This window comes from Plectropomus leopardus, chromosome 13 (assembly GCF_026936395.1).
Source record: "Plectropomus leopardus strain MGB_pleo_1.0 chromosome 13, ASM2693639v1, whole genome shotgun sequence".
Taxonomy (NCBI): Eukaryota; Metazoa; Chordata; class Actinopteri; order Perciformes; family Serranidae; genus Plectropomus; species Plectropomus leopardus.
Genome location: NC_142188.1, coordinates 28351850 through 28406227, shown reverse-complemented (window position 1 = coordinate 28406227; position 54378 = coordinate 28351850). Strand labels below are relative to the sequence as shown.

Here is a 54378-nt window from a genome sequence, read left to right as displayed (position 1 = left end):
AACAAAAAAACTGTCCACAGACAGAGAGACGGAAAGCTTCTGTGTTTATAGGTCTACTGTATAATAGGTGTCAACAAATTTGCCAAGATGACTCAAACACACACACACACACACACACACACACACACACACACACTCACAAGGTGAAAGCAATACCAGCTGTCACACCTTTTTGCGTCTGGTAAATATACTGTATATTTTCACTTTACAAAAGGCAATATTTCACAGATAGGTCTGTGTATAGCCATGTGCATTTCCCATAATAAAAATTATAGCATGGTTTTGATGTAGAATGGAGAAAACCAGTTTCCCAACACAATTTAAAAAGCCAACTAACAGTAAAGTTACATGTGTCAAACCTTATTTACATCTTGCTCTGTCCTTTACAGTTAAATTTGATATACAAAACATATAATATGAAATACACACTACTTACTCACATTTTCTAAATCAGTTAGGGTATTACATGTGACTTAAAAAATCCAGACAAAGAAACAATTAAACTCAGAATAAGCAATATAACAATATGACCCTTTAAACCAAAGACAAACGCAGTGCTTCAAGGAACTTCTGGAAAAGAAAAAAAAGCAGCATGGAAATATATCAAGAACTCATTTTGTCTCAGATTATCAGTGTAATAAAGTGGAATTTGCAATAAGCCGTGAGTCAAGCGGTGCAGGCACAGGGCAATCATAGTAAGGCACAAGTGCAGTACTGAGTATAAAACATGGCTCACTACCAGGACAATATCTTTGCTTATCCAGGGGTTAAATTTTATATATCAGAGCAATAATCAGAGTAATGCACAGTATCTGAGACAACTTAAATTTACCGCCATTGCTAACGTTTTAGAGACTGAGCGTACACTGCACATTATTTCTCGCAATAATCTCCAAGAACATGAGTGAGTATGTGAGATACACTGGTGAGAAAGGTCAGTTTGTACTGGTACAGTGTGCAAGACCAAGACGACCTGCAGTGCATGAGCAGCAGCAACATGTATGATATATGACAGGATTACCTGATAAATCAATGGATGGTATGCGGTGTGTCTGCAGCTGCGGAGGAAAGTCAGTCACAATCACCCACTATATTTTCAGAAGTTGTAGGCTACACATTTAACCTATAGTCAACCACACTTTGACCACATAATGTTGTCTGCACACTTAAGACCACAGACTCTCACTGAGTCAAACACATTGAGTCTATCTCAATGACTTTTTTTTTCAAATGTTATTGTGAATGTGAGGCTTAATCATTTTGTACCAGACAACTGTTCAGAGTGGAGAAAATGAGATTTTGTGGAAGCTCTGAAGCATAACATTAAGCATGTGGGTATTTTTGCTTAATGAATTGATAAAAATGTCAAGTAAATATGACACAAGTTACTCATTGTGTTGCTGCTTCTGTGATGTGTCACCAACTCCTTTCTAAAAATAAGACTTTATGATTAATACTGTGTATGTGTTACCTAACTGACATATATTATGTTATGCCACACCTATTATTTATTTATTTGTTACATTTGTAGCACCACCAAGTGGTTGATTTCAAACTTAAAGTGCATGTTTTAGATACTTATGTGGACATACCATGCAAATTGTGTGATGACTGGCCCAACGGCTGTGGAGTTAGGTTTATTTATGTGCTGAGCCATGCCCCTTTTGAAGTTCATTGGTCATATCTTCAAAACACAGTGTGAGTGAAAAAAAAATCTGACTCTGTCCTCTCTGATGGACCTGTATGCCTGTATGCACTGTATGCCACTTGCCGAAATGGCAGACAATGTTGTTACTACTAGCTGGTGAACACAGAGGAGCGTTTAGTTGCTAAAGTTTTAGATATTTTTGTTGATGAGACCAAAGCAAAGCTAAAATGGCATTTTTTTTCAGGTGGCCTGAAATGCATGCTAATGCTGATGTATGTCTTCTGAATGTGTAAATAGGCAACAGATACTATCTTAACCCTGTTTTCAGTTTGGTTTGACAAACAGACCAGCCCTCAGTATCCAGCCAGTGTATCCTTATATAACTGTTCATATGATATCTTACTGCTATTGGTTTGATTAGTTTTAAGAAAAGAATAATGGTTGGCAGCTATGTTACGTGTGCACATAACTTAAAATAACATTGACTGTTGGTTTCACACAGAACATTAAGAAAAAAATAATGCTTGCATACGTACTTCATGCCACCTAAGTTGAGACAGTGTTTGGATCTTATTTGGATCTCTATCAGGTCAAAATGTTTGAATAGATGAAACCACGCCTTTGTTTATGCAAAACACACACCGAAAGGTTTACAAACTCTATGTTGGCATGTGTGGTTAACCATCTGAATGACTGAGGATGGTAAGACAACTGACAATCAACAATTAACTAAATTACATTAATCACTCTCTCTTCACAAAGGATATAAACCCTTGTGTCCTGGGTCAATGACCTGTGAATGTTTGACCACCACCCTACAAGAACTTTGTCACATTTTATACTATGTGACTTTATGCTTTGCTTCTGTTAAATGGCGAATGACAGCCTGCAGCACATAGACCATGTCATCACTACCTCTTGGCTCATGATTTAGTTGGCTACATTCAAATTAGAGATCATTACTTTTCATAGGTGTAAGTACACACAGTGAATGAGAACAGTGTGGTCCAGCACAGCACTGGCCCAGTGGATCTCAGTTGCCTGTAGTGTGGATCAAATACTATAACTCCAGTATCCTCCTGTGATCTCATTTATTTTGTTTATGAGGGGGCCTTTCTTTAACCTCATTTGGTGCTCTACCTCAGCTTCAGCAGTATGATTTTTTCTCAGCAGGTTTCATTTCATAGGTGCTAAAAAATGGGAAAATGCCGCTGTTTGTCTGCCCATAAACACAGAGATAAGCCAAGGCAGTAACTTATTACACCTTCCATTGTTTGATAGGTGACATTTGCATGCTGAAGGAGAGCAGGTGACCATGTGCAGCAGAGAACTCGGAGAGTCATAAAAGCATTGGATGCACAACCTCTATTAATCCCTGCCATTTTCTCTTTCCCCACAGCCCCCATGAGGTTTTTTTTTACAAGTGTAGCTATCTGGGTTGATACTGAGATGCAGAGTTATACTGCCTGTTATCTCTACTTTACTATAAAACAATGTCAGGATTTAGATTGATTTTTTTTGTCCAGGTGACCCTCTTTTGGGAGCTGTGGATGTGTTTTAGCTGCTCCACCGTGAGCTCTCCCCCCCAGGGGCTGCTGCTCATGGCCCATTTAGTGATTCACTCCAGGAGAGCTGTCATCGTGAGGAGAGAGTCACTCCCACTCCTCTGCCCTCATGAATTCACATGAGGCTGGTGTGCTCTACTCTGCTGAAGGAACACTGCCTATATTCATCAGACACACAGCACTCTGTGGAGTTTGCCTCTGCAGTGCTCCAAGTCCTCAAAATCTCACTGACTTGGCAAAGAACTGAATCTGTTATTCAATATACTGGTAATAAACATGGAAGTAATTATGCACGTCACGAATGATGTAATTTCAATTATGGAGAGTTAGTAATAAAGATATTTTTAAATAAATCCAATAACGATAAATGTAAAGGCTGCTGGTATCCCAGAAAGTATGGAGAACAACAGCAAATACATTTCGGAGAAAACAATGCCACATAGATTTTTTTTTTTTTTAAATCTTGCTCATAGTATTGCACAACATCAGAAAAAAAATAATCAAAAAAGTGATCCAAAATCAAAACACAGGTCTATTTACACATACCATGACTAAAACAGTGCAGGGAGAAGAAAAGAAACATATTTTGCCTGCCCTTGACTCAAAACAAAAACAACAGAAATAGATGGCTGGTGCAAAACACGTCTCTTTATACAAACCATGACTGAAGAGGAGCAGGGAGATAAAAAAAACCATATTTTGCCTTATCCTTACTCAAAACATAAACAATAGAAATATATGGTTGGTACAGTTACTTAACAATGTGAGAAAAAGAAGAATCAAGAGTCGTACACAATAATGCATTATTAACCTGGGAGATGGACATCTTTATATAGTCTCATTCAATGGTTCTCAAACTTTTTTCAATAATGTACACCCTCGAAATATTTTTTAACCAAGTAGGCTGCTCCCCTGATCTCTGACCAGTACAAAACATTGTTGCAAAACACAGTTGTATAACTATTTGTGTTGGCGGAGCCAAATACATAATTAAATAAACAAAGGAATCAAGATCTTTGTTGCTCTTAACCGTTAACAAATAAGTGTGGTTTAAAAGCAATATCACTCTTGAGTTCGTGCCGTTGTACTCAATATCAGCACGACTATGACTATTTTCAGCAATCAGCCTGCAACCTCATACCTCCTAAATCACAGCCGTGCTAATAATTAGCACAACAACGCTCCCCCTTGTGAGAAATTTCTTTATTATAACAGATCAGAAAATGAAGTAATTTTTAGCCAATTGGGAATGCAAGTGTTTTTTACTGTTGGACATTTTTTCCCAGTTGCCTATAATAAAAGGGAGGCCAGTGTATGTTGACAATGTAGGTGTTAGCCTTTGGTGTGACACATTTAATGTTTTCAAGTTGAAGACTATTATGAGGCAGAGATATACTGTGTTTGCACAGTTATTATATTAATTGAGTAAACATTCAAAAAGAATGCCACTGTAAGCAAGTGACGTAGATTTGTTGAAGAACTGTTAAACTGGTGAAGACACCTTCATCTTTGCACTTTACCCCCATGAATTTAGTAGTCATAATATGGAGCAATTGAAAACATGTCCAGAATATGCAGAAATGGATGCTCAGGATTAATACGACAACAGGGAAACCTCAGTTAAAGCATGAATATCATACTAAAGTGTAAAATTAAAATTAGATGAAAAGCATGGAATCTGGGGGAAACTGCACGTCATGTTGACAAAAAATGTGGACGTGATCGATGCATTCATAAATGGAGAATGTGGCATAAAGACACACACATTTATGTCAGCTGGGGAAACTAGGGTCACAGGTAAAGGTGGATTTTGCCACCAATTTTGCTTTAAAGTGGCTCAAGCTTGTCGAATTTATATGGTGCAAGGAATTTCTTCGAGAGGCATCAGTGTCTGACACTGAAATCACTGACAAATCAGTGGTATTGACGACTTCAAAATGAGAATAAGCCGTTTTTTTTTTTTCATATATTTAGATAATGTTTATATTGTTTTATTTTATATTACAAGCTTCTTCTATTTTTTAAAAAAAGGCCTCCTTTTCCTGCTTTAAATTAGCATTTATTAAAAAAAACAAACTAAAACATGTATTGATAAACATTTATCTCACATATAGCACTTATTCATAACTGCATAAATAAAGTAATTACTCAGATTTGGTAATAAAATCTAGTAAAATTATGCAACTAAATGCTAAAGTCACACCACTTGGTGTTCAGTTGCAAATTTCAATTGATTGCTTATTTTTTGGCAATTATTTACTTTGATCTTGACCCACATGCATTTTCTTGAATTCTCAGAGGTATCACATCAGTGAATGGGCATCCTGAATTTGGTTGGATATGACACCTTTAATGTTTTTCTACACTTTTTTGTGTTTGTTTTGTTTTTGTTAGTGTTTTTTTCAAAATCAGACCATCAGACTAGATATGGTGGACTGGCACCCATCTTGGATTTGACCTCTCATGGTCCTCAAAGGTCGAATTCGACTTTCCTCCACATCTGAAAATAAATAGAATGGTATATTTTAATAATTAGGGCTGTGCCCAATTCAGGATTATGAAATTGAAATGGATTTGGGTGTTACATCAGTACAAATATTTGATGATTCATTTCGTTTTCTGCTCAAAGTTTTAAAGTTTGATTGGGGCTCAGCGAGATGTTCAGTGTGACGGCTACATTCATGTCAGATAGTAAACAAGCTAATGGCACTAATGACTGATCGTAAATGCGCAACATGTTTTGCTGATACCAGATATTAACAAGAGCCAGAGACTGTACCCTTTTAACTTGCTATAAGCACTTCATTTTACAGAGCGGCCTGCTGCTCCCTCTGTGCCTCTGCATTCATGTCCACAGCTGCAAAGAGTAGCATGAAAGTTGAGAGCACTCACTCCGCAGCAAAATCTGGAGACGTTTGGTCCGCAGAAGTACACTGCAGAGGAATTAAAACGACTGCTCTGACTTTCAAGGGACAGACTTACTTATAGGCTAAGGCTAGAAAACTCATGCATTTCTTTTCAAATGCACAACTGTTATGATATGAGGGGTTATGTGCTGTACTTCAGAACCAGCTTTCCAGCTAAACATGTGGTATACAGTATATATGATGTCCATGCACAAACTCAAGTTTCACACAAACTCAAGTTTCACACAAACTCAAGTCTATCCAATACATCCACCTCACTTGCTTACAATGGCGTTCCCTTTTGAATGTGTCATGTGAAACCAGCTGGTTTTGAATGTCAATCTATTTATTAACTCTGCAAACACAGTATCTGTCTGCCTAATAACAGCCCATTAACCTGACAACTTTAAATATGTTACACAACAAGCTAACACCTACATTGTCAACATACAACAGTCCAGTCATGCAATTGGAGTGGACTGTTGCCAACACATAAGCATTTCAGTGCACTAGCTTGCTACTTTGTGTAAACAAGGTCAACACGTTACCACATGTCAAGTACTTTTTATCATGTACATTTATCTATATGTGCAACCAGTGAAATAAGAGTCTGTTGACAGTGGCTTTGTTAGCATATGTGTTTGTATCTGTTAACTCATCAGCATGATGAGTTAACAGCTTGATAAGATAGTAAGTTGCAACATCTTCTGATGTCATATAAGAACACTTGGAGATTTGCAGTTAAATATCCAGGCTTCTTTTCTTTCCTTTGTCCCCCTTTTTGACAACTTTTCATAATTTGAGTCAATTGTTACATGTGAAGCAGAATGATATATGCATGGTTAAAATTCCCAGTACTGTTATACTCTATATCAGCACTAATGGAATGTCCAATCAGATTGCTTAGTTGAAAGTAACTACTGTGTAATCTGCTAATTAATATATGCTATCAGTTTATGATCAAACATAGAAATTTTACCAACTACTACAATTTTCAGATTATTGCAAACTATTGATCCCCACCACCAACACACAAAAAAAGGTGTTCAAAGTAATTTTATGTCTGAGTTATTACTGAGAAATCTTTGAACCTTGTAAATTGTGTGCAGAAATGCCTGTTGGAGCAGTCAACTATGCTCACGTGTCCCCAGGGTGACACATTGTCAATAGCAACTTTGATGCCTCGTCTTGCAGCACTTTAATTAAACGGCTGTTTCCTGTCCCTGAATCATTTGTCATCAAAATATGAGGAAGGTCTACATTACTCATACATTACCACAGATTTTGTCTATGCACCTTTGTCTTATTTGATTTTAATGAGCTCTGGTGATATTATAAGTATCATCAAACGAATGGGTATCCCAAAGTTGTTTGAAATACAACTTGAATGTGTTTTCTTTACTGTTTGGTACCGGAATTAGACCATTGTACATTAGATGCAATGGATTGGCAGCTCTTTTTTAGTCTTTTTGATATATCCGTCTTACATTTTTGAGGTTACTTTGCAGTGTAGGCTGTGAAATGACCTGTTATTGGCCCAAATCTTCCGTCACAGGCTAGATTTTCTAAAGACTGAAAAGAGAGCTAAGCAGAGGTGTAGAAATCCAGTGCTCTCTCACCCCCGCCCCAACAACCAAAGCACAGAGGATCTATACAATCAGCACAATTTCAAGCTGGACATGCAGGATTAGTGTCACTAATCCTGCGTATCTGATCAAATGTGTACCCTTCTGTTCCTGAGATATGAGTTTGAGTAATGTCCAGATAGTTGTCAGCATACATTATGATGTCACAGTATGGTTGACTTTTGACCTTTTGGAGTAAATATATCAACCCTTCATCGTTATGTTCTGACATTTGTGTGAAATTTTGTCATAATTAGCAAATTAATCATGAGTCATGGCCAAAACAATGTTTTGTTAGGTCATGGTGACCTTGACATTTTACCAGAAACTTCTAATCATTGATGTTTGTACCAAATTTGATGAAACTCCCTCAGTGCCTCCTTAAGACATCGTGTTGACGAGAATGAGTCAAGGTCACAGTGACCTTTGACCGCCAACATCTAATCTGCTCTATCTCCAGAGCCACAGCCACCCCATGAAACACACAACAAGATCAAGAAGTCACAGTTCTGTAACAGGTGCCAAGAGTGCAACTCAAGACTGATGGAAAAAATGTAAGGTACTTACATCATTGTGATTAATTATGGCGTTCATTTGATTGAGTGACATGTCAGTCATGGATTACACCCACTATAGGCTGCACAGCATGGTCTAATGTTGTGTTACACTTGGCACTGACGCTGTCATTTATCTGCAACAGTATCTGCACTAATGGGGACAAAATACAATTAATAGAGCAAACACATTCACTTAATTAATAATTAATCAAATAATAAAGACGGAGGTGTGTAGGATTCGGGGGAATCAGTCACATCTATTATTGAGGACTGCAGATTACAACAAGCTGAAACTTCTCCTGGTTTGGATTCCTTCAGCATTATTGTTTTTATCAGGAGCTGAATTAACTGCAGAGTAACAGAGAGTAGCAGTTTTAACTGCAGTAGCTGATGCAAAAACACAGATGTCCCTATCTTGGTTTGTTCATTGTGAACAAGAAACACTATGGTTGTGCAACATGATGAACTCTGTGGATGAGATCCTGCTTCCTATGTCAATATAAACGACTCAAGGGGATGAAAACACAATTCTTATTTTCAGTTGATTGTACACTAAAGAAAACACCATTGTTATATTATATTTTATTTCTGCCAATATATCCCCTTGAAGCCTACTCACTGGACCATGAACCAAAGTGCTTTTGTTTCCGAAAACATATGCAGGACTCAGGATTAGAATCCTCTTCTCCGGTGTCAAAGTCCTCCACTTTGAACACCAACCACCTCTCTATGACTTCAGTGCTGCACCAGTGTGTTATGCTTCCTGCTAGTCAAATTGGTAGACTTCCTGTTGTCCTCTCCAGAGCAGGTTATAAAATCTGCTGAGTGCACAGATGAAAGACAGAAGGAACTATGGGTAGTTTACATCTTTCCTGTTCATTTATCTGTAAATCCCTGTATTCCTATACTTCCATTCGAGTCAGTTGAAACTGTAAAGTGAAACTGCAATAAATGACCAAGCATTGCTTTTCCAATGCTATGTCTTCCCATGAAATAAAAGTAAAGTACAAAAATTAATTGATTACAATAGTCAATAAGGAGTGGACCCATAAGCCTTCTAATCAGTTTCTGTAACTTGTATTTGTGATGTGTATATTCTACTTAACCTTTCGTATACATTCCTGCACACCTGACTGCTCCTTCTTCTATGTTTTTACAGGGATTTTCCTGAGTTTGATAGAGCCTGAACGTAGTGATGTGGTATTTTTCACATGTTGTCCAACAGGTTAATAGGTTTATTCTGCTTCATTAGTCTAAAGATTCCAAGAGGGGTCTGTGTGTCCAAAGAGGACTTAAGCCATGGCTCAGTTGAGCACATCGCCGAGATGAGAGCAGCTCCTGACATATTTTTCTAGAGGATATCCACTTGACTGGCTCATTAGCCTTCAAGCTGTTCTCTTCAACTCCTAACTTGGACACTTGCCCGTCCTACCAATCTGTCAGGCTGCTGATGTATCTTTATTTTCTTCCAGTGGTTTTGCGCTGGAATGAATACAAAGCAACTTTTTTCCTTTTTTTCTGAAAACTACCCAATTTGTCCTGGTAGATGACATCTTTTTCTGAGCATGTTCTGTGAGAACTGATTTGTAATTTTCATCTGTAGGATGAAAGTGGTGATGTGCACATGGAAGACGCAGGTCTCTATAGCATGGAATAAACTGAAGCAAATCTAATAAACCAATAATAGCCCTCTGGGTTTGATCAGTCCCATTGTTGATAAAATAATTTCTCATAATAATGGACCTTGTTTTTTTTAAAAAAAAGTTTTTTTCTGCTTGAACTAGAAAAAAAGCAGATGTAATTCTCACTTGATGTGCCTCCATCCCAAAATTGGACACAGTGTGATGTCAACTTTACATTCCTCATAAGAAGGTTTCTAAAACATTTTTTCTAAAGCCTATTTTTTAAATGTACTTATACATAAACATAGAATTTATCTTTGAGTTTATAGGATGTTTTACTCAACACACAAGGTCACTTAAATTTGAATTTCTAAAATATTATTGTTATTATTCTTATTATCAACAATATTAATAATATTAATAATATCAATAATAATAATAATAATAATAATAATAATAATAATAATAATAATAATAATAATAATAAATAGTCTCCTTATAGCCAGACCCAGCTCTGATTCCACTGAACTACAGTATGTTAGGTCAAATCTGCAGGATGAGCTGTGGTTTTTAGAGGCAGACCTTTTTACAAAGCTTACTTCCAGGAAAGTACAAGTAGAAAAATCTCTCTTGGCATAAAGCATGTTTGTGATAGAGTTTTCCCAGTGAATCCTACTTTTTATTAATCAATTTAAACACAATATCAGTTTTGGACAAGGACCACTTTCCTTTGATCAGCTAGAGCAATGCAACATGTGTCCAAAAGGTGTGTTCACATTTAGGTTGGAAATGCTCAGTACTTGTCAACAAGGGTTTTGAGGAAGCTACAAAAAAGCCGAAACAATGTTATACTGTGGCACCAAAACACTGATGTGCAAGTATGCTTTGTTCTACAAAGACTGAATGAAAGATTGTATGACTTTTTCTTCCTTCATTACATTACAGTACATTTTTAACTTAATTTATCTTACAGTTCATATTTGTGTTATATGTAAAATGTTTTATTTCTCAATTTTTACATGCTGGTTCCAAAAAGAGAGAGAACTACCTATGAAACAAGTTGTGTAAAGTCCTCTGTGACTCTGCAGGCAGTTTGTTATATAAACCCCATGATGTCACAGTGATGTCATCAGGATTATCTCGGATTAAGTTTGGACACAAATGTATAACAGAAAGTGACTTCACTCAAAACTGGAGGTCTGGGATTTAAAGCAAGCCCAGACAAACAGGTACTTCAATTTGAATGTCCATCAGGAGACACAAACACTGGCCCAAAAAGCATGACAAACTTCTCAAAACGACTCCATGTATTATCAGAATTTGATCCCAAACTGTATGATTAAATGATGCATGATCTGTAGGACCAAAACTGCCAAAGTGTGAGGAAGCCTTTTTTAAAAATAGGAATTAATGGGGTGGCATCTTTTTTCCGCTTTGGATTATAGCCAGTGGGTCCAGCCTATCCACATAGACTGTTTACTTGTCTTGCAAAGGTGATTGTCCAATACTCATACGTCATACAGACTAATCAGAGCACTCCTGATACTAAAACCTTGTCCCTAGCCTATGATTCTGCATAAATATGCAGATATCTGGTTATAGAGATCATCTATACGCAGCCCTAGAAAAAAGTTAAACATTTCTTCAAACCACGAATATGTAACATTTGCATGTTTTATGCATATCATATCAATGTCTCTGAAGTTATTTGATACATAAGCTGACTTTAATCGCAGCAACATTTAAGCCAGTGAACCTGGATGTTTTTTTTTTAAAATCAACTTGGGTTTGCTTTTCCACAGGCTTTTGTGCCACCAAATGTGGGTGTTTTCAGCCAAAACCTGTTCTTTTCTTAACCATAACCAAGTTATTTTTGTGCCCAAACCTGAAGAAATGTAAAGTTTCAACATAACTGCAACAAAATAATGCACAAATGTAACAAATATGTGGTTTGCAAAAAACAGTGGTTGCTCCGATGCCGTGATCCTGCTTGATGTGACCCACAATATTTTCACATAATATAACGTGCTATCATAGAGTCCATTTAGTCATTTTACAACTATCATTATTGTAATATGACATGCTATTGTTACCATTATGGCTGCGCATCTCTCCCCCTCTCTCCCTCTCTCTTCCTTTCTCTCTTTCTCTCTCCTTTTTGTCATTATTGTGATTTAATTGTTATTTATGACATCTATACATCTACACGTCTGTCTGTCCTGGAAGAAGGAGCCCTCATCATCCTTTACCGCTCCTCCTGAGGTTTCTTCCATTTTTTTCCCCCCTTTCCAGGGGTTCTTTTTGGGGAGTTTTTCCTTCGGTGATGTGAGGGTCTAAGGGCAGAGGGATGTTGTATGCTGTGAAGCCCTCTGAAGCAAACAGTGTTTTGTGATAATGAGCTTTATAAATAAAATTTACTTGACTTGACTTGACTTTTTTTCTGGTGGTTGGGTTTCCTTTAATAATCTGTAGTTTTAAGCAGTCATTCAGAAGGAAATATAAAGTTGTTATATATTGCCAATTTTCTGTGTACTTCCAAGGCTGCATATTACAATCTAGAAATCCTTTTGTGTCTGCTGTTGATGTTCTGGGATGGCGCTACCGTGATGTCAACACACGGCAACCAATACTGGGACATCAACAAACATACAAACTGGCACGAAAGGTTAAGATTAGGGAAGCAAACATTGGACTCCTGCATGAAAGTCTAGGTTCATTCGATCCTTCCACCACCACCCCTCGCTCCCTCTCTATAGTGACTTTTATTCTCCCTATATTACATTGTCCTGCAGGGTTTCAACCTGCCATCTAGTTCTGAATAATGCAGATGCAGCTGCATTCTCAACAGACGCCAACTGTCTGCATACCATGCTGCCGTGCCAGGTCCAATCTTCCAGCTTATAATAACACTGACAACAGCTGCGTTGTCAGCCGACATCATCCAGCGTATCATGCAAAGCCAAAGGTGGCTTTTGGCATCGTGATCTTATACCAAAAACACTGCAAAAGCAGTGATATTTGGTGACTTTGGAATGAGAACAGGCTGGATCCAATATTTCCAGAGATTAATCAATATCAGGATATCTCTCTGCCTTTCTGCACAGATTTCGAAAATCCTGTTTGAATTAGTCTCTAGCATATTCTACAACTTCATAAAAGTGGGTTACCACTTTAATGGACATCTAGACCATATGGTAGAGCCTGGAAGAGGCCTATAATTAATCATGGGGTTAGCTGAAAAAATAATTGTTATAAATAACATCAGTAGCGTTAATGGTTATTCATTTTGTCAGCAGGAAATCTGATAAAGGTTAAGCCTCTAAAGTAAGATTTCTTGATAGTCTTTCATTAACCAATCCAAGTTATGAATTGCTTGATGTTTTTCCCTTAGAAACTGCATCCAGCACATAGCCTGTTACCAGTATGACCTTATCTGGATGACCATGAGAACAAAGTGGGTCACGATGCGTAATAAAAAAGGAAGGAAGTGAAGAACATCATGTCTGCCCAGTCCCCATGTGGCCACAGTGGGATGAGGGGGGAGGAGGGATGTGTTTTTGAGGTGACACATGGTTTTTTCAGCACAGACAGATCAACATCTCCCTGGCCTTCTCGAGTCTCCAGGCGAACAGCTGAGACTGGCCTAATTTCTGGAGCTCCGTCTTCGCCTACCTCACCCTTCCCGCTGCATTCTCGACATGATTCGTGTATGATCTCAAATTTGAAGCGTGCCTCATTAGAGGCAGAAACTTGTGACCTTGGAATTACAATGCTCCAAATGCATCCCAGGTGTGTTTTGAGTATTAAGGAGCTGATAACCCGTAAAGTTTTTTTTTTTTTCCTTTTTTTTAATATAGGGATTTTTATTGGAGATATTATTAGTCACTTGATGCTCCCATGATGTTTCTGCTACATCTCCCCTTTTTGGATAGCTGAAATGAGTGAACAACTAAAAATATGGACAGAGAGAAAGATGGAAATATTGTGGTAAAAGTCTCCTGTCAGATTTAACTTATTACAATTAAAAAATGATGCTTTTGAAAAGGCAAAGAGTAAAATAATGACCTTAAGGGCACACATTAATGTACTATTCACATATTAATTACTAAAACTGTAATTTGCATCTACTCCCAGAATACTCATATGGACAAGTGCTTTGATTATAGAGAACCCCAGGAATGAGGCCCTAAAACTCGAAAATTAGTTTGCATTTCAGCAATCCCTCTAATTTCCATGTCAGCCTAAAGAAAAATGTCACACTCACACTGGCCATAATATAAAGTGAAATCAGAAAATTTGAAATTTTCTGATAAAAGACAATTCAAAAAATCCTTAGAAGTTTGAAAAAAATGTCAACACATTTAAGTAAGCTTCATAACCTAGAGATGCCCGTCTAAGCTCAAAGTTCACCAGATGCTTACACAGGAAGCATATGCTTACATAAGAAAAATACATCCATGTATTTTGCATGAACAAGCACATACACATACACACACACACACACAGACGCACACACACACACACACGCATGCACGCACGCACACACACGCACATGCACACAGCAGGGGAGGGGAATAAATCTGGCCGACTTTCTTGGAAGTGTCTGTGGCCTAAGACATGCATCAGGGGCATCGAGTCTGGATTTCCAGCGGCCCTGAAGGTCCCAACAGACAGCCAGCTGCTCCATCACACTCTTCACCTCAGGCCACACTCATTTAGCAACACTGAGATACTCCAAACAGCCACATGGGGAGCTAGCATCCCTCTAATCAACATTTTCACCTTTACTGCCCAGCTCTGACCTGGCCATAGACCATAGAAAACAGAGGTCAGACATGAGTGTAACCTGTGGGTCATTACACGGTCATGCTGTGCAACCAAACATAGAACTTTATTTGTGATATTCTTGTGGAGATCTGGAAGTTTCTAAAGATACCAAATGTATCAGTTTGAGGATAGATTATGAGCAAATGTGTATAAAATCACACACAAAATGGTAAGGAATGGTGCAGTGGGTTTAAATATTTTACTATAAGCTCCACTGAGTAGTTGGAATAACACTATCCTTGGACAGATTGTGAGATGATGGGCCCCTGGGCGCAGAAACATACTGTAAAAGGCCATTCCCTCCACGTAGCATTGGATCATTTTGCTCCAGTTTAAGTGACACTTTATGGTCAGCCACAACTGTAAAGTACTGCTGTTGGCTGAAAAACTTCACTTGAGCATGTTGCTATAATCTTTTGGTCATTCTGGAGATAAACGAGGCCATCTAGCTTGCAACACAAAAGATTATCATACATATCATCATACATATTAAACATGCCTTACTAATTTGATAGCTTCAGTAATGTCCAGCAATAAGATAAATGGTTAAGTTTCACTTTCACTGCACCTGACCCTCTGCTGTGACATCTCTGCCTCATGTGCTATAAATAATCCAATATAAATATTCCAGTGAACGCTCCTGATGAATGGGCTAGCTCCAAAAATCTATTTGTAGTGGCAGATGTTTTAAGTGTAATAAAAATTAATGTGTGGGGAACCTTGTTATATAGGAATGTAATTGCAGAATGTAAATATCTCAAATAGCTATTTCAGAAAGACTGCACAAATTGATAAAGTATACTTAAAGGCCAAGATGGCGTTGGCATAGTGGCAGTGGCAGCATATCTTCCTCATCTTCCAACCGGTCACAAAAGCATGCACATATTGAACAAAGCACTTGCCATACAATGATTTTGTTTTACTGGAGGTGGTGGGAATTGGCTGTTATTTTTGCTAACTTTGTTTGCTCTGTTCACTAAAACTAGGGAGGTTTGTGTTTGTATTTTGGTTTCTTTAAATCTTCAGGTAAGATCGATTGCTTGTTAAGTTAGAAGTGTTTTTTTTTTATTGGCCTTGGCCCGAACTGATTCTAGTATGTTCACCTACGGCTGTCAATAAACCAGACTGTGTGCATGTTCAGTGATTGGTCTTGATGGCTGATTGGGACTTGACATGCGATACTAGAACCTTAGCATGTAGCTCATACTTGCACTACACAAAAGTGGAATAACTAGAAGTAAGACATAACTTTTTTCCTCATAATAGGAAGTGATCCGACATTTACAGACGTGCCCCCGGAGAGTAGTTTGGAAAGGTCAAGTCACTGCAACGCCAGTAGAGGCCCGCCTGCGTGAGTGTCACATTACACCAAAATGAACAGCATAATGCCGTGCTCTTTGATTCGGCATAGTGTTAAAAGGTTACAACAAATGAACACTTTAACACCAAGTCATTTATCTGTATAATCGCAAAGGTTGCTGCAGCTTCATGGGACTGCTGCGTATTATTAGCATGTGCGAGGAACGTCTGGCATTGTGTACAATTACAAAAGACCAATTAGCATTTATATAGGTTCCAAGTGTGGCAAGGGAACATGATTACTTAATGAGAGCTCTTATGCCACTTTCCCCTACAAAACAGTTAGCATATGTTGGTGAACATTATGTGTAATAGTTTAGAATGGAAATGAGATAAGGACGAGAAAATGGAACTTTTACAGCTTTTCATTTCTTATTGATGAAAACTGTTGCTGCTGAGGTCGTGATTTACAGTCCAGTCTGCACAAGAGGTACAATCAGATTTTTTTCCAGGTTCCCCATAACCTCAATTCCTTCTTCTCCGGCTTGACTAATACACTAATGCAGATGGTGGGGGCGGGGTGGGTGGGATAAATGCCAGTCCATTTCCCTTGCATGCGTCTTCCCAGAAACACGCTGACAATTATCCTTCGCCTGCTGATGGGGGGTTGTCTGGGCCTCTCATGTGGTAGATAAGAGAGTAAGCAAATAAACTGGGAGAGAGAAACGTGTAATGCCATTCGGCAGACTGGCATATGAAGAAAGGATGAGTGTCATCAAAACACATCGCCAAAATCATATTCTGTCACCTCCCCCTATTTTCCAGACTAGACGCACACACAGTCAGGGCCATGGCTGTTTGATCTCTAAAAGGTCCACAGAGTGGAAGAAATTAGCTGAGGCTGAAGGTGCAGAAATGATATTGACACTGCCATAGGTCATCTCTGCTTCACATACCGGAGACCTGCAAAGTCAATAGGTGTTCATTCAAAGGGAGAAATCAGAGCGAGGAGTACAAAGCAGGGACTCTTCTTGGTTGATCTACATGGACTGGGGCAAGTTGAAGTTTCCACTAAGTCTGCCAAAACTTTCAGACTCAGGACAAATATTAAGGCACTTTCCTATCCTAGAAATGGGTTTGTTTTCAAGCTTATCAGTGTCAGCGAATCTGTGAGCATGTTTTCTCATGTCATCTGTGTGGAATGACAAAATAAAGCTGTAAAAAAGATGTTATGACAGATATACATATATATATATATATATATATATATATATACATATTTTTAGGGATGGAATGCTGTTGCGGAACTGGAACAATATCGAACATGATTTTACATGGTTATTTAGATGAGAAAGACAAATATCCCGATATAATCTTCCTTGTAAATATAACAAATGTTCAATATAATGAAACAACCAGTACACCAGAAGAAGGGCACTAATGCATCTTAAATGCTTGTTGCCACCTGCCATTAAAGGATAATGCTTATGGTTACTTTATACTGTTGAAAATAAAATTTTATATGCTCATAAAGTTATTTGTTTTTTTTTATAATTAGTTTGACCAGTGAAAACAGTACTTTGCAACCCCACAACTGAGTTTACCACAAAACATTAGGTACAATAGCTGTATGGGTGGTCAACTATGGATGTCTATAGAGAGCTGGATACAGTGTTGGAGGCAGGACCTTTTTTTTCCTATAAAAGTTGCTCCATGGTGCATAATGCCAAAAATGTTCAACTGCCACATATTAAATTACTAGCACTGCTTTTGCTTTGTGTGGCTCATAGAGTAGACGCAAGAGACTTCCTCTGACCGTGACAGTTATTTCTGGTTTAGTGTGCTGGTTTATTGTTTTAACTGAAAAGTGGCAAAAATGACCAAATAGCCCACTGTGTGTTTAAAACTTGTACAGAAAGTAATGACACATTGTATCCTAATAAAATGGTTTAAAAGTTACATATTCAATGTAAAGTTAGCCCTTTGGTTAAGGCAAGAAAAATGACTGTGGTTAGGTTTAGGAAAATAAACATGGAATAGCTCAGATGACTCATTCACATGGTTCTGAATAATGGTGTCCAGGGGAGAGTCTGGTGTTATGTGACCCATCCACCACCCCAACCTGTGTCTTATCTAGACTGTTTGGGACTGCTTGCTTTACTACCATTAGCACATTGGTCATGTGATTATAGCCTTCCAGCATATGTGGGTCATGTATGATTTTTGATGCACTTTTTGAAGAAAAATGTACAAACAGTGCATTAGAACTGTAATGCAACATTGAGGAGGTGAACTCAAATGTAGGAAAAGGTAGGAAACGGGAACTCAAAAAGATCACTTTGTTTCAAGGAAAAAGCAACTGAACATCATATCGACGAATCAAGAATCCAACAAGACTGAATTGAAAACCAGGACTTAAATACAACCTAGACTGACAAGGTGATGAAGTGCAGGTGGAGAAAAAGGGCAGGAAAGCTTATGTGAGGAGAATAAGGTGATGAAGCAGAAGAACAAGCAGGGAGCTGATTGGCTGGGAGAAACTAAGGAGCAGGGAAAGACTAACAAGACTGATGTAAGACAGGTGTGACAGAAAACAGGCGGGAAACAGACAGGAAGTAACACAAGACATGACATGTGAGGAGACAAGCTACAAAATAAATCAGGAAACAGAGTGACCATGATGTACACCTGAAACAAACAAACAGAAAAAACTAAAACAAATTCCAAAAGACAGTAGAATCATGACAAGCACAGCCTGAATGACCACATAGGAGATTTTTTATGTCTATTTAGTTTGTACTGAAACACTTAAAAATGTTTTTTGCGTTTTTTTCTTGCTGTATTATTAAGTTTTATTCATGGATATTATTTAGATAATCATTTTTTTGAATCTACCTAACCCACCCAGATTTGCAAAATGTTCAGCTGTTTTGCAAGTTTTTTGTCATGCTCTGACAATAAACAACTACCTGTTTGATTTCTACAACTTTCACTCAGGTGCAGGAAATCAGCCTTTAAACTGGAAAGTGGAAATGATATGATATTTATTGTCATTATTATTGATGTCAGCTGATATGAAAATTTTAAACGTCAACATTTTGGTCCAAATAAGCCAGCCATACCTATCCATTCATTCATCCATTTATCTTCCCACCCCAACAACCTATTCACTCATCTATAGATCCATCCTTGTATATGAAAGAATGCATTTAACTCAGATCCCTCTCCCATTTCAAACCAGTAATCTATCTAAGATCAATACCTGTAGGTGACCTGTAATTATAGATCTTTTCTCAGACACTGCTCTGCCTCTTATTGCAAGGTTTGTAATTGATTTTTATTGTTGCATTAAACATCCTTAGGTAAACACATATTAAGCAAGGTTAAATGCATGACCATTTACACCAAAACATGGGGATGGTGTCTCTAGCGTGCATTATCCCTCTTCCAAACGGTGGCACCTTATGCACTTAATGACATTTGTGTCTAAAGAAAACAGGTAACCGAGGAAGGATTGCTGTGGGGATTTGTGTGTAATCTGCGTGTGTTCTCATGTCTTGGGGGAGGTAATGCAATTCCCCAGTGAGTCCTGCAGAAGGTCTGCTGCTTTTAGTTTACAGAGTGAACCATCCAGCAGAGCCTCCAGAGTAATCAATGTAAGATCTTTCACTAAGTCATTACTCAAAACTCAGTTTAAAGCCCCATTCTTAGAAAAGCGCAAAGCTGCGAGGCGAATGGCAGAGGTCATCTCGATGAGTCCACAGTGGCTGGTGGGAACTATCGATCTGCCTGATTTTGATTCACTAAGAATGAATATCGTGACCTCCATTTGACAGCTGTATGCCAAAGATAGGAACATTGCATTTGTCACATAGGATTAATCTGCCTCTGGGAAAAAGGTGGACTCATGTATCTGCACCTTTTTAAAATTATAATCAGGAGGGAACCCTCTTGGAGATGGTACATGCTGGGTCTCAAGTGTCTAATATGGTAACATATAAGGCTATGATGAAATGAGCTCAGTGACGGGGTGATTGGAACCCTCAGGTACTTTTGTTGTTTATCAGAACCTGAAGCATGTTTCGTGTAAATCCTGATGCGTTTTGTCACAAAGAGGAAGTTGTTATTTGTCCCCTGCTGGACTCACTGCTATCACTTCTGGTATGATAGTAGACTGATGGTAGATAGAAAGATAGACTTGTTGAAAAAAGGTTCATTCGCACTTGTTTTCCTATTTGCCATTGCCACAGTCTTCCATAGTAGTGTTTTGCAGTAGTGGAAGAACTACTTAGAACATTTGCATAAATACAAGTGAGAAATGAAGTACTAAAGGTACAAAGTATGAGCATCAAAATATACTTAAAGTACATTGTCAGATAAATGTAGTGGAGTAAACAGGACAATATTTGCCTCCAAAATGTAGTGGAGTAGAAGTATAAACTTAGCTTCTGAATCAGACGAAACTTTGAGCTAATGTTTCATTTGATGCAGCAGATTTGTCTGTCCCCCTCTCTGTTCCCTCTGTTCCTCCAATCACAATCATTTATCCAATGTGGGGGGGGGTTGATAAGATGATTGACAGAGCAGCATAATCAGTCTCTGCTTTGTGCAGCATAGCAGGAGAAAGATGCAAGAATTTCTTGCATTGTTTTCAAAACTACATTTAAGTGTGCTGTTTAGCTTTGAGAAAGTTTGTGACCTGGCTGCATTTTTTTTTTTTTTTGCTTAAAAACAGACAAGACACCATTCCAACTTACATATGTCACTGAACGCTACATCACACATTACATTAATCTGATTGTAAATCCATCAGATTGTGTCCTGAGGCGTTTTGTTCTGTGCCTATAGATCGCCCCTTTTCTGTAGGCTGATGTGGAAGTTAATGTTGCCCTGGTTCCCTCATCAAAAAGTTTATGGTATTCTATGGGAAGCTCTGTGGTGGTATTTTTTTTCTTTTCTCTCACACTTACAAATTTCGTTTGGCAAAATAATCTTCACACTTTTAGGATTTTTTTGGCCAGTGTGGCTTGGTGTGATGACGTTCTGCAGTCTCATTTAGCCAATTGTTAACAAGTGCTTTTTTGAAGACACATAAACGCTTCAGAGAATGTAGGGTATTTATTAGAAGAACAAATTGTGAAAAAAATGTGAAAGTCTCTGTTAATCTTGTGTTAACCACAGACCTTATTTCAGGCTCCTAACCAAACCTCATTTAAAAAACTCACTGACTTTGAGACAAGAGAACTAAAGGTGCTGCAAATGCTAATTTATTTCTGTGTTTTAGGACTCATTGTTGAGGCATTCTATTGAAAACAAACTAAGAAGTTCAAAAATAATTCACATTTGTGAACAAATGGCAGGAAATGGAAATGCCCAAGTTAAGTACAAGTACCAAAAAATTGTACTCAAGAACATTCTTTCAAGTAAGTATACTAAGATACTTTCCACCACTGATACTCTGTCTGACCTGAAGGTTCACTATGAAAATCATTTTTCAGCAGTGGTTGTATTTGATGATGGTTTATTTTGTTTATGACTGGCATATCAAAGGAGAAGGCTTGTGTTTTCTGTGTTTTTCTTCTTCCAACTCCCTCTCTGGCTGTCAGCCCCAAACCAATTGGTTACTACTTAAGATATAAATCTTATACATATAGAACACAGAACAGAACACTGCATTTGGTGCATTTGTTAGGGGGGCACTTTTCAGCCATGGCCTAATGCACATTTATTATGATAGTGATTACTGACAGCAGTAAGTGTAGAACTGACTGAAGAGTGGATGGCGTGTGTCTCCATGGTAAATTGTTTTTACACAACAATTGAGCTTGATTGTCCAGAGGACTACAATATATCAGGCTTCTGCTACTCAGAGAATATTTGTTAGTTGGATCAATTTATTGATCATGTTGGTTTTATCATGGAATTGGTTGCCAATAAGAAAAATGAACACTACCGCCAGTCATAACCTTTAAGGTCTAAATGTAATTTTAAATTTTTTGGGTTGCAATGGTGTCATCCCACAACATCCCAAAGTAGACGACAAGAAGCACACTATCTTTTTTTCAGATTTTTTGAAATGTGCAGAATACTAACAGTATTTCACTGCTAAATGGCTAAAGGAGTTGCCCAGATTTTGTAAAATCTTAATATATATTTATATATATATTGTATACTATTGTATACTATGTATACTAATATATATATTCTTTCAACTTACTTTACCATTTGTCCTCACAACACAGACAGTAGAGATGTTGCTCCACCGTGGCAGCACCACACTAATGCATTGCTCTTTCTTCACACATTTCCACTCAGTCTCTCTACATAGATCTTCCTAACATGCATTCATTGATTCATATGATAATATGCTTTTGTGAACATCTGAACCCTCACCTCAGAACACATCATCTACTCTCCTTAAAGACAGAGACGTGATGTGCTGTTGTCACCTGGCAACAGCATGTCAAGGCAGAGCAACTATTAGATTAATGCAGAAGCACAATCATCATGAGCATCCTCATGGATTGGGATTCCAAAAACACCCCAGAATGCAAGGATGATTTGGGCATTGTATGTAAATTAGTCTTAAAGCTCGCACACACTGTCCCTATTGAAGGTCTGCAGATGGCTGCGGTTGCACGCTTGTATTCATAGTACAGCTGAGGGTCTGCTTCAACTCCAAGCATTAAATGCAGGGTGGGCTTACCGTTCTCCTCCTGCCAATGTCAGGTAAAACTGAAATCAAAAAGATGCTATGTAGTTAAGAGTAAATGACTGCCAAATATCCAAATTAACACTAACTTTACTGCAGTGCCACAGCTTTTACCCATAGACTGTATATAAAGATGGACAACATGAGAGTTCCCCGAAAATGTAACTTTTCAGTTTTTGCCCCCTCGTGTTTTGTCTGCTGTATAGGTCATAAAGCCCGCCCCTTCATGTTAGTGAGTGGGACAGAAGGCCAAAATAAAAACTGCTTGGGCATGTCTGCATAGGGATCCTTGTGTACCATAGATGTAAGAAGAGAACTGGATACGGTGTTGGAAGCAGGACCCCGTTCATTCATATCAAAGTTACTAAGCAGCACATGAAGCCAAAATCATTCAACTGCTGCATATAAAATCACTTCCTCTGGCTGAGACAACTACTTCCTGTTTAGCGCTCCACTAACTTAAATGGATATGAAATGATTTAATCTTGCAGCTTCTCTAGACTTTCCAAATTATATTGGACTGTACTGATTAAATCCTGATGGTTAAACAAGTCATATTGTTGCAGTTGTGATACTCAAAAAAATGTATCTTCTGATTTATACACATATCTTTCCTAATGTCAGTCTATGAGAAAAAATCTTTTTGGACCCAATGGCATCATGTTACAGGCTTGAAAGTTGTAAATCAGCTCTATGGACTCTAAGAAAATTGGTTTTAAAGTCCTGGGGGCCTGGTGCTGACCCCTGCGGACGTTGGTGGATGACGACATCACATGAATCAAATCTGACCGTTGTGGACACAAGAACTATGAACTGGCCCCAAGGACGATGCAAATGAGTTCAATTATTAGTCTTGAATTGATTTAATGAAATTAGGTGTCATATTGCTAAATCCAAATTATGAAACGGATAGTTTTGGTCCATCATTACCATTGGCTGAGGCACACTCCAAACCGTTATTAAATTCTGATTAACCATTGTTTCAAAGTGTCAGATTTTGATGAGAATTTTGCTTCACTGGACAGGCAGAGAGTGGTTGAAGGAGATAGACAGGATACAGGAGGTAGATAAAAAAGAAATGTAAAGCCAAACTGGTCTGAATATAGCCTGGTTCAGATCAAAGTGTATCATATACTTTAAGACCATGGCTACTTTTGGCCATAGACTATGTTTTGGATGTATCCAGAATTACACAAATCCAGGTTGAACATTTTGAACACATTCTCCCACTAATGTGAAAAAACAGATGACCCAGATCCTGTCATTGCAACATTTGGGGTTGTCCCTAGCAACAGCTGGATATCCAGACATCAATCAGATCTAATGGCATTCACAATATTAGTGGCTCGTCAGCTTATTCGTCTTAGCTGGAAATCCCCCACCCATCCATCTCATTCATGCTGGATTTGTGAGGTAATGTCAGTATCCAAACCAGGAAAAAACAGATGCAGAGTTGAACTCTTAAAGAGGTTAAAAAAAACACTTAGCACCTCTTTATATACTGTTATACAAACACATTTGATGCATACACTATAGATTAGTGTTAGACCACCTTTACCGCACCCTCTTTTTGTTCCTTTCTAGTGATTGTTAGTCATTTGTTCATTCTGTTGACAGTGTGAGGGCAAGTAATCCATGTATGTATGGTGGGCAGGATGTTGTATTCATGTGCTTTTTTATGAATTTTTGTTTTTTGGTACCTTTTTGTATGTCTCTCTCTCTCTGTCTTTCTTACTGAAAACTAATATTGAAGAAACATTAAGTAAGATTTTGGGGATTTAGTGGTGTCTAGCAGAGAAAATCTGGGACTGCAACCAGTTGAAACTTCTCCTGGTTTTAATTCTATCAGTATTCAATGTTAATAAGGCTTTTACCTGAAGCCTAATTGTCCACTGAAGTCTCTCCCGCTCCAAAACAAATCAGGTGACTTCACCCACCCAAATTTGTACATATCCCATGGTATGTACACATTTTGAAGGGCTGCGTTCATGTGACCAATGGGCTGACGGGAGTAAACAGGGAAGCTGTTGTATATCGCAGGAAGTTTTGGAGAACCATATCTCCAGTTGAAGTACGACAGGAAGAAGGTCTGCAAATACGGATGGCGTCTTTATTGTGAGACATGTGGTAAGACATGGGGACATCTTCTGTCCTTGAGCAGCTTCCCATAATGCACTGCACCCCCAAAAAACACTTACTGCCACCTTGTTGTGATAACAGGTAATCACATGGCATCCCAGAACAACACAGGTGTATAATAGCATCTCAATTCATCTCAAACATTAAACTTGCTTTCTATTGGGTAATTTTAAGGTATGTCCTCTCCATGTTTCTTTTCCTTACCTGAACCATAGCAACTTTAATCGCCTAAACCTAGCCTCAGTTACTGTATGTTAACTATGTAAGTGTACTTTGAGGATTTAACATGGGGCGCTTAATCATGTGATATTTAACAAACTGCGTTCTAACAAAATACGTTGGGTTATAATGTGTATGCAACATGATGAGAACATTGTTTTTCTCTTAACGTCAGATATTCTACAGCACACACCGATAAACTCCTTTGGCTCCATGTTGCTATGGATTTGTAAGGTAGACAACCATTCTACAACAAGTTGCATAAAAACTACTTTGCTTGGCGTAAGAATGATTATTTTTTTTACATATTTTGCTGCGGTGTGTTATTTTACGCAATACTGCAGGTATATGTATTAACCATTTTATAAGATCAATAAGTCACCTGAGGCCGTGGTTTACAGGGATTTTAGAACAGCTGAGGGGTGCTGTAAAGCACTTGACGCTGTCTAACAACACCCCTTAGCTGTTCAAAAATCACTGTAAAAACCTCTGAGCTAGAGAAATATGTCATGTATGGTGGTCAATATGTTGTTATACAACCACAAATAAAATTCTAGTTTAGATACAGTGGGGTCATTGTAAAACATTTATTCTCCCAGTGGTTGTAATTACTGGCATGAACCCTGACTGTGTTGCTCTGTGTAGAACGCAGTCCTTGCTCCAGTGTCACATACAGTGGTACAGTGTGTTTAGGTACATGTTTAAAGTAGGCATGTGTGGTGATAAAATTATTGGAAATGAAAGAATGTATGATGTGTGTGTTGTTTATGGTCATGGTTTCATACTTTGAAAGGCCACAGAGTCCTTCACTGTCAGCATGCAGTATGTGAGGAGGCCCTGGGTATCTGGAGGTTAAGGTAGGAAGAAGACCTTGTAGATGTTGCAGTCCTCCTTTGCTAAGAAGTCTGGAGCAAGAGTTACACAACACTGTTTTGCATCCTCGATGGTGGTGTGATTTTTTGTAGAACATACAGTACTGTGTAAAGCTGAGCAGATGTATAGTTTTCAGTACACCTCGATTCATGCAAATAAAAGTGTCTCCGATCTGATTTGTTTTGGTCATAAACATACATTCGAGTAAGACTGAGGCTCATCAAGTTTATTCTGTTTTTCATCTTAGTGAGGACTGACCCCGAAGTACAAGTTTTTCTACATCAGTATGTGATCCCAAAGGTCTGATGTGGATAGTATTGGAATTTTGTTCAGTGTGAAGGCTGAAATGTTTGTTTGTTTGGCAGTTACTGCGTATAACCCTGTGCTTTGAAATCACAGTACACAAAATCCCCTTTTTTATTTTTTATTCAGCTTCTGATAACCAGACGGGTTCTGAGACAACTTTAAATACACCGTCTACGCTCCTTGAATGCACAATTCTCAAAAGCAATGTGTATGTTTTTATATGAATTTGTAATCTGCAGGTTACAGAGTGGATAGCATGACAGGAGGCGTTGCTGAGCATGTTGAAACCTATTGTGGAGATATTCAATTTTTATATTATTAGTATTCTTGTATTATATTACATGAAGATTATTTTGAGACAAGGCAGGTTCAACTTGACTTTTTGCTAAACCCTGCCCTGTTACTGTCGTCACACCAGTTTTCTATTCCTGCATGGCTCATGTGCAGTTTACAATAATGACAGTGGTGAATTTACCATCACAATTCTTAGTTACTGTTTTTTAATCCATTTTGTTTTTTGATTTTACACAGTGGTAGTCATTAGCAGCTTCTCATTTCTAATCAGCAACCCTCACTTTTGCTAGTTGAAATTACAACTGTAGCTAATTATGTCATTAAGTCAACATTACTTCCTTGAGTTGGTTGAAAACATCACCTCCAGCTTTGAATTTTTCAAGCTGACTCATGGGAGACTAAAATGAGAGCCTTTTCTTACATATGCACTTGATGGCTACGTACTACAACACATTCTCATCTTCGACTGTCAGACTCTTCTAGGTTGTCAAATTTAGACATTTTCTCATGTGATGCCAACGTCGAAGGCACCCTTTCTCATCTCTGTGAGAAGCACTTGTTAATGTCTGTATGTAAGGCGCAGCTGTCTCCAGGACAACACTTGTAACCCAGGTTAAAATTGACAAACAGTTAGGTTGAGTCAACAAAACTACTTGGGTAGGTTTAGAAAAAACATAATGTTTGTATGTATGTAACATAAATGTATTATGAATAAGAAGTACCTCTCAGTATTAGAATTGCTTACTGCTAGTTAGCTTTAGTAGCTTAGGTACATTTAGTTAGTAAGACATGCTAATAATCTGAGTTTAGCCTAAATTGTGGCATACAAACATGTTGTTTTATCTCCATTTGCTCTGGTAGTTTTTAGTTTTCAAGAGGCCACTCTCAAAGCTCTGTATACTATACAGAACATGAAGATCCCTAAAGGGTAAATCTGCCACTATCATCACTCAAAAATGATGTTTTTAAAAACATCAGTATTGAGTGAAAGAAGTTGTTAGAGTGTCTGGAAATTGAAATATATATTGAGTGTGCTTTATTCACAAGTGATAATTATACACTTTTTAAAATCTGCAAAATAACCACGTGTCTCTCCTACTTCTAGATGATGGGTTTTTTTCATTAGATCAATAAAACACCAGCAAATCTGGACAAAAGTGTTTGGATTTTTTCCATTTTCCCCACTTCAACACTGTAATAGAGAGCTGAAGGAATGACCACTAACTTGTCATTTTCAAGGCCATCCTTCAGTTGCCAGTGCTTCTCAGGATTTCCCTGATGGCCTTGCATTCCCATTCCATCCTGCCAGCCAATTCCACAGGTCACTGCCCTGGTGGAAGGCTGGTAAACATGTAATAGAGGAGTGGGATGAGATGGGATTGTGTTGTCTGTCAACAGAACAAGGTTGCAAGCATTGCAAGGTTGCAGTACTGCAAAAGGGCCTGCACCAAAGTGATGTGACATTGAAAACTATGGTAATTTCTTCAGTGGTGTTGGCATTCGTGTTTGTCTGGGGTTTAAAGCACAGACTCAAAATTAACAGCTCCTTGGTGTTCATGCCAAACCATTTTGTCAAGTGTAATTTTTCCGTTTTTACCTGAGGGTGTTACCTTACGTCCTGCACCTCATGTTGCAGCACATTCTCACCCCAACTCATCACATGCTGCCACTGATTAGTGTCGTTCACGTCTATATATGACGCACTATGCCTGTTGAATTCGTTGTCTTTTCAAAAAACACTTGCGTTTTCACAGGAAATGTACAGTTTCTGCTCGCTAGAGGCATACAGTCTTTTTCAATATTAATCTTTGGCATCTGTGTCTGATGCCAAAATCACTGATCAAGTGGTGGTTTTAGACAACTTTGAAATGAGAATGGGCTGGATGTTGTCTTGTCACTTTTTTGATGAGCTAGCTTACCCTAAAAAGTTGTTTATTAACCTAACATGTGTCTTAAAATTTAGATTGAACCTACAGGAAACCTCATTCTAACCGATCTTGCAACATTAGATGCCGACATAAATGACCAATTTAACTGAACTCATATTGTTTATTCGTGTATTATTCAGTCTATTGTGCCTGATTTTCTCAGCTTTGAAAACAAAAGGGCCCATACTTTGCACTTTAGTTCATCTCTTTTTTATTAAACCAAAATTATTCAGAAGTTTTGCTGTAAATTCTAACAAGGTGCTCATAGGTGCACTGAGACAGTCAGGGAGTGGACGTATGTGCTGCTATGACCTGCAAAACCTCACCCATCCAGGTGAAATACCAAGTTTTTATGGAGTCCTGCTGTTGGAGAGTAAATGCAACCATATAAACAGAAAATCATTTAAAGTATTTTTGAAAAAAAAAAAAAAATGTTTGAAGCAAAACTAAGAGGATGTGATTTTTAGACTCCTCTGGAGTAAAACACAAGGTTGAACTTGGCAATAGCACTTTAAAACACCTGCCAAACAAAAAGCAGTCATACAAAGGTCTAGATGGACAGTGCCGGCAATAAATCCTCATTTACGTGATGGTCACTGAGGTGTGACAAGCTGGCTTCCACAAGAGGGAACTAGATCAAAGACTTGGCAGAGATGGAGACAGCGGGGAGGTGATTCACCTCTGAGCAAAAGTTCTGTGCAAACTTGGGCTTGACCTTCAACTTCTGGCTCTTACTTAACATGAAAGTGGAATCTCAAATATAAATGATGTTTTCAACTTCGGAAATAAATTTGGAACAAATATTAAATCCTTGGTCATTTCAACACTTCATGCCGTGCCTTAAAGTGCAAAGTATGATTATTGAAATGCATCAGGTTGAATCGAGCCTAATGTCAGTAGCAACTGGGCTATGTGCCAATCTTGTGACATACAACACTATTAGGTCCTGCTGGGAGCTGTGATCTCCAACCTTTGAGCAACTTACATATGAGGTGTAAGGGTCATCACCTCCTTACAGGCAACTGGAGTCAACAAGCCACTTCCTTGGTATAAAACGCACCTTCCAGTAGCACGAAATATTATCCCTTCTGTCTTGAAAGAATATGTTTAGACAGCTGTAGGTAGACACTCTTGAGTTAGATAGTGGTGTGTTGTGATTTCAGTTAGGTGAATTGGATGCAGATAAAATTCATGCTTTGTGCACATAAATGGTGCAATATTTAATTTCTTTAAGTGATTATGTGGATTAATGACTATAGGGGGGTTGTCCAACATAATCAAAGCCCAGCGTAATGTGAGTTGACCTCTTTATGGCACATTTGGTTGCAGCAGGGAGTGCTATTGATTGTAATCATCATGCAGCAGGCAGACAAGGCAATTTTACACTCACCTGTCATAACCACACTGCAGGTGCACAAAGAGGCAGAGGTACACAGAGGTTGATAAGAGGGCTTGTGTTCACCCTCATCACAAATGTGCACGTTTTAAATGTGCATAATTTTGATCAATACAACAATGTCCACTGTGACCAATCAGCCTACTGGGGCGCCTAATTCTGCATGATTAATTGATTGCCACTAGATCTCAATGTGCAATTCCTTTTTTAAAAAATGAGTCACTTGGTTTGAATCATGACTGAGTGTGATAATTGGTTTTTGGTAAAAGGACAGAGTGGAAGTGATCGCTGCCATAAGCTGCCGGGTTCAGCCGGGCTGTTCATGAAGCTTGGAGACTTTGTTGTCATTAGTGTCGGCAGCGCGCAAAGAAGCGCACATGAGGAGGACGCGTGGCGCCCCGTCTTCTCTCCTGCAGAGCAGCAGTGATGCCGGAGCCGCCTATATAAGAGCTTCCAAGATGCCACCGATCGGTCATTCATGCACTTGCTGGCAGCGCTTTTCAAGACATCGCCTGTGCCCGCACCGCGTAACGCGTGCTCCACCACAACTCTCCACACTCACACGTAGATCCACGCTTTCCAACAGCTCAACTCAACATATTTCTCTCCCGTGCTTCAATATGCGAGTCAGACAACGCGGACTGCAACACAAGAACAAGAAGAGTCCCAGGGCGCGCGGGATGCTCCAGAGCGCAGGCAGTAGCAGCAGCGGCATATTTAACGCAGACTAGAGAGAGCGGCTGTTCAGGAGTGACTCCTCTTGAAGTTGTGACTGTCAGAAAAAGACAAAAACCAGGATTTTTTTCTGTCAGTTAGGGCCACCAAGCAAGTAGCCTACACTCTGGGCATGGACAATGGATACTTTAAGTCTACCAGTGAACGCTGTTTCATACACTGTGGCAGCTGAACTCTCCGCCACTGATGATCCGTTCAGTGCGCCCATCAGGGACATCGAGCCGTGGAACTTCACTATCCTGGCCGTGCTGATGTTTGTGGTCACCTCGCTGTCTCTGAGCGAAAACTTCCTCGTTATGTTTGTCACTTTCAAGTACAAACAACTCAGACAACCCCTGAACTATATCATAGTTAATTTGGCCATCGCTGACTTTCTGGTGTCCCTCATCGGTGGAGTAATAAGTTTCCTGACAAACGCCAGAGGTTATTTCTTCCTTGGGAAGTGGGCTTGCGTCTTGGAGGGGTTTGCTGTAACTTTTTTCGGTACGTTTATCTTTTTTTTTCTTTTCTTGTACTGTATTGCAGGGTTGCTTTAGACAACTTCCATAACTGTAGGTGTCAGTGTTGGAGCTTTTTATACATAAATTGCAAAGATGTGTGATGACCATAAAACAGCTCCACATGGCACATTCTCACACTTCCACCAGAAATGACTTCAACATCTGTTCATAAATAAGGACATCTGGGAGGGAGGTGAAAGAAAAGTGACAAATCACTGCCAATACAGCTGTTGCTAAAGCGAAAAAGTCGACTGGAAAACAGGGTGTCGTCAACTTTGCTCTGGTTCTTTGAGCGTTTGTATCTTGAATGTTTTAATCCTTTAATATGTCAGAAGTAATATAGGGAGAAAAACAAATACCTAAAGAACAATAAGTAAAATTCAAAAGGTATAGAGAGCAGCAAAACAACACATGGGAGTGATTTTAAAGTTGTTTAAATGTGTAAATTTATAAACTTCATTGTTTAATCAGCTCTAGAAATTATATTTGCAAATCTATACCAGGTTATACACTGCACCCTTCATTGCTGATTCCCTATTTTTGCAGCTCTGCAAGTGTAATCTGCATTATGGAGCATATGATAAACTGAAAATATTCGATTTGAATCATGGGCAATCATTTACGCAAAGTAAAATCTTATTCTACATTGTCAACCTAAAAGATGAGAAACTTCATTGAGTCAAGGCAACAGCTGAAAAAGTCACTATAGTGTCTGACTCAGTTAAATTTTTTTCAGCCCATGCTGCAGATTTTAGAGTGCCTGCATGAAATGTTTTATATGTGCATAAAAAGTGATTCAGAAGCAAAAGCCCAGCATGAGTCGTTAAGTCAGAATTCAAAACCATGCTCACGAGCCTCATGACACACCGCAGTGCATGACTCGCCATAAGTAGGTTACCGGCACCATGGCCACCAATAACATTTAACGAAGTCAGTGGATTGGTTTTGTGGACGCTTCTGAAGCTCTGTCTAAATCAGAATACAGAGATTCCCAAAGTGAATTCCCAGGCACCTGGCGAGTGGCCTGCAGAACTCTCATCAAGGGAAAAGCAAATACCTGGTTAATTGACGAAAATGACGTTTAGGCCTATTGGGTTTGCTAACAAAGTTTGTGTCATTTTATTCTTGCAACTTGGAGTAAGTAGGGGAGAGAAGTCATAGGACCTCTTTATTACAGGAAAAAGGCCAAATTATTTCCTAGAAAACATTATGTTTAATGGATGCTTAAGAGATTATAATGAATCTCATTCTATAGAAATATTCACTTAAAATAGTTTACCTTGTAGTGCTTTAATGAGGCAGCTCTGCTCCTTATTATGAGTTAAAATATCCCATACACTGCAAAAATAAACGATTTCTTGTCATTTAAAAAGTTGTCTAGGCTACCTTATTTTTTTTAAGTTGACTTAATTTGAGGAGACAACTTGAATCATTACAAATTACCTCAACTCGTCTTCTCAAATTTAGTCAACTTAAAATTTTAAAGCAGTCCAGACTCTTCTTCTTATTTTTTTTAAAGTTAAAACAGTTTGTTTTTACAGTGTATGGATTTTTACTAGACCTACATTACATATTGTGCTGAGCAGTGGCATTGTTGGGACATGGCATGCGAGGCTTCAGCCCTGCATGTTTTATGTATAGCCCCAGATCTAAATGTGTCGGCTATATATGTACATACGATACTGATGATGATACGATACGATACACTTTATTGTCTTTGTAGGGGAAATTTGTCTTGGACTCAGTGCTACGCAGATAATGCCTCCACACTAACAACAAAAACAGCTGTCACACCATGACATTATAAACACAACAGCCTGGACAAAAACAACACCTGATGTGCAACTGCACATAGTCCCAGTTAAACTTAATACAAATTGGGCACACATTGTACACGACACCTATTGCACTCACCCAGTAATAAAAACACCATGAGGATGTATAACAGAAATTCTCAGGCAGCATTGTTTAAAAGTTCTACAGAGGAAGGAACAAAAGAGTTTTAGTATATATATGTTTTAAAAATAAGATTAGGCCTAATAATGATAAAAAAAAAAGCCTCAGAGTGTACTTTGCTTCATTACTCCGCTGTTATGTTAATATATTTTTAATGGCTGCAGTATTCTGATTTTACTCAATACAAATGACTACCAATATTTTTGTTTATATAAAAATGTTTAATTATCTCTGAAAGAATAAAGTTATTAAGGGTAAATGGAATGCCAAAATGCACAAAAAGCATAAAAATAGAGCTTGTTCATCAAAACAACTTCCTGGGAGATGATCTCCCCAGACCCCCTACAGAGTCGTATACTAAGACCCAAATGTCCTGAAATCCTAGAAACGCCCCTGGTGCTGAATTCATATAACCTCTGAAATAGACTTAACATACTGATACTAAACAGAAACAAAATCCTCAAGACAGTGAATTAATCTAAATACAGGTTTATTATATATATTACATGTTTGGTCCAGGTGTATTTGGTATTGTGATGCATCTAATTACTGTACAAAAGAATCCCATTACTCATGATTACGGAGATTATGAGGAAAAAATATTGCAGGGCAAAGATTGCTCCAGCACATGGCCACACAAAACCACATTTTGTTAGCTGGTGTGGTGCTAAAAGATACTGTCTGATGTAATAAATTATCATTGAGGAAGCCAATCGATAGTCCACTGAAGTGACGCTTACATCTTCAAGGGACTTGTGGTGGAAAGCCACTCCAATTTCAGCTTCGACAGCAGTTTCAGTGATTGACAGCTGCGTGACACTGGTATCACCTGTATGTGTGTGTGTGTGTGTGTGTGTGCGCTTGTGTGTAGGGGGCAATGTGTGAGGAAATTAGAAAGTGATTAAGTTGAGCTAGCTCTTCCCAATGAGCAGGGTGAATGATCCATGTAATATTTTGCGCAGGGTGAGAGTATTTTCCATTTCTGCTTATTTCTATCTACATGCACCTGCACTTTTCAGATAAGTACATTCAAACATATAAGGTAAAACAGTGGATGGTTTTCTAGAAAAGCACACCCTTTTATGGTGAGCTTGAGTCCACTTTAAAAAGCTACAAAGCGGCATTGAAGTATTAATTCTATTAGTGAACCATTGCAGAGGCTCTTGTCGAAATGTGTGTGACATAATTGAACACCCCGGTTGCCTATACTAGACTCACTGTAGAAGACAAAGGAGAGAGGTTGAAGACATTCAGAGCACCTGGCTGTGGAGAGATTGGTAATTAACCGGTCGGTGAGAGTGACTTATTACCATAATTAAAGCTGGCTTTTTTTAGCCTATTAGGAGGCAGCCTAATGCACCCACCCAGGATCATTAAACTATTTCTAGCAACAGTACCAGCACTTGAACCTGTACAGCAGTGAGACACTATATCAAAAAAGAGGAAATGTGGGGGACGTCTTATCCTAGTTGGATGAGTTCCAAAAGCCAACTGAGTAACTAATGAAATGTCACACTCTGGTGAAAGAGGGAAGCAATGTACGAAAGATGCGAATTCGCACATCGTTCTCAAATATCATGACATTCCAGAAAACAATTTCTTCAGGTTTATTCCTGTTAAATGAATGCATTGCTTCAATGATTTTCACATGTCCTTGAACAAACTCCAGGACTTTGTGGTGTATATGTTTCTGACCACTGTTGTCTCACTGACCTCCTGTTTTCTTCAGGAATCGTGGCCTTGTGGTCCCTTGCCGTTCTGTCCTTCGAGCGATTCTTCGTGATCTGCCGGCCTCTAGGGAACATCCGACTGCAAGCGAAGCACGCGATCCTCGGTCTACTGTTCGTCTGGACCTTCTCCTTGATCTGGACCTTCCCTCCGGTGCTGGGTTGGAACAGATACACTGTAAGCAAGATCGGAACCACCTGTGAGCCTGACTGGTGAGAAATGAGCATTTTATTTTCTTCAACAAAGAACTTTAAGATATTGGTCTTAAAAGGTCCATTCACCTAAATCACAAAAATGGATTGTCTCACTTAATCTGCCACAGTGGACACCTTCTTTTGTTGCAATTTATATGTGGATTATTGATTGGGCATTGTTTCTGAAATGACATGCTGCTGGGTGATTTTTCAAATGTCATTTTTAATGCTTTGATCAGCACCATTGTATTTGGCTGGAGGCACAAGTTTCAGAACACAACATTTAAAAATCCTGTCACAAATCCTAGGAGTAAGTGAGAAGTAAGAAGTCAGGTTTTTTTTGCGATACAGCTGATGTGACTCCTTATTTTAGCTCACATTGTACTTTGATTCTGATATAATGGTTGTTTTTTTATTAAGTGTAAAGTAGTTTAGTATAAAAGGTGGATTGTGAGTCACAAATACAGTTTACAGTATGTGCTAAAGCAAAGTTCTGACCCCATGCACACATACACATTTGCTTGTAATCTTTGAGAATCAAAAATGCATTCTGATATCATATATATATATATATATATATATATATATATATATATATATATATATATATATATATATATATATATCATGCTTTTTAATCTCAAATAAAATGTTAAAATTGCAACCACTTGGGGGCAGCACAAGACGCTTTAAGGTTCATCATTTTTGTCAATAAACCCTAACCCTAGTGGTTAGGTCTGGGTTTCAGGATAAGATGTTAGATATTAGGTATATAATACAGGACTACACAATCACATGTAGCTGTAGCCTCCTTTATGCTTCATGCACGTCCTCCTGGTCATGGGCTGTCTACATCCAGTGCCAGATTGTCATGTTTCCAGCATGAATGGAAACATGAATTCAAAGTCCTTGCGTATAAATTAACTTAGAACATAACTGCATTGCATGATGTTAGTGATAAATTAAAGAACACCTTTAGGCTATACAATATGTTGCGTTAAATGTCACTGTAAACACTAGTGGAACAAGGTCCATCTCTGGGCTTGTGTGTCCAAACCAACAATAAATAAATATATATTAGTATACAACAACCTTCCCTTGTTGGGCAACTTCTTAAATCAACAGCAGAAAAAAGTATTGCCAATGCATGGCGATGGATGTTGAGAACATTAGCAAGCTTTACTATTGTAGCCACCAGACTAGCCGTCATTATTTCCACGCTACACAGGCGTGTTATGGGAGTGATAATGGAAAGGCATATCCCTTATATGTGAGAGTGACCACGTATGGGGGATTTCTGGGAGGTGCAGTCCACAGTTTTACAGAGTAATTCAGTATGATCACCTCAACTTTAGAAAGTTATGCGGTGCAACAACTTCTCTTGTAGCACCTGCTGCATCATGCCCGAGGGAGCCAGTTCCTACCAACAAGTGCATAGCCATAGTATCATGTGACCTCTAAAAGCAAAAAAAGTGTTCCCATTGCAGTTTTGTGAAATATGGCTTTTACAAATCTCCTGAAATATCACCGCATGCAAGCGTAAAAACTTTTGTGAGAAATGGTAGTTTTTTTGAAATGCATGTTTTTCCATTAGGCTTATTTTACATTCATAATTTCAAGTTATGCAATTTGAGGGTTAATGGAAACCTGCCTAGTGTCTCCTCAAATATTTTTGAGCTGAATGATTTTCTGCAATCAGAGCATAAAAGTGTAAAAGTCAAAAAAAGCAGGAGGCTCCACACAACAAACTAAATACACCAAATTCCCAGGTGATTGCAGCAGTTACTGTTTGAGGATGGACATTTCAGCACATAGCCAGCACAGTATGCACCTGTTAATTGGCCTAGCAGCTGACTCTTTGTTGAGGAGATCAGAGTGAGCAAAGAATATCTTAAGCTCACTAAACAAGGCCTCACAGCCTGTGATGGTCTGACTGTTGCTTTGTAGGTGCCAGAACTGTTTTTGTAAACATGGTCAGGGGTATTAGTTCCTCTGCTGGGGGAATGAGGGTTTAGCTGTGTTCTGATCTCCAACAACTCTCAAGAGAAATGTTGGGCTGTTTAGCTGCTAAATTCACCACGATGTTCACAAGCTAGTCCGCTTACTTTTCTGTCAGGGGCAGAGTTCCTTTAAAAAGCTGCAGGCTCTACAACCACAGAGTTGGGTGGTAATTCTCTGTGGGTTTGTCACTGTCGCTATGCATGGTCATTTGACCTGTTGCTGCTATAAAAATATTGGTTGCAGCAGCTTTACACTAACTCCAAACCTTTGCCATGATACCAGATTTCAAAAAGTACTTAATCTGCAAAATTACCATTTATATACTGATTACTAATCACTTGTTACTTTGTATTTGTGAAAAAAAGAAAACTGTTTTACCCACTTACCTCTGTGGTGAAAGGAAAATCCAAAAAAGGCAAACATCCCTCATGAATTGAAATAACAACAGCACAACTATATCGAAACATCCGTTTACAAACTCTCACAGAACTCGTGTGGTATAATCCAAGTCTCATTTATCTGGTCATATGATCAGTACTTTCCTAACACATGCTTTTTTAGTAAAACATTAATAAAACACTTACATGTACAAACAATTTCACACACAGATGAGCAGCTGCCCTGGACATGACAAGGGTGCGCAACTTGTAGGCGAAGGTCTTTTTTATTGTAGTGTTTTAACAAAAATGGATGTGCTTAGGAAGCGTTAAGCATGTGAGTGGATAAATGAGACTTGGATTATGTTGTATGACTTGTTTGAGAGTTTGTTAACGGAAATTTTCATGTAATTTTGCTGTTGTTAAACTTAGTCCCCATTTACCTAAATTTGTGAAAATTACTTTCAAATTTCTGGATTCTTTGTTCTCTGTGAAGGCATGCGAGAAAACAGACTTTCCTTTGTCACAAACTGTTCATACATTTTCCTAAAAAAGTAATGCATGCAAAGTTGTGCATATCCCATTTATTTTGAAAGGGAGTAAATGAGGAAACAGACCCAACAGGTCTTCAGGGTGTGTCTTCACCATGTTTCTTTTCATAAACCTAACCACAGTGACTTTACCAGCCTAAACCAAACCTCTGTACGTTCATTTTGTTACTGTAAGTTAAAGATGTAATGTGATTTATGGACTGCTGATTCGTAAGATATCATACAAATTGTTGTGGATGCATTTTTGTTTGCATCTTTGTTGGATATTATATGAACTGTTCTATGCGGATACATTGCATGAATTCATGGTATACCATGGTGATTTATTGATATACAAATGGCCATATGACAAGTGAAGTAATCCTTTAACCATACGTCATCCCTGGTGATTCAGTCTAACATTTAGACAATGAGTAATCCTATATTCATTACTTTCTTACCACGCACCTCGAACACAAATAGATTATAGACATTCCATTATCAGCCCTTTGGCTTGGATCTATATTCCTGCTTCAGTTGTATTAGTTCACGCTGTGTGAATATGTCTGCGAAAAAGTCAAGAAAGAGGTCAGCTCTGACCTTAGCCCTGAGGGTGCCATCTGGGTAATGCTATTTTGCTGCGTCGATCAAAGTGGTGCAGATAGGGGGCTGAGTGTTTGCCTCAAACCCTGAAACCATTGCTCAGGTGACACACGGCAGGGATGAAAGGTTTAGACAATGCAATTGAGAGACCACCTTATGGAGATAAACAATGCATAGATGACCTGCTCCACCTCTGGCTGCACCAAGCATGAGTTCTGTCATAAAACATTTGGTTAACAGCTGGAGAACGAGCAGCACAGGAGTTGGGAGGTCCAGAATGCTGCCACATTCACAGCCTGATGCATTTTAAAAGCCTCATTTATGTGCATCTTTTTATCTGTGGATACATGCAGATATTGGGCACTGGTAAGCTTTAGAATGTTAAAAAAACAAATATGCAAGGTTTTGAAGGATTGTGCAGAAGACTTGTCAGTAGTCGGCTGTATCCTTGGTGAGGGGTTTGGATAAAATCTACCGCATCTACTATGCTGCTGACTTTCTTTCAAATCCCTTCCACTGCTCTATTTTATTATTTACTATTCTGTATTTATTACAAAGACATGCACAGATAAAGGTTGCCAGCTCATATCCCTGTACTTGCATGGTAATTCTTTAGCATACAGGTTGTTAAATAAGACAACAATAACATAATCACGTTATCATCATACGGACTTGCTACGAAAACTAATGAATTTTATGATGTTATTTGTTATCATTGGTCACTTTATTTAGTTCAAGCCTAAATTTGGATGTTTTTGATCCATGAACATAGCACATTTTATACTTTTTGCCTTAACTTTCAAATGTAAAAACAAAACTGAGCTCCCAAGTTTAAATGAGGACATTCATTCTGACAGTCAAACAGGCTGTTGGTGAGAAAGGGCATACCAGCTGGTAGTGGCAAGACAGATTCTTTTAACTAATGAGATTTTTCAGGATTGTTTGACAGGATCCACTTGACTAGTTCATACCTCATCAAAAAATGACAGTTTGGTTTGCAACAGCACTCCTGTAGATGATTGAAATGCTGTCCAGCTGATACACTGAAGTGGCTTATCAAGGACTGAATCTCAAGTTAACTTGACCTCCTGACCAAAAGATGAAACTGTTGGGGAAACTGAATGCTTCATTCCATCAGGTGCACCAACAGAGGGATTGATTCAACTCTTCATCTCAGCATTAAATACATTACCATTTAAGGCCAAGAACAAACTGATAAAAGGCTTGGACAAACTTTTTGCATTAAACGTCTGCGGAAAACTGCATACAGATGTAAACAAATTCTGTTCAAAGTACAACTAGGGTCCTTGTCAGCCCCCAGCAGCAAACAGGAGGGCTTGGAGGTGAGCTTACTGCCAACATCGCATGAAACTGAATCTCAATAGTTGCTGCTGAGTTCGGAGTAAATGTCTGTTAAATATCCAGCCTAACTTTGCTGAGGTGAAGTGGTTGGTTTGACCACTGTGTTTTGGATTGAACTGGAGTGTGGAAGAAGAGACTGGAGTATGTGAAGTCAGTGCTACACGTACAGTCTGCACACTCACAAAAAATGGGCTGCATGTGGATGTCCGCATAGGGGTATGTGTGGGCCCTCACGGACAATTTTACCATCACGCGGACCCTCACAGTCAAGCAAAACTATGGAAACTATGAAATGGCCATTATTCTGATGCATTTTCTGACTGAATAAGTCTGCACCTGAGATTTGACTTTTGATTTAATTGAATGAGCCAAGGATGTCAGCCTGACACCTATGAACCAGTGTCTAATTTTTAATTTAAAAGGAAAAAACACACAACACAAAATGACATGAAATACAAGAGGTGTCAGAAGTTGCCTTAGTGAGTTTTAGTGTTACATTTCAAAGCACTATCCATTTAGAGGTGGTTAAATTTCAATGTGCTGTGCTTTTAATGTTTTGACTTTTGTTTAAATTTCCCTCGGCTTTACTGAAAGACAGCTAGCTAGCTGTGTCAGCATGTTGAAATATTGTGCTTAATGCCCACCCTATGGTCTCTAGTGGTTAGCTAGCCAACATTAGCCTTGGCTGCTCTGCCATGCGCACAACCTACGGATGGGAGCTAGCTAGCAGTCCCCAGTGCAAACTGCAAAGTAGTAAAATTAACCTATAGACTGACGTGTAACCAGTCAAAAATATTCGGTGCACCAAAGTCGGCTAACCAGTTAACTTATTAATGGTTAGTCCTAAGCCAACCATTGCCATGAACGGACAAATGCATCTACAGTATGTACATCTACAGGCCAGAGACTTTCAATTGCAGGGGCCAACATCCAAGCAGTTCAGGCTTTTTCTGCATCTAGCAGGGGCCATATCGACTAATCAAATGGCATGAGGTTAACAAAGGCGTAATTAAACTACAGACGGCAGATGTAGCAAATCCAGGTGGAGCCACTTGAGCACAGCCACAGGGTGCATGACTGTCTGTAGGGGGGCAATTAGAAAGAAAATAAGCAAAAAATTGCATTTTCATGGAGAAAGTCTGAATGATTCAGGGGGTCTGGAACTGCACATGGGTCCTAGAACATGTGCACAGATAATTACAGTTTCAGAGCCTCAAGTGAGCTGCTATCACAGGCCTGCGAAGTATCCCTGCCTTTTCAGTTATTTTGTGACATACCCAACAATTCCCTCAAAACTCTGCAGTGTTTTTTGACCACTGTATGGCACTGCTCACTCGTTCGACTGATTTGTTTTGTTCAAAAAGCAATTCATACAAACCTTGCACCTTCATGCATCAAGGAGTTCTATTTTGCATGTGTGTCACATGACAATAAATTCATGAGGAACAAGGTGGGAATTGATCCATCACAAATTTGTGCAGGCCACACTTCCCTGGTTCAGCAAGATGCATGCATGCAAACACATACATATACACACAGCTCTGTCTGCCAGGTAGTTTCTTACACATTAACCTGGAGCTTGTTTCATTTGACAGCGTATTCTCACTGAAATGACATAATTAGACTAAATTAGTGGCCTCGGGGAACCTAATTGTATCACAGAAATCTGTCTCAGCTGTGAAATTTCCCTTTTAACTGAAGCTCAAATGAGGTGCAAAATTGTCATCTTTCTCTCCAGCCAGATAAAAGCCCCTGAATGTCAAAATGACATTTCACAGACAGTCATAGCTGAGATATGACACGATTATTCACCATTTTGCTCTTAAAGGAAGGTGTTCTCAAACAAAAGGTGTGGTGTGTTTTCGGTTTTAAACATCAATCCATTGATGTTTAAAGCCTATATCTGTCATTAACAGTCAATAGGCATACATTCTGGGTGATGCAGGGGGACATGTCCCCCTCAATATTAAGAACACGTACATTTGTCCCCTCCCAAATAAAAACATAAATGCAAGAAGGACCCTAAGAACATGACTCATAGCTTTCCTTTGGAAGGATCACTTGTTCACAAATTATTGACACAGCAATTAGGTAAGTGGCAACCTCAAAAGCAATGAGTGCAACCTACCATAAAAGGGAAGAGGCAATGTTGGTGTTTCACTCTGTACATTAATCTGAGATTATGATCAGTGGCCTTAATTATGATCAGTGGCCTTAATTATGATCAGTGGCCTTAATTATGAACATCCAAAGGCACATCTGTGTAGTAAGGATGCTGTTTCATCAGCAGCTTTGTATGTCACACATGTCAATTGAAAGAATCAATATGGAAAAGAAGAAGTTATCACTGACCTGAATTTAAAAAATAATTGTGATCAAAATTTAACAGGAATAAGTTATTTATGTACATCAAAAAGTCTTTTATTTTTAACTCAAATTCATGAAAAACGAAAACAACAAAGACGCTCGCAAAAGTGTTGCGTTTATATTTCTGCTCAGTGTCGATTTATTTTGTTTTATTCATTTATTTTTTAATATTATGACTTTATTATCATAATACTACTTTTTTTTCTCAAAATACTACCACTTTATTTTAGGATACTATGTGGAATATGTTTTGAATGCAAAAAGATTTAAATATTAGTGGAAATATTGCTGAAGCACATAAGGGGTTTATATATTAAATGAATTCATGTACCTATATTTATTTATTTATATTATTAAGATTCTTAGGTTGTTAAACTGTATGTTTTAGCTAATTTTAGTTTACGTATATTTTATCTCAGATTTTTTTTTTCTTTTATCTTATTCTCAACTTCTTAACCTTTTAGTCGTAACTACTTTATTGTTTATTTATTCTCTTTTTAGTGTTTTACTTCAGCTCTGGTGTTTCATGGTTTTGGCCTGGACTCCCCTGTCTGTCTTGGGTGGGGTGATCTCTGTGGCGATGTCTCTGTGAACTTTGATCAGCTCCTGGTCCAAACGGCCCTCCATGATAGTCCTCTGTTCTCAGCCATGTTTCTTATCCAAAACCATTCTGTTCTGTGCCTTTTTAATGTCATCTTTCTGTATATGTTCTGGGAGGGTGGGAGTGGGAGGGCCTGGGAAGGGGGGGTTGGTTTATTTGTTTAGATGTTGTTTTATAAATAAAGTTTGACTTGATATGATTTGAAATATTATGTATTCTAGCGGTTAGATTTACATGTATGGCTTTGAAACAGTTTGAGGCTCATAAACATTTTTTTCTCCTAACAGGTATTCAACCAACGTGATCGATCACAGCTACATCATCACTTTCTTCAGCACCTGTTTCATCCTGCCTCTGGGAGTTATATTTTTCTGCTATGGGAAGCTCCTGCGCAAACTTAGGAAGGTCAGTATAAGCTCTAACACATTGCACATGGAAATCATGAATTTATGAAATTTACTGTATAAAGTACCTCTTATGCTTTCAGTTGTATTTACTTGTACAATGTATTTCACTAAATGTCAAATTATTTCCTGGCCTGTTGTCCATTGTGATTATTTACTAATAATTACTAATTGTGCTAAGGTTATGAGTTAAAGGCATGCACGTGCACACAGGTACTTCACTTTGAGTTTAAAAAATGTTCCAACAATTTTTGAGAGACAGAAAGTTTAATTCAGCAGCAGAGACCAGAGGAAAAACTGGAAGGAGTCAGGCTCCAGTAGTGTGCTAAGGGGAGGGTTATTATCATAAAGATTCACATCCAATATACAATAGTTTTCTGAAAATACAACCTGATTTGGGGATTTTATTACAGGAAATATCAGGTATGGGCTAGTCATAGCTGTTGCCATGGCATTTGATGTCAAGTTCCCTAAAATCTGCTACAGTGTTCATTAAGTCATATGTTTCTTGCATGCTTCCTCATTCTTTTGACTATGGTAGTAAACATGTCGTAATGTGGAAATCGTGGGTCTGAAATGTAGTTGCACTTTACATATATGCTTTACATATATGCTATGTATAGTGCATGAGGACAAAATAGCACTCTAAGGACACAGATTGGAGTCATTAAGTGGGACATAAAGATTATTTCATGGAAGCTGAACTAAATGCTGGATAACTAACAGGGCAAATTGAGAAACTCTCACTTAATAAGGGTCTAGCTGCACATTTTTGGTGACTTTGTAAGTGCATTCACATTACATTAAGTGAAGGTGGAGGCATAATTAAGCTGTGTCTATGGAGGTGTGCAGGGACATTTTAATACCAAATTAAAGTTTCCCTGTGGAGATCTCATTTTGTTTTAGTAAATTAAGACTTCATTGAAAACATAAATGTTTTTGGAAGAATCCCTAACATTAAATGAGAGTGGCTGGTGGCCTGCCTAAAAACAGAAACTCATTAGGCTAAAAGAAGAAGCTGTTAGTGTTTAATGGCAGTCGAAGAGCTGTTGTTAAAAGATTCACAATTATGTGAGACACAAATGAAATATTTCTTTCATGATGAAAATATTTCAATTTAAAGGTATAAAGGGAATTTTCTGTTTGTTAACAGCATTGGCAGCAAAAGTAAAAGTGAAAGCCAATCCTGGACAGGGCTTTTGTCTCACTATATTTGCATTTTTTTGGTGGTGTGCTCATTATTTTTGTAGCTTCCTCTGGGATACATGCTGCTTACAGTCTGGCACCTGGTCGCTACCTTTTTATAAAGTCCAGTCTTCAGTTTAAAGCAAATCTGTGAATCCTATTATGAGATTCCTTATGAATGGCTGCTCGTTGCCTTTGTTGGTTGTATTGGTTAGGTTTACGCAAGAGGAGTGAGATTGGTAGAAATGTCAGGGTAAGCCAGTCAGAGGAATACTAAGGCAGAGTAAGGCGGGCCATTCCTGTACCATCCTAACACTTGACAAATTCACATCCCAAACACAGTAAAATAAGAAGAAAATTAGAAAAAACGGGCAGAGGGGAGAGTCTCTGCAAAAAAATACACTGATGCACACTTCTAGTCAGGCTGCTCTCATGCACTGTTGGATGCATCTACAGTAAGTAATGCACCACAATTAGTATAACTATGTAATAATGAGCCAGTAATTTGTGTATAACCCATGTAATCGACAAAGCAGTGATCACATGACCTACCCACTGATGGGAGTAAAGAAAGAAGTTGTCCATTGAAGTGGGTAGTTTGGGGTTGTGGATAGTTCATAAAACATAACTTTCCCCCAACAGACCACTGTTGGTAGAAAAGTATGATACCAAGTTAGGTATATTAAGGTACGTTGTCACTATGTTTCTTTTACCAAACCTTATAGTAACTTCATTTGCCTGAGCCTAAACTCTGTAAGTTTACTTGCCAAAAACTAACCAATGTAACTTTATGTTAAGTGTATAAGATTCAAGGGATGCTAATTTTTTGGATACCATACGAACTGTAAATGTTATTCTAGTGGGTCATATGTGATGCTTGAGAAAGATTACTTTTGTTTGACTCGATACATTGTTTTTTGTGGAAAATCCTGCCTGGAATGCCTATAACTTGGATATATTTGCAATTGGAGGGTTAAAATAAAAAAAGTAAGTATCAGCTTTAAAAGAAAAAAAAACATTTTGGTTCATATCCTAATAGATGTGCTGTACAGCTAGTATTGGTTCTCTGTGTCCTTCAGGTATCTCATGGTCGTCTGACCAGCGCCAGGAAGCCAGAGCGTCAGGTGACCCGCATGGTGGTGGTGATGATTGTGGCATTCATGGTGTGCTGGACGCCCTATGCAGCCTTCTCTATACTGGTCACAGCTCATCCAACCATCGAACTCGACCCCAGGCTGGTCTCCATCCCTGCCTTCTTTTCCAAAACAGCTGCTGTCTACAACCCAATAATCTACGTCTTCATGAACAAACAGGTAACTGAGCGTTTTTATGTTTAAGTAGAACTTGATTCAGGCCATTTGGCTTCTGTTTGCTTGGTATAATCCAATATTTTTTTTGTTTGTTTTTGCAGTGCCCAGTGCCAGACTAGTTAAAGCAAAAGAAAGGTGGCTAAATTCTTTCCGTTCCCAGAGTTGAGTCATGTCACTGTATGCAGCAGAAGAAAGCTGCTGCAGAAAAGTGATCCGTTTTTTTTCTGTTGTTGTTGGGTGTTAGCCTGTTGCTCAATAATGCATGGTGTATGAATAAATGAAACATGAATTCCAGAGAGAACAATTGTCCATGCGTGGCTCTATTAAAAAATACATTCGCCACCTATGGTGAGCTGTGCAATTTTTCATGGCATTTACATGAGGCTGTCTAGCTCTTTTTCTCGGTGGAAGTGAGACACGTGCTTTGGGTAATCATTATCGACTGTACAAATATCAACTATATGGCAGCGGCTGATTGAAAATAGTGATTATATGCAGGTCCTCAACACATGACTCTCCATATGTTTAGATTCTTCCTTCATTCATTCATTGTCCGTAACCGCTTGTCCTCGTAAGGGTCGCAGGGGGCTGGAGCTTATTCCAGCTGTCACTGGGCGAGAGGCGGAGTACACCCTGGACAGGTCGCCAGACTATCGCAGGGCTTAGATTCTTCCTTCTTCTATTTATTAGTTGACTGCAATGTGGATGACTGAGTGATTTAAAATGTTCCACCAAAGATCTGAATAACTGGATTTAACAACTTATCAGTTGGCAAATGTGGCAGCCTTAAAGTGTTTCAATCCAGAGCATGCCCATTTAGGCCAAAGCTATTTTTGATCAATTAAAAAAAAAATTCTGTCATTTTATATGTCTTCATAATGGTATCATTTAAGGGTATTCATAGTACATGAATTGTTTAGTATTACACCTGTGTCACCTGTATACATTCACCCTTTGTTTGAAAAGGCTCCGGTAAGCCCCTGTCTTTTTAAGAAACCCTACCGAAAAAGCCTAGTCTGCACTGATTGGTCACCTTGTCTGTAACTCTGTGTCTCTGCAATTATTGAAAAAGCCAGGGGGAAAACTAATGGAGAATAGCAACACTTCTGGGAAAAGCTAGACGAAGTGGCCGGAGAGAGGGAAGTCTGGGCTTCCCTGCTTAGGCTGCTGCCCCCGCGAACCGACCCCGGATAAGCAGTAGACAATGGATGGATGGATGGGTGGATGGATGTAGTCTCTCTATAGCTGAATGATGTTGGCATTCAGATAGAGATCTACACTTAATATGGCTACACTGTATGTGTCTCCCCTTTTCTACTACTTTGACTGTGAAGCTTCATGGAAACACGCTGTTATGTGAATTCTGTGGATTTGAAATGCAGTTGCAATTTAGGTACAGTATGAGAGAACATGCACCATTTTATTTTAAATGTGCGTGCATTTGGATTATGGCCCCTATTTGCCCCCCATAATGTTTCTTTGCAGATCAATTTTCTTGCATGTTGACAAAAAAAAAATTCTCAAATCTATAGATTAGATTTTGTTGTGGTTGCACAAGCAAATGTCATTTCCACCAACCTGCACACAAGCTGATGGCTTGCTGTATCTGTAAAGGATATAAAACAGTTGGTTTGGGTTTTTTTCAGTGGCGACTAAGATGTTTGTAAAGAAGGAAATTGTGCTGCCCACATTTTATGATTTTCACAACTTCATCAAGCAAAATTTGCATGATGTGATTAAATTCAAAGGTTTTCCCGCCTGTTCAGCAGTTTGAAATAAGCCAGTATTATGTAATACTATGGCAACAGTGTGAATGATGTTGGCATCATAATGCACAGTGTCAGAAAACAAATGCATCTTACCCCTCAGCTGAAATACACCTAATAGTGTCCTAAAGCCAAACACTGATGCAGCCCTGAATGCTCTGAGTTATTTTGTAGATCTGGTAAACAGAAACATGCTGTGTCCAATTTCCTGATGTCACATCAGTTTGGAGTCACCCTTGTACAAAGGTGTCCTGAGAAGCTCTGTTTAACCTTCATAAAAAAAACTGTCATCTGAAGTTCTTTAATGACGTTTTCATGTTAACATGTATTCCACCCCATTTTCACATGACAATTTTTTCTTTATAGTCCAGCTATTAGAGTGAACATAAAAACTGTCAAAGCCAGTTATGACAAACACGGCCAAATCTGCCGACAGAAAAAATGAAATGGATCTATTTTCAGATAGGATGCTTTACGACTAGATCAGACCTCCCTTTCCACGGAGGTGCATGAAGTCTGCATGTCCATCTGATTACCCCACTTATTAGCTGCACTTGCTCGTACCATGATTTAAATAGTGTCTCCACTGAGACATCAACTAGATGTAATTAAGGATGGCTTACAGCCTCAGCCAACCTGCTAGTGCTTAGAGAAGTCAGCTGATCTCTGTTACCTCTAGTCTCTCTCTATTTCTCTCTCTCTCTCTCTCACAGTCACATAGCAAGGCAAAGTGAATCAAAGTCCCAGGGGATGTCCACGATGCATGATTACCTTCACTTAAGTCTAATTTCCACTGCATGATACCGCCACCATTTGACTCACTTGGAGCTTTTATTTTTTGGTTTACTATTAGCTAAAGCTGTGGATAATACCCAAGCAGCAACCTGAAAAAAGCTAAAGCTGAAAAATGAAGACAGTGCAGGTTTGCCAAACACTGCAGTTCACGAAATAAGCTCTTGAGGCTGGCTCCAAAACAGAGTAGATCCTCACAGACCCCAATGTTAAAATGCTCTTTTTTTACAGCAAAAATAAACATGTTTACAGCCTGGTACAAACAAAGGGGTTTTGGTCTCGATGGCTTATGTCAAATTCAGGGGAGGTTACATCTTATACAAATTATCTGTACAGAATTCTTTGAAGCTGTCTGGGGGGCATCATGACAATCTATGAGTCATGCCACCTTTTGCCTCTCTACAGCTCCAACCGCTACGTCCATTATTTTATACAGTCTATGATACTTTCTTTCGTACCACCTCAGTTTGTGGTTCCAAACCGGCTGAGCCAATACTAGAAGATGGAAGTAAAACACAGTGGACCACTGACTGAGCAGAGAGAATGGTCACTAGCATGACTTGAGACATCTTGCACAAACCAGCCATTTATGAAAAAAGCTATATTAATGTCAATAGCAACTGCATTTTTTTTATTCATTAGACCCAGATTTTTAAAAAATGGAATCCCACAAAACTACACCAAGTATTACGTTGAAGATGAAGTCACAGCAGGTGCACTGAAATATTTACAGTTCCATGATATCCTTAAGTGCCATTTCACAAAAGAACCATTCAAACGCCCAAGTAGCATATCACATCAAACAAGTCACCTTTCTAAAGATAAAAGCATTACGACCTAAATGCTTGTGTCCTTGGATGGTCATTAAAAGGTATGCTAATACACCAGTCTACATAAAGCAAAGTGACAGAATCACCTGCAAAGCTCAGCCAAACAAATGCTTTCTGTAGATGCACTGACAACACCTTTACATGCCGTAAGACCTGAGTGGCAGTCAACTTGCACACAATGATCCTGAAAAGCTGAAATACCACTAAGAAAACAAAGACTATGAACACATAAAGGACATCAGGACAGGAAATGAGTCATATGACATGACAAACACTCATCAGTCTGTGAAATGAGACACTGGCCAGAAAGTTTTCTAGTATTTATGATGCTTAAGCAGTATAGCATCAGGTGGATTTCTGGTCAAAAAAGATTCTCCAGCTGCAAGAATTAATATTTTTATATCAATATAAATTGATACCGTTGTGAATGGTCACAAAAGTTAAGGTTTTAATGCTTTTGTCTAAGCATTCACTTTCAGGGTGCAAGTGATTCACAAAAACTGTAATATTACTGTAAAATGACTGTAATAGTGTGATACATTTGACTTTATTGAGAGGGCTGACCCCTACTTGTGTACAATAACTATGCGGTGCTCAAAAAAAAACTTACACAATGCAAAATGTGTGGGTTGAAAAATTACAGATAAAGATGCAATAATTTCCAACAAACTTGTTTCAACAAATGCATGCACATTTTTAAAAAGCAGTCATGATTTCTGTAGATTTCAATCATCACATTGTTGTTAAAACTGCATTACATTTGGTGACGAGCACATTGACTGAAGCTCAAAGTAAAGCACTTGTGGCGCTGGTCAGACTCAGTCTTGTGCCAAATGGAGTGTTTTAAGAACGTTTGAAATGTACAATGCAAACCATTTTCCTGGTTCCTGCCAACTGATTTGTCTAACAGCGATTTTGTATTCTGGGGGAAATTTCAGAGTAATGGCATCTATTTTTGGGATAACTGGCTTTCAGTTTAATGGGACACTTGTCAGACTAACAGGGCTTTGGAGGTTTGGGCTGTTGGAACAATGGGCAGTATTCGACTGGTGATTATATCCGTGTCGCTAATGATTATTTATCAAAAATCTCATTGTGTAAGCAATGAGAGCCCCAATAGTCAACCCTACAATATCATTGCAATATTGATAGGGGTATTTGGTCAAAAATATTTTGATATTTTGTTGCACCATTACATATGTAATATACCTGACACAAAGTTGCATTGACTTTTAAGCATTAATTTCCGCACCGGCATCCCTTTTGTAACATCAAACTTAAATCATTATTTTTTCCATGTTTTTCCTTTGACAGTCTAAAAACAGTATAAAAACGTATCAAGATACATATAAAGAAAATAAATAAAACATGACAGTGATTTCGACAATAACAATTCCTACCACGCAGGATGCTTACAATTATCACGATATTGCAATTATATAATTAATTGTACAGAACTGTAAGCCATAATCAGAATTGGTGTCACTACCTGCAGATGGAAGTACCTGCTGTAGATGTAGTGTTTCAGGCTATTCATGTTGCAATTACGATGACATTTAATGACCTTATTCCCTTTGTAGAAGCATTTGAAAGCTATAATTTTTAAATTTGGAGGGAAGACTCAGTACTAGGTGTGAGAGGTTTAACAGCACATTTAAGGTCCCAGAGTGAACAGAGCCATAGACTGCAACATTGCAGCCTTTTGCTGTTTCATGACATCAGAGAGCAACAGAGGTGTTATTGCCACTCTTTGAAAGCATTACTGGTGTGAGGGGAGCAGTTAGGAGGCTTGAATTGTTAAATTAGATGGATCATTAAGGGTCAGGAATTGTGATTCCTCCCGAGGGCTTTACTGAGTGGGAGTTTCAACTCTGAAAATAGATCAGTTAGTGTTTAGATTTAAACTAATGTGGAAACAAATGATTAAAGGCTATTAGTGAGGACTGGTTGAGAATGACTGTTGTTTTGAGAACAACTATCGACAGTCATTGTTATTTCCATTGTGTGCTTGTGGCTGAGAGGGCAGTGCTGACACTGTTGCACATTGTGCAATATAGTGACTGATGCTCTTTGATCATTAGCAGTTGAAATGAGTTTGACCACTAAAAATATATATTCTGGAATGATTGATTGTATTGCTCAATGCAGAGACAAGTATCAGACACTGGGGCAAATGATTCAGTATCTGCAGTTCTATCTTTATTCTGGGGTCTGCATGTATTTAGGAAGGCATGTCCTGATTGGGCAGCTATGTTTATGCTTTTCTCAGTGTGTGATTACATGCTTGTAATTAGAGTATTACCCAAAGAGTCCAGTGCTAATAGAACAAGGGTTACAACGTCATAACTTTTGATACTGCGACACCACCTAATGATGGTTCATAATCATTGCGCAAGCTTCTGCTTGCTGTCTTTGTTGTACTTTGGATGGTTTTTAACACACACATACAGAGCTGTTACCAGAACTCATCCAAAATCACATTGCTGTAATATTTGTTGTTCAACTCAATTTCCATTGTCTGATATGCTCATTGTTTTACTTCCCTTTAAGATTTGGCTGGTGCTCTATTACATCATGTTGTCTTGCCCTTTTCTGCAGTAGCACCTGCTTGGAGAATCAGCGCCACCTACTGTTTATCGCAAAGAACATGCATTGCATTTTCTTGTGCTAAATTTTATGAAAATCTGGTTTAAATTTGCGCTACACAATCAAACACAACTCCCTTGCTGCTCAAAGGCTAGCGGCAGCTACTGGCAACTTTTAAGGTGGAATGCTGTCTTGCATCAAATCTAATACACCTTTAATATTCATATTACAAATTTGACAATTTAATTAGTTTTTACTGACTCTCTTCAACTGCACATTTCAGTTAAGACTGGCACTTGTAGGCCAATGTAGGCACAATGTAGGCCTATACGAATTTCAACTGGGTCATGCAATTTGCAGTGGAGTGTTGTTTGTAGTGAGCCCAGGCAGCACTATGACCTGACTAGTAACAGCTGTGACCAGAGGCATTATTTTATATCGGTCCCATTCTCAATTTCTTCAAATTTGGCACAAAAGTTCACTTGGGCTAAACAAACAGCTGATAAGATTTTGGTTGTCAGAGGTCAAGGTTACTGTGACCTTGTGTTTGTCTCAAGAACGCCTTAGGGAATTTTCTCAAATTTAGCATAAAAGTCACTGATTAGATGATGATTAGATTTTGGTGTTTGAAGACCTCAAACACCAAAATCTTTTTTGTGCCACTCAAACTCAAAAAACACCAACTCAAAATTCATGAGCTAGTTTTGGCAAAATAAATGTCTAATATAATAGAATTATAAGTGATGAAACTTTATATCCAAAGGTCAAAGGACAACATCACTGTGACATCATAAAGTTATGCCAAAGTCTCTAAAACTCTGTAATTACAGATCATTTTAAAAAATATGTTTTTTCATTTCTTTGTTTTCTGTCCAGTTCAGGAAGTGCCTAATCCAGCTCTTTACCGGCACGGGGAGCATCCCAGACAACAATCTGAACCAGACCTCAGAGCGACATGGAATTACTGCAGAGAGTCATACGGGAGAAATGTCAGCCATTGCAGCCCGCATCCCTGTAGGAGGCAACGGGTCGCCCAGGTCTGATGATTCTCCCACTGACTGTGGCTCGTTGGCCCAGCTGCCCATCCCAGAGAACAAAGTGTGTCCCATGTAACAGTAAACTTATCCCAAAAGGTGTTCTCTTAATGTCCTTTGACCCTCAGAGTCCATAATAACCTTCTGTAATCTAGATAGAGTGTGTTTCAAAAAACTGTTTGAATAAGGACAAAACTTTAAATGGGGAATTGGAGGGTGCAGTGTCAAGCACATTTGAGGGGTGTTCATAGTCAGTTAGTGTAGCACTTTTAAAAAGAAAAATATTTCACTTGCAATTTTTGAGAGACACAAAACATCAAAAACTAGAAAGAGTTTTGTGCTCCAGCATGTTTTGATGGCTTATTCAACATTTTATTAAATTAAAAAAAAAGCACAACAGAGGGGGCAAGAAAGAACTGTGCAGACAGAAATGCTCAGAGCTTTACCCACTACATATCTTGTAAATGTTTGATTGCCTGCCTGGTCATTGGGGACTACCTAGGATGTTCTTTTGACCATCATCATACCTGCTAGTGTGTCACATTAGAGGGCACTTGATTCGACTTGATAGCGTATGCCTTCATATCCCAATGAAAAAAGAGACTGCTAAAAACACAAACTTTTACATCAGTTAGCTGAGGGCTAGCCAGTGCTTTTCACATACCACAATGCATCCAGCCTTTCATCTCATCCTCACTCTTTCCTTTGAAGCCCTGTGATGGCGCCTGTAGAGAAACCGTTGTTTTTCTATGCTGTTTCAGTACTTTGCTTTATCAGTGCATCTTCATTCATCTTTGCTTGTCAAGAGAGCAGACTTCTGAATTTGGATACTTTCACTTGGGCTTATTGTTTGGGTCAAAGCTTTCATCTTTAGTGGAGATGGTCAATAGGACTAGGAGATGCCATTCCCCTGTTGTAGGCGGGGGGGGGACATATTTATGAAGTGCCAGCAGGGGATCAACAAACACACAAACATGCACACAACTACGAGAAGCATATACACATACACCACACAGATTGCAGTTCACTGCCTGTATTATGATAAGGTCTCTAGGCACTGTGATGATACAATGCACCAATAAATAACCTAGCACAACAGTGGCTTAGCCAAGCAGCCATGTACAAAAGCAATGAGTATTGCCATCACAAGCACAGGTCAACAGCAATATTAAAGCTAAATACTGTCACACAGTTGAACACTTAAGTATTAGCTACAGCAGATGTAGCAGTGAGTGTTGAAATGTCTTCTACTTGACTTTGTGATGCATGTTTGTTCACTATTACTGGGTATTTGTCAAAACACTGATGTATTCTCTATGCTGCACAGTGATTCACCATGTTTAAAAAAGTAACAGTGTCTGTTTGCAATGTACTGAGTGTGTGTTCCAATCATGTTCGGCCAGTCTGGTAGGAGTAAAATTAAGCATCTTTAAGAATCAATACATCTGTACCAAATAATGTGATGCCTTGATGTAATTTGCAGAACGACATGGACTATGGTGAAGACAAGTCAGCTTTTATTACAAGCCTGAATAAGATTTTTTTTTAAATGAAAACCAAACATTTTAGACCTCTATGGAACTTAAACCTGCATTAATCAA

The 54378-nt window shown here is 38.6% G+C and overlaps 1 protein-coding gene across 1 annotated transcript; it reads left to right on the top strand.

Moving 5' to 3' along the window:
* Positions 1–30136: 30136 nt before the first annotated feature.
* valopa (vertebrate ancient long opsin a) lies at positions 30137–54142 on the top strand. The gene is made up of 5 exons (XM_042501917.2): positions 30137–31134; positions 34837–35047; positions 43158–43275; positions 45539–45772; positions 52620–54142. Exons 1-5 carry the CDS (start codon positions 30771–30773, stop codon positions 52854–52856), a joined length of 1164 nt encoding a protein of 387 aa, XP_042357851.1. The 5' UTR covers positions 30137–30770; the 3' UTR covers positions 52857–54142.
* The last annotated feature ends 236 nt before the right edge of the window (positions 54143–54378 follow it).

Coding starts and splice junctions, on each gene's coding strand:
- valopa (XM_042501917.2), top strand. CDS start 30,771: ATGGATACTTTAAGTCTACCAGTGAACGCTGTTTCATACACTGTGGCA. Junction 31,135..34,836: donor GTTTGCTGTAACTTTTTTCG/GTACGTTTATCT, acceptor TGTTTTCTTCAG/GAATCGTGGCCTTGTGGTCC. Junction 45,773..52,619: donor ACGTCTTCATGAACAAACAG/GTAACTGAGCGT, acceptor TTTTCTGTCCAG/TTCAGGAAGTGCCTAATCCA.